The sequence below is a fragment of the Euprymna scolopes genome, chromosome 40, assembly GCF_053919585.1.
Source record: "Euprymna scolopes isolate OS-2025 chromosome 40, ASM5391958v1, whole genome shotgun sequence".
Classification (NCBI taxonomy): Eukaryota; Metazoa; Mollusca; class Cephalopoda; order Sepiida; family Sepiolidae; genus Euprymna; species Euprymna scolopes.
In genome coordinates this window covers 16,878,568-16,941,634 of record NC_136521.1, presented here as the reverse complement: position 1 = coordinate 16,941,634, position 63,067 = coordinate 16,878,568, and the positions used below count along the sequence as shown (strand labels likewise).

The window sequence follows — 63,067 nt, the reverse complement described above, 5'->3', positions numbered from 1 at the left end:
TTTTCTCCTATTATGATTAACTCATCTTTCTTGAACCTATATAACCTATCTGGGGATGGATTTTCTATGAACTCATCGATGTCCGTCATTCTGCCTTATTTATCGGTGTACAATGTTCAGGTATTCCAGTGAGGATTATTATTCAAGCAAGGGGAGGCCACACTTGTATGGCATGTAACTGATCCTCCGGCGGTCCCCTATGTACTTAGTGAGTGCTGATTCTTCGAGCGAGCCACCATGTAACGGTTCTGGGTCTAGCCCAGGGGGTTGATGTGTATTGGGATCCCGGACGAGCCCCCATGTAACGGTTTTGGGTCTAGCGCAGGGGTTTGAGGTGTATTGGGATCCCGGATGGAAATCCAGTTGTCGATAGCCCGGAGTTAGGAATTTCAAAGTGAAATTCTCCTTACAAACGCACACCGTAAAAAGAAATATGCAGCGTGCCGGTTATAACAATATCAAAACCAAGGCACTTGCCAAGGTTCGAACCAGCATTATCGTCATGAAACACCTTAACGACATTCACGGTTAATTATTAGAATAAGGCAATAAGAACGACGATGACACAATCGAGTATGAACATACTAAAAATACATTTATTTACATGAGTGAAATACTGATGAATGCCAAAAAAAATAAATAAAACAACAATAATGCAAAGTGCAGACAACATTATGGGTCAAGATGGGGGGGCGATAATAAAGTTTGTTCATGGGGACGTATTGTCTCTTTCCCCCTCCTTTTCTTTTTTTTTTGAATGAAAAGAAAATTAAGTCACAGTTATTAATTAGAATCAGACAGTCACGAATTTCTTCTTTTTTGCACATGGCAAAAAGTCAATTTATACATAACATGAATGATATTTTAGCATAGAGACATGGGCGCGGGTTAGGCGGATTGGAGTGAATGAAAATTGATAAATACTTAGTTCTTGATAATTGTCCGGTTCTGACGAGCGTCGTTAATACAAATGTCTTTTCTCTTCTTCGTCACCGTTCTTTTTTTTTCTTTTTCTTTTAACATTATCACTGACGCATGATTTTTAGCATAGGATTCTCCATTGGAGGGATATTCATCTCCAAGAATAACATTCGGCCAAGGTATATACAAGCTTTGAGTTGGTTCCTTTTTCCGTCCCATCGCGATCCGCCGATCCGAGTTGAATGGAGTGTATTTCTCCTATGCGTCTTTCTACTCTGGTGTTAACCCTCTTTTCTTCGGGGGACTGATATTTAACCAGTGTTCTCCTGGCTGTTCAGACCCCCTAAATTTCCGTCTTTTCGAAAGGCGATTGGGATGGGGCGGGAGATGTTGTCTCTGTGACTTCCTTTGCGTGGGTGGATGGAGGGAGGTTGGAGATAGGGTGTCTACTTGACATGAAAGGAAGAAGGGGGTATAGTATATATAACAATAGAAACAAATTTAGGTTGGTCCTATGATATCTGGCCAATACTTGTACAATCCATATCAAGTGGAAGTGCTGCCAATATATATGCCGCCTTAGACATCGAAGAATCCACAGATTATGAAACAATAAAAAATGCGATACTAAATAGATACGAGTTCATTCCAGAAGAATATAGACTTATATTCAGAAATTTAAAAAAAAATGGCTAATCATACTTTCGGTGATTTCGCCAGAGAAAAAACAGATCTATTTAATAGATGGCTTAGAGCTAAAAAGATAAATGATGATTATGAAAAATTACATCAGATAATTTTATTAGAAGAATTTAAGCGATGCGTAGACAAGAAAAATAAATGCATCTAGATGAAAAAGAAATAGAAAGCAGAAGTGAAGCAGCAATAATCGCAGACACTCATAATGTAACATTAAGGAAAAGTTATGAAAAGACAAAAATGACTTGTAATCATTTAGATTTGAACTCAAATAGGAACCCATTACTTACGTCTCACCCTCATAACTATTCTAATAAAAATGATGTCCATAACCGAGTAAGTCCATTTCCAAAAGAATAAAAAAATTAATGCACATACTGTGGTAGACAGAATAACCTGATATCGGAATGCAGGGTACGAAAAAGAGATAACGAAGCGAGTACTACCTGCAAATCTCACGCATTTGTAAAACAATTTAAATTCATCCTCTCCCTCACTCATATATCTCAAGTTCAGACACAAATATAAAAGTTTCTACACCATTCCTTGATACATACTAACCATTCATATACGATGGTTGTGTTTCCATAAGAGACCATAATAAGATCACACCCGTAAAAATCTTACGAGACACAGGAGCGTCTCAAACCTTATTGCTAGAAAGAGTTTTAGCAATATCTGACTCGACATCCACTTTAAAATTTGAATTATTTTAATTTTAAAATCTAATTTGGATTGAATTTTTTTATATAAATTTTTATATATATATAAAACGATTATAATTTGAACGCCATTTAATTTAAAAATCTAATTTTTTATATATAAAAATTCATACTAAAAATTTATATCAATATCGATTAAAAACGTAACATTTCATTTAATTATACCGAATTATGTTTAAAAATTTCGACATACGTTTAAAAATTTCTTCAAAAATTTCTTTAAAAATTTCAACTCTTTCGAGGCTTGGAGAAGTGAGTATTTATCTAGCTTAAGGGATTTTCCTAGTATATAAACACTTATATTTTTCCTATAGTTTTAAAATTGAAACAGATTGTAAATTACATTTATAAAGAATGATTTCTAAAAATTTATATAATACAATAATTAAAAATTTATAATACAGTTACGATTAAAATTCAATTTACCGACTAAAAAACAATTTTAGCATTTACAAGTTTACTAAAGTTATATATATATATATATATATATATATATATATATATATATATATATATATATATATAATCAAAATCTAAGTTTTGTCTTTTTCACAAGCCCAGTTTATTAGGAGTGCTTTCCATTCAATGTATACAATTTTTCGAAGATTCTCTCCTCACATTTAAACATCTTATTTCTGGGCCATGAATTGCCCGGAGGATGTGGTATTTTTCTGTATTACAGAGCAGGCATTGACTTACGAGGGGCGTGCAATAAGTAATGCCTCTGACCCACTTCCCATAGCAGTAGAGCAACGAAACTGGATGTGTGTCAGGGGCATTACTTATTGCACGCCCTCGTAATTCCGGGGCCTATGCTGGTTTGAGCTCTATTTTTCTCCATTTTATGGAAAATGATGTATCTTTTTCTTTAATCTCCCACACCGGGCTAGCTAATGCTGGTTTTATCCTTGTTTTAGCTCTAAAGGAGCTCATGTGCGCATAGTATATTTGTTTAAATTGGCCTTGTGTCATACCTATATATTTTTCCGGTATGTTTGTAGATTGGTCCGTTATTGTGGCCTCATGACCACGGGATTCAACTTTACAATTCCACTCCAATGGGCAACTATTTTTGGTTCTACAAGAGCAGCCTGCGTTATCTATCTTTTTTGGTTCCTTTGATATGATCGACTTGATTGATGGAGCTGTTGAGTAACTAACTTCCACAGTGTTTCTATTAAAAAGTTTATGCAGTTTGTGTTTTTCTGGAAAATGCTTATCTAGAAGTCTAGGAAAAAACTGCCCTACTCTAGTTTTTGTATTCAATGAGAACGGAGGTAAGGACCAAATTATCTTCCGTCTTCTATTCTGTTTTTTTATTTTCTTTTTTATCCTGAGTCTGTTGAAATTTTATATTTTCCCTAAACCCACTTTTATGCAGTGCTTCGTTATAATAGGGTGCTGCTTGTTCGAACACTTAATTCCTCAGCTATTTCCCTTTCATGCTTTTATTTTCTCTGTTTCACTTGTTACTTCTTCCGTGACACAGTGAATTAGTGGCAACAGGAGTCGCTGAAAATTCCAACAAAAACCTAAAAGCCAGCCATGGTTCTCCCCAGAATGTGATGCTGCTATCGCGCACAGAAATCGCTTTTTCCATAGCTACCAACGTAACAGATGCACTGAGACTAAAGCTGCTTTCAGGACTGCCAGCAACCACTGTAAAAGAGTAATAAAAAATGCAAGAGAGCTATATGTCCAGTCTGTTAAATCCAAGGTAGCTGATCAGCGGCTTGGTTCCCACCAGTTTTAGCAAATAACAAATAGGATCCTGAACAGAAGTGTGCGTTCTATCCCAACCATTATCAATGGACCATAGGTCATCTCGTCAGCGTCAGACAAGGCCAAACTATTTGCAAAGAACTTTGCAGCTAATTCTACCCTATGCGACGAAGGACATCAACTCCCAATATTTCCTCCTATAACACAGAACAAGCTAGGTAGCATACAAATATCCGTGCATGAGGTCGCCAAGCTAATCAAGAACCTAGATTCCAGTAAAGCAACTGGCCCTGATGGCATCCCAATTATAGTGTTAAAAAAGCTTCAACCAGAACTTGCTCCCATACTTACGAAACTGTTTAAGCGCTGCCTTAAAAAGAAGTGCTTTCCGACTCACTGGAAGACCTCATCAGTTTGCCCTGTACTTAAGAATTCGGGTGATAAGTCATCTCCCTCTCAGTACAGAGCAATAAGTCTCCTGTGTGTTATGAGTAAGTTGCTGGAATCCATATTAAATAGAGAAATAGTCAACCACCTCAGCAGGAACAACCTTCTTAGTGACACACAATATGGTTTCCGCTCTGCAAGATCTACCGCAGATGTGCTGACGGTTATATCCCACAGGATAAGTGAATCTCTTGACAGGCAATTGCTCTTGACAGATACAAAGGCCTTCGACAAGGTATGGCATAAGGGTCTACTTCACAAGATTTCCAGCTATGGTATAACTGGAAATGTTTTCTCAATCATTAAATCATTTCTCTCCGATAGGCTCATAAGAGTAGTGGTCGATGGACAAAAATCGGAGGCCTGCAATATAAATGCTGGAGTCCCTCAGGGGTCAATTCTAGACACAACTCTCTTCCTGATCTACATCAATGACCTCCCTAAACACATACTTAAATCATTCGTTGACATCTATGCTGATGACACGACCATCTACGGCAACACATCAAAGGCTGTAAATGACAAAGTTCTCTCTGATTCTCTCTCCTCTGATCTCGAGCGCGTGGTTCAGTGGGGGAAGATGTGGCTGGTTACCTTTAATGCATCTAAAACCAAACTCCTATCTTTACATAATCAACGCTCTGATCCCCATCTGGCATCAATTGAAATGGATGGTTCTCGTCTAGGAGAAGCCCCGTGTTTTGACAAGCTTCTGGGTTTGACCTTTACTCCTGATCTGAAATGGAACACGTACATCAAGTCTGTTGCCAAGGTCGCTGGAAAGATGGTAGGATCCTTCTACCGCTCCAGAAGATATCTCACTACTGATGCAATTCTCTATCTATATAAAAGCCAAGTACGTCCAAGGATGGAATACTGTTGCCATATCTGGGCAGGAGCTGCAAAAAACAGCATATCCTGCCTTGACAGAGTACAAAATAGACTTCGTGGCTTAGTGGAGGATGCCCTTTTCTCTACCCTGCAACCTCTCTCCCACAGAAGAGACGTTGCGAGCCTATCCTTGTTTTATCGTTATTTCCATGGCAGGTGCTTGTCTGAACTCCAATCTCTGCGCCCCCCTCGCCAATCTTTCACGAAAAACACCCGTCTAGCCGAATCCACTGTGAAAAATTTCCCCCACTCTTTATCTGTGCCTTAATCAAAACGCGGATTCCATGAACAAAGCTTCTTTCTTAGAACTGCACGCCTGTGGAACTCTGTTCCGTCTGCCTGCTTCCCACCGGACTACAACTTGGATGTCTTCAAGTCCAATGTGAACAAATTCCTAATGAGCCGCCCCCTTAAGTAAACACTTCATCAAATCTCCACACTAACGTAATGTACTTTCAATAACCCTTATCCCTGAGTGGCTTCCGGGCTTTGATAAATGGTGATCACTGTGTAAAAAAAAATATAGATGTGTAACTAAAATGGAATGAGTGTATTTTTGTCATGTAATTTAAGTACTGATTCCATGTAATAATTTATATAGGTAGTGTTTTTTTATGGTGTAAGAGAGTTAACATATGTCTAAAATTAAATGATGTTCTATTAATAGAAGTTTAATTATTAAGAGTAATAAAATATAGAAACCTTCACGTTATTTGTTGTGCTTGAATTTGCAATGAGCGCTGATTCAATAAGTCCCCGTCGTGGCTTATTTGAAATATGTTTAACTATTTTTTGTTTGTTTGAAGTCGGAAGTATGATTATGCTGCAATGTATGAGAGAATAATGCATTCAGAGAATTTCTATTTCTTAAATTTATTTTAAGTGCATTAAATTTTTTGTTTTTGTAATTGACGTTGGGTTTACCAACAATTCATGCACGGAACAGTGTATATACCGGCATTGAAAATTGGTTTGCTTTGGAGATGTGTTGCATATGGGGTTATTTCAGAAGAGATCACGTATATTATATCTTTGTTGTTGTTCGTGTTAGAGAGAGACACTCAGAGTGTTCATGTTGTGAGATATAGACAGATCTTATATATAATAGAGCCAGGGTACATGTTAATACAGGAGAGCTAACGTCATGTAATACACAATGAGAGGAGATTTATTATATAAAGATAGACCGAGAGATATAATAGTGCGTTTGACATTTATACGTTTGACAGTTCTGTGAATGGGAGTGTTTCTATAACATTGACACATATATTTCTTTACCTATTTTTGAGATGATGATTTTCGCAAAGTTCTTATAATATAAATTCACAATACCTTTCTGTTGTTGAATAGCATAACACGAAGACGCAGATACAAACTTATGATGATATTCGTTTATTCCATTTTCGACCGGTCAATGGCTTTGCATCAAGGAATTTAAGTCTTTACATGATGCTTTCTTCTCCCCTTCGCTTCCAAGGTTCCATGTCAGCTCTTTCTCTGACTCCTCTCTTCTCCCCTGACTGACTGACTGACTTATCTAACTAAAAATCTCTATATTGAGAACTCATGACGTCATTGCCTGCCCAACACGTACATACTAGTGGCCTGACATGCTTCCTCTAACCTAATTTTCCTAACCCACTTTACAAATATGTTTAATATTTTCCATTGTACGTTTTTAAATTCCTTATTTTAATTTCATTTCTTTAACAGAAACAAACTTCATCATTACATTCCTTTTTCAATAAACATATATCTAACTATTTTATGTGAACTAAACAATGGCAATACTACCTTCCATTTTCAATAACATGCTGTATTTATTTTAACGTATGATCGGAATTCTCAATTCCAAATCTAGCTTCGCAAGTTCGAATCCTCGGCTATCCCATCTCATGTTTACTCACAAGAACAGGCGGCTGTTCTTTAATAGATATTTTGTTGTTGTTAATGTTTGTATGATTAGAATTCCTAGTTCGTTTAGTGTGTTGCAAAATATTGTGATATTGACGTTTGTAGGTAAAAGAAGATATCATATAAAAATGTGGTATATTGCTAAATTTTTTAAAGCAATTGTAATGCGTTTGAATTCTTCGTCAAGATATTCTGCACTGCAAATTCTGAATGCGCATAAGAAGAAACCAATTTTTTTATTTTGTTACTAGCGGGGGTACCCGGCGTTGCCCGAGTGTTTGTTTCCTGGACGGGGGGAGTTTTAAAAAATGTTATGGTAGGTAAGTAGGAAGGATCAAACCCGGAGTCATGAGTAAAAGTAGGAAAATAAAGTGTGAAAAAAAAAAAAAAACATCTGCAACGTTAACAGTTCGGCCACCAAGAAAAGTCCATTCCAGTTGTTTAGGAAAAAAAAACGACTACGGTAGGTCGGCGCGAACGTGAAAATATAATGTGAATTGTCCAGCACGCTAACCACTACGCCACAGAGCACTGCAGCTTAGTTTAGTGATTTTAAATAACTTCACATGAAAGAACTACGAAGCCAAACCGATGTTCTCTTATCAACTGTTCCTTGTGAACGATCCCCAAACGGTGTTAAGTGGTGGCAGGGGGAGGAGGAATTTATTAGAGAGAACATATTTTACTACTTCCATTGATCTTAATCGATTTTGGCCGTGACTTCTCAGCAGAAAAAGTATAGAAATCTAAGATTATCGAGGAATTTGAAAAATAATAAGATTATAACACACCTCAGATATTGTTCTGCCGTTTGTGCATATTATATTTGCATGAAATATCTTGATTTTTAATCCTATTAATGTCAAAATCAGACGGGAAAAATGAGTTCATTTTATTTATATAGAAGATAGATAGAAAGAAAGAAAGAATAGAAGAATAGATAGAAGATAGAAGAAAAGATAGATAGAAGAAGATAGATAGAAGAAGAAGAAAAGAAGAATAGAATAGAAGAATAGAAGAAGAAGAAGATAGAAGATAGAAGAAGAAGAGAAGAGAAGATTATGCTGTGAGTAGAAATGTATGTAATCATTCTTGTGTGTAGTCTTGTGGTGAACTTTGAAGGATTATTGGATTTTATAATAAGTATATCTAGAAAAGGTAATGATTGATTGTTCTCTGTTTCATAGGTGAACTTTATAGCGGATTCGACTAAGTCTAATTTGTTTTAATATTACCTATGTGCGTGTTTTCAGGAAAAAAATTAAAATGTAAATATATATAAAATATTGTGCGTTTGGAGGTAGTCTAAATTTGACAGAACCAGATTCGAGGAATTTTAAGAAAAAAGTCAGGCTAATACTCCACTAAAAAGATTACTCATAGCAAGACCGAAATTCTGCTTGTAGAAATATTTATTGAATTGAAAATAAGTCATGTCAGTTATAAGTCTAATAATTTTTATAAAAGTGTCGGGAGGAAACAGTAAGTTAATGTTTGACTTTTTTAGATGTGTATGAAATAAATTTAAACATTTTTAATGGTCACATCAGTATATAATGATGTTATATCTAATCTGTGTATAGTTAAGTTATGTATATTAATGTGTTTTTCTTTTATCTTTTTGAATAAATCTCTGGAGTTTTTTATGTGGGGGGTGCTGATATTGATGTAGGATTTCTTCCAAAAGAAATGAAATAAGAAAGTAAGATACCTGTACAATATGTGAAAACATATTTTTGTTGTAATGAAATGGATGACTTTGATTTATTTCAGAACGAAAAAAGCCGTTGAAACAATGTATAGTGTTGTGAAAGAAAGTATGCATTTTTACGTCATATAGCCATTAATATATTTAACAAGATATGATGCAATTAATATTCTTATTCGGATTTATTAGTGTAATAATTCAATAAATACATATGAATTTAGTCAAGAGCATGTTTTTGTTGTTTAATTTATGACCCGTTTCCACACAAGTGTATATATTTCTTATATTCTTGTGAAATCTACTAAACAGAATTTAAAGACAAAGCCAAACTCTTTGTCAAGAACTTTGCAGCTAATTCTACCCTTTGCGACCAAGACCACCAACCCCCAATATTTCCTCCTGTATCGGAAAACACGCTATGTGATATACGTATATCTGTACGTGATGTTGCGAAGCTAATCAAAAACCTTGATTCGAGTAAAGCAACTGGCCCTGATGGTATTCCAATTATAGTACTCAAAAAACTTCAACCTGAACTAGCGCCCATACTTACAAAACTGTTTAAATGTTGTCTTAAGGAGAATAGTTTCCCATCTCCCTGGAAAATCTCATCAGTATGCCCTGTATTTAAGAATTCAGGTGATCGCTCATCCCCCTCTCAGTACAGGCCAATAAGTCTCCTGTGCGTCATGAGTAAGTTGCTAGAATCTGTGTTAAATACAGAAGTAATCAAACATCTCAACAAAAATAACCTTCTTAGTGACACTCAATATGGTTTCCGTTCTGCTAGATCTACAGCAGATGTCCTTACAGTTATATCACATAGGATTAGCAAATCTCTCGACGGTGGCAATCTTTCTAGGGCAATTGCTCTTGACATATCTAAAGCCTTTGATAGGGTATGGCATAAAGGTTTACTTCATAAGATCGCTAGCTATGGTATAGCTGGAAAAGTCTTCTCAATTATTAAATCATTTCTTTCTGATAGGTTCATAAGAGTAGTAGTTGAGGGGCAAAAATCAGAAGCTCACAGTATTAATGCCGGTGTCCCTCAGGGATCCATCCTGGGCCCAACTCTTTTCCTGATCTACATTAATGATCTTCCAAATCATATCCTTACATCATTTGTAGACATTTATGCTGACGACACTACCATTTATGGTAGCACATCTAAGACAGTAAACGACCAAGTTCTCTCCAATTCTCTCTCCTCTGATCTTGAGCACGTAGTACAATGGGGAAAGGAGTGGCTGGTTACTTTTAATGCATCTAAAACCAAGCTTCTCTCTTTACATCATCAACATTCTAATTCACATTGAAATGAATGGCTCTCGTCTTCAGGAGGCCTCAAGTTTTGACAAGCTTCTGGGCTTGACCATTACTCCTGATCTTAAATGGAACACGTATATCAAATCTGTTGCCAAGGCCGCTGGAAAAATGGTGAGATCTTTCTATCGATCCAGTAGATATCTCACTGCTGATGCTATTCTCTATCTATATAAGAGCCAGGTACGTCCAAGGATGGAATACTGTTGCCACATCTGGGCAGGAGCTGCTAGAAAGGACTTGTCCTGCCTTGATAGAGTTCAAAATAGACTTCGTAGCCTCGTAGGAGATGTCCTTTCCTCCTCTTTGCAACCTCTATCTCACAGAAGAGATGTTGCGAGTTTGTCTCTGATGTATCGTTATTTTCATGGAAAGTGTTCAACTGAGCTTCAATCTATGGTCCCCCCTCGCCAAACTTTCACAAGAAACACTCGTCTAGCTGTAAACACTATCAATAATTTCCCCCACTCTTTATCTGTGCCTAAACCTAAACGTAGATTCCATGAACAAAGCTTCTTTCTTAGAACTGCACGCCTGTGGAATTGTCTTTCGTTTTCCTGCTTTCCGGCTGACTACAATATTGTTGTGTTCAAGTCTAAAGTAAATAAGTTCTTGGTGAGCCGTTCCATATAAGTTATTAAATTTACCAAATTTTCATTACTAATGATTACTATATTGACCAATTTCTACTGTACACTCTTTAACCCTTATCCTTGAGTGGCCTCTGGGCCTTGATAATGTGGTGATGCCTTTAAAAAAAAAAAAAAAAACACATAAAAATCCATATGGATATATAAATCAAATAAATAAACAAATAATATTATACAAAGAGTTTGATGAGAATAACTGAAAAACAAAAAATAAATTATTAACGAACCACCAGAATACGTTGGTTGGTTGGTTGTTGTTTTTTACGGCATATCAACCCTTTTCAGGTTATTTAATGCCGAATTCAAAGATTTTGAAGAAATATTTTTGATAGAATATATTTTTGTTTTCAAGTCGGTTTCTATTTAAGCCATAGTTGGGACTCTAACAGGTACTACCACTCCGGATCAGAGTGAACCTAGGAGCAGTAGCAATTAAATCGTGGATCCACACTCCCCAAAGCCCGCAAGCTGGAGCCTCATCACTGGATATAGTTTAATGTCATATCAAGGACCGCACCAGAATAAGAGATGAATTCATAGGAAGAAATGCATCTTGCGCAACACGACAGATGAAAATGTTATGAACATTGTTTCTGCTTAAAAGAAACAATTATCTATTCTGTGTTGGTTATGATTTCCATTTCATGGGGGAATATATGTTTATGAACAGTAGTAATTTTGATAAAACTGATTTTAGACATTCTTATGTGAATCACTAATTGAACCTATCCAGTCAAGGGTCATATTTGAATTTCTCATTAAAGTATGTAGATAGGTAGATAGTTTGGTTGGTAGTCGAGAAGTGTTCAAGCGTTCTATTCCATTGGACACTACACCAATATAAAAGATACAAACTCTACCTTTTTTCTACAGTTACTGTATTTAATTATAAATAAGGAGGCTACAAGTTCATTTTGTAGTCTTGTGTATGACTAGCCCGATGGCTGAACCTCCCGTTTCTTGGTCTATTAGGGGATTCTCTTATGATGTGTAATAAAAATATGATTGTAAAAGTATGAACATCCTACATGATTTCTACAAACAATATGTTTACAATGAATGCTGACAAAATTGTTTCTGCCTCTAAACGTCAGAGTTAAAAATGATATTTATTTTATTCATTTACTTATAATTTTCATCGGTATTTTGAGCAAGTCAAGTCCAAAGGTACTTTTGAATTTCTTACTGAAGTATGAAACTAGGGAAACAGTCAACAAAGAGGGAATGCTAATGCCTAGTTTTCAATGGCTACAATAATCAGATATAGCGGAGTACGCCATTCTTTCTTTGTTGTTACTGTCAGTGTTATATGTAATGTTTAGGTTGACATGCCGTAAAGCAAATAGCCGTGACTCACAATCCTTCTTCTTACTGCCCCCACCATGGTTCCCTTCTTTTGGAGGGGACAATTTGTGATCTTTCATCGCTGACACCGGTGTTTTCGGTGAAGGATCACAAGTTGTCCCTTCCAAAGAAAGGGGACGGTGAGGGGCAGTAAAAAGAAGGAGTGTGAGTCACGACACAAACCAAGTCAACCAATCCTGAAGACTTTCGAAATATTGTAATTATTTTTAGTGTTTTCTTGCCTTTGCAATACTTATTGATTTATTCGTCATAATTGTATTTTTTTTTATAATTCTATGAGACATAAATGACGTAGACGCTTCATTTTTTGTTTCATTTGAAATAAAAGATAAAGTATGTTACATTGTACAAAATAAAAAAAAATCAAACTTCAACATTTATTCACATTTCTGAACTTAAATCTCAGTTCAAATCTTGATGAACATTGTTCTCGATAATTAAGTAACATCATCTACACAAGATATTATTTACTCTTATATTCAAGATGGCAAAAATAACCAAGGTTGTGTACGCGTCATTTAATAAACGTCCAAAGCTGATTGAGAATAATCGTAAAGTACTTTCGGAATTAGTTTACAATCAAATGTTAAATTTGGCTAATTCATCAGATTGGAGCAAACAATCAGATTGTAATTTTCGGTCACTATAAATAATTTATTCGTCATTGGCTTAGGATGACTACCTTAACACATTCTATCAGTTCATCAGAACTATAATGTCGTGGATCATGCTACAGATTCCAGGTTAAATAAAGCTTAGATAAAGTACATGAAAACAGAAACAAAAAAAGAGTCAAACTTTAATTATTCTGAAGAATTTGTACTCTAACATTTTGTCAAGTTGAATAGAAATTAAGACACGTCAAATGGGGAATATTGCATGGACGTCCTTGGACATGTAAGCGTCTACCCGTTCATTAGAGATGACAACTTAATTGATCTTAGAGTATAAATTCGCGGCTTCGTGGTCTCTCTATCGTCAGAGAAGACTTACAGTCACTCGAACCGCAGCAGCTCGTTCTCTCGTTGGTAGTCACCAAGTCTAAAACCACTTCACCATGCCTAACTACACTCTCCATTACTTCAATGGCCGCGGACGTGCCGAGTGCATGCGTATGATGTTCCATATGGCCGGCGTCAAATACATGGACAAGAGATACGAATTCTCCGACTGGGATCGTTGCAGGAATGGTAAGTTACTGCTTACTATTATATTCGTTTTTTATTAGTTGGAATTAATTATTTCAAAATATTATGTTGAAACATACCTTAACCGAAGTTAAGCATTATGAGACTTGTCAGTTCTTATATGGGTGACTATGTTGGGATAGCAACTGGTGTATGTACGAAAGTGAGAGTTGATGGAAGTCTGTCTAACTTTTTTTTACATGGAGGTCACCAGTTATCAAGGCCCGGAAGCCACCCGGGGATAAGGGTTATTGCGTGTACATTAATCAAATAAGACAGCGTTGGATCGTAAAGACCTTCTCTTCACATTCGTGGATAATTTTTCTAGCATTACCTTGTCATAGAAACATTTAAGCGCCTTATTCCCATTCTCGTTTGAGCGTTTTCCACTGAAGCCAGGGTTTTTCTGAACCAGGAGAAATGGCTCTCGATGGAGTCATTCTCTATCGGTCTGGTCTCTCCTAGGACGTTGTTGAGGAAGCTTCGCCTTGACTTCAGTCGTTGGACCGTTGGTTAACGTCAATGAAAAATATAGCGTTTATCGCTTATACCCTTTGTAATCTCTACTCGGCTGCCAACTTTCTACCTCACATTAAAATGAACACTAATGATGAGGATGTGCAGATTGTTCAGGTTGGTAGGCTACGTGCAGTGATCAAGCGACATGAGTTGTTCAGTGCTGAGTCTATCTTTTTGGCATGCGTGGATTTTACCTAACAAGAAAATTAAGCTCCACAGAGAAATACGTATTATTTTATTTAATTAGTAGGAACTTTAGAAATTCCACGAAATGAGAAGTATATTTTCTCAACAAGTATGTTTGATAAAGCTGATATATTTCTCATAAAACGTGGCAATATGGGTTTCTTATTTCTATGAAAATAGTATCCATTGATTTTCTTTTAATATAGAACTGACTACTCGGCCTAATGTTCACAGGGAACATGAGCTGGAACAGATACATTGGGAACATTGCCAAGACTGCTGCGAAGGATGTGGGCTCTCTCTACCGTGCTAGAAAACTACTTACGCCTGAAAGTATTCTGTATCTCTACAAGACCACCATTCACCTATGAATGGAATACTTTTGTCACATTTAGGGTGGTGCATTTGCTACTAGTCTCTCGCCTCTGGACAGAGTTAAAAAGAGTCACCAACCTAATAGGTTATAAACTGTCATCAAAGCTTCAACCTCTGTCCCATCGACGTAATGTTGCATCCCTCCGCCTGTTCTTTTTTTATTATTCAATTTTCACCCCAAACAAGGCACAGAGCAACTTTGAAGCAGGGGGCTACTATCAGGGACTTAATTAGCGGGGTCATTATGAAGGGAGATGAGTAGAAAGATGTTTGTTAACATTACACTTGAACTTCTGCATATCATTGCAGTTGGGAAAGCAGAATCCCGTAAGGGAGTTCCAAAGACCCGCAGTACTGGGGAAGAAATTATTGGAGTAAAAGGCTTTCTTGCACCTAGGGATCTCCACTGTAAAGGGATGAGACTTAGTAGCTTGTCGGGTTTGTCGGGGGTAGTTACGTCGGGGAGGTACAAGTGTTTGCAGTTCGTCAGAGCATTCACCATTAAAGTATTTGTAGAACAGGCGGAGGGACGCAACATCTCGTCGATGGGACAGAGGCTGAAGCCTAGATGACAGTTCAGGACCTATCAGGTTGGCGACTCTCTTTTGAACCCTGTCCAGGAGCGAGAGACAAGCAGCAGATGCTCCAGCCCAGATGTGACAACAGTACTCCATACATGGGCGAATGGTTGCCTTATAGAGGTATAGGATACTGTCAGGCGTAAGTAGTTTTCTAGCACGGTAGAGGGAGCCAACCTTCCTTGCAGCAGACTTGGCAATGCTCTCAATGTATCTATTCCAGTTCATATTCCCTGTAAACGTTAGGCCGAGGAGTTTAAAAGAAGTACTTTCAGGTAATGTGTTCTTAGCCATTAATGGTGAATGCTTTGACAAACTACAAGCCCTTTACCCCTCGACGTAAATACACCCGACAAACCTTACAAGCAGAAAAATTCCACCCTACACAGTGGTAATTCCTCGATGTAAGAAAGCCTTCTACTCTAATAGTTTCTTCCACAGAGCTGCTATGCTTTGGAACTCCCTTCCGAGTTCGCGCTTTCCCAACTGTATTAAGATGCAGAAATTCAATTGTAATGTGAACGGACATCTCACTGCTCAACTCCCAACATAGTATCCCTGCAACTTATGTTCCCTACAGTAGCCCCCTACATCAAAGTGGCAATGTGCCTTGTTTGAGGTAAAAATGGATACAAAATGAGATTATAATAAATACTAATGCTCACAAAGAAATATTTTGCTATATAGTTCAATACAAATAGTAAAATCGCGTTATAAGAGACAATCTTTTATTTATTGCTTAAGTTCAGCAGCTCTGTGCAGACTTCTTTTTTACTCTGTTTCTTTTGAATGTTATCTTTTTTACATAACGTTTCACTGACTTCTTTCTTCGTTAAAAAAGGCTGCACGACTAAATTACTATAAGTTCATTTCTCACACTATTGCAACAATGATCATATCATGATTATAATGCTATGTAAAAATGAGGCTACATCAAAGGGAGATCTCTCATATTTTTGATCGATTGGCTCTTTTAAAGCCAAATTTCGCGAATTAGGCTTTTTTCGAAGCAGTTTAGCCTTCAAAATATATATTTGGCCTTTTTCGAAGAGTAACGTACAGCCCAACTAAAGACAGAACAATTACAATATTATATAGATTAACAAAAATTAAGCATTGCTAAGATTGTTCAGCATTCACATGGGTGATCAGCTGTCGACTAGTATTTCTTGATATGGCAAAAATAACCATAACGTCGACATTTTTTCTGTATTATTAATGAACCTGAAACCATAGATGATCCCTTTTTCTTCATTTGAGTAAATGTTAACTATTGTAATCTCAACATGCAGTGGTGACTTAACTCGCTCACCCTAATAAATATGTTCCTGTCCCATAACTGTAATCGTATGAACCGTTTTACATGTTCTTTTCACAAACAAAAACAGATTTCATTCACGCATATGCACTCAAATACGCAAACTATTTGATTATATTTACCCGCAGTTAAAAACATCTTAATAGGGATTTTATTTCATGAATTTAAATAATCAATACTTCAATTATGTACAATCTGATTACATCACCAAATAATTATATTCTTATTTATAAAAGTTTGTTGTGTTCCGAAAAAAAAAACGTTTCTATTTAAAGATTGAAGGGTATTTTTCTAGACCTATCGAGAGACGTGTAATGAACAAGTCTAAAAATAGAAACCGATGTATTTTTTAGAAAGCAACCTTGTGCAAATATTGTCGTCACATCTGGACGTGTGCCTCAACCACGAGCCTCTTCAATCTTACACAGGGTCCATCAAGAACTTCTCATCTAATATGCTCCACACTTTCTACTAAGATCCAGCCCCTGTATCATCGCTGCAGTCTTTAATTCCTAACTAAAAGTTTGGTGGACATACGTATTAAATAATTTTAGAAATTTTAAATGTATCAATACATGAGCATTGGTTATAAATCTTTCCAATATAGTTAAATTTTTTCGTATTCAACAGTTTAAATAGTTCCTAATTCTTTAAAGATTTCCAGAGATCACTCGATATTTTTAATTATTTGCAAAAAAAAACAACAAAAAAAGTAAATAGCTTATTTCTTGACATATGCGACGACATGCATAATGGCGTCCTTAGTCTATAACTTATAATTTAAAAGTGAACAAGGTAGGAAAAAAAAACAAGTTCTTACCCTTAGAATTAAAATTCGAAATGTAACATTATTTGTCAACAGAATTATGCATGTTATTGAAACTAAAACAATTATTAAAAATAATGAAAAAAACAAACAATATTTAATCTAGGATATTTTTATTTCAAATCATTTGGAAAAAGATTCCATACGACTGATTATCTTTTTGTAGAATCTGTCTTCCAAGAAATAAATTACATTCCATGACTCCTACCATCAAACAATGGCAATCAGGACAGAGAACACTGAGGAGGGAGGAGATGGCATTAACAAGAATACGAATCGGTCATACTCACTTAACTTATTCATATCTCCTGAATGTGAAGAACCTCCAAAACTGCATAACATGCCAGTCAGCCTCCACTGTTGAATACGTAATCATTACCTGCTAAGATCTCCAACAAACAAGACAAAATTATTACTAAATAAACAATATAAATAATCTGTGTAACAAAGTTCATATAACATATTTAATTTCCTGAAAGTGACAAGACTTTACAAGAACGTTTGAGGCATACAAGAATCTCTTTACTCAAATCCCAAAATCACTTTACGTTTAAGAAAAAAAAAACAAAAAAAAAACAGACAAACTATTTCTACGACGAATGAGCTATACATAAAAATCTACAATAAATAATCTTTCACAAACCTAACAGGATTGATGTACCGTTTTAAAACAAATAACCAACCAATCATTGCAGGTCATACAAATCCGATGTAGATGATATATAGTGAAGCAGTATACAAGAAGGAGAACATTGACAGGTTATTGTTAAAAATCATTAAGGTTCTTACCTAACTGGGTGTGTTCAAACTCTTAGTATAATTGTGTATTTAACGGACTATTGTAACCAGTTTTTTACTTAACGGACTTCTGTCCTCAGATCCCTTAATATCTATAAGGCCTGTGGCTCATCTAGTGATGTGAATGCGTGCGTCAGAACAAATAGTTCACAGTACATTTATAAAAACACGAAACATGACGACATGCTCGGCGTTTACCTAATGTTATTACACAAATACTAGATATACGCCCCTCTATCAGTGTTCTTTGCTGTCGTTTTTGTGTCAGGTCGTGTGAATCTGGTCCAGAGTGTACTACTATATACGAACCAGTTCAGTATATAGCATAAAGGTATATAAAAAGCATAACAAATAATAATAATAATAATAATAATAATAATATATTTTATTTGTTTTTATTAATTGCAGATTTCCCTTGTAATTACCTCCCCTGCCTTCAGATGGACAATGGTTACATGATGCCCGAAACGATGGCTATTTGCAGATACATGGCCCGTGAATTCAGTAAGTACCTTATACATACTTATCACATAAATTTAGAAGAATCTCTCAAATGATAACATCGTTTTATATGGAGTGATATATCTTTTGCGCTTATTCATATTCATAAATATTTGTTTATTATCAGCTTTAAAAATAATGTTTCGTAAAATATCTGTTTATCATCAGTTTAAAAATAATGTTTCGTTAAATATGTGTTCATTATCCGTTATAAAAATTGTTTCGTTAAATATGTGTTTATTATCAGTTTAAAAATAATGTTTCGTTAAATATGTTTTATTATCGGTTATAAAAATAATGTTTCGTTAAATATGTGTTCATTATCAGTTTTGAAAATAATGTTTCGTTAAATATGTGTTTATTATCCGTTTTAAAAATAATGTTTCGTTAAATATGTGTTTATTATCCGTTTTAAAAATAATGTTTCGTTAAATATGTGTTCATTATCCGTTTTAAAAATAATGTTTCGTTAAATATGTGTTCATTATCAGTTTTGAAAATAATGTTTCGTAAAATATGTGTTTATTATCCGTTTTAAAAATAATGTTTCGTTAAATATGTGTTTATTATCAGTTTTAAAAATAATGTTTCGTTAAATATGTGTTCATTATCCGTTTTAAAAATAATGTTTCGTTAAACATGTGTTCATTATCAGTTTTGAAAATAATGTTTCGTTAAATATGTTTTATTATCGGTTATAAAAATAATGTTTCGTTAAATATGTGTTCATTATCAGTTTTGAAAATAATGTTTCGTTGAATATGTGTTTATTATCCGTTTTAAAAATAATGTTTCGTTAAATATGTTTTATTATCGGTTATAAAAATAATGTTTCGTTAAATATGTGTTACTTATCAGTTTTAAAAATAATGTTTCGTTAAATATGTGTTTATTATCCGTTTTAAAAAAATGTTTCGTTAAATATGTGTTCATTATCGGTTTTGAAAATAATGTTTCGTTAAATATGTGTTTATTATCCGTTTTAAAAATAATTTTTCGTTTAATATGTTTTATTATCGGTTATAAAATGTTTCGTTAAATATCAGTTTATTATCAGTTTTAAAAATAATGTTTCGTTAAATATGTGTTCATTATAAGTTTTTAAAATAATGTTTCGTTAAATTTTTGTTCATTATAAGTTTTAAAAATAATGTTTCGTTAAATATGTTTTATTATCGGTTATAAAAATAATGTTTCGTTAAATATCAGTTTATTATCAGTTTTAAAAATAATGTTTCGTTAAATATGTGTTCATTATCAGTTTTTAAAATAATGTTTCGTTAAATATCTGTTTATTATCAGTTTTAAAAATAATGTTTCGTTTAATATGTGTTCATTATAAGTTTTAAAAATAATGTTTCGTTAAATTTGTGTTCATTATAAGTTTTAAAAATAATGTTTCGTTAAATATGTGTTTATCAGTTTTAAAAATAATGTTTTCTTAAATATGTGTTCATTATCAGTTTTGAAAATAATGTTTCGTTAAATATGTGTTCATTATCAGTTTTAAACATAATGTTTCGTTAAATATGTGTTTATCATTTTTGAAAATAATGTTTCGTAAAATATGTTTATTATCCGTTTTAAAAATAATGTTTCGTTAAATATGTGTTTATCATCAGGTTTAAAAATAATGTTTCGTAAAATATGTGTTCATTATCCGTTTTAAACATAATGTTTCGTTAAATATGTGTTTATTATCAGTTTTAAAAATAATGTTTCGTTAAATATGTGTTTATTATCCGTTCTAAGCATAATGTTTAATTAAATATGTCTTCATTATCCGTTTTAAACATAATATTTCGTTAAATATGTGTTTATCAGTTTAAAAATAAGGTTTCGTTAAATATGTGTTCATTATCCGTTTTAAACATAATGTTTCGTTAAATATGTGTTTATCAGTTTTAAAAATAAGGTTTCGTTAAATATGTGTTTATAATCAGTTTAAAATAATGTTTCGTTAAATATGTGTGTATCATAAGTTTTAAAAATAATGTTTCGTTAAATGTGTGTTCATTATCCGTTTTAATCATAATGTTTCGTTAAATATGTGTTTATTATCAGTTTTAAAAATAAGATTTCGTTAAATATGTGTTTAATATCAGTTTTAAAAATAATGTTTCATTAAATATGTGTTCATTATTAGTTTTAAAAATAATGTTTCGGTTTCTCATTTCAAAAAAGTTTAAGATTAAAGCGGATGTTAATATTGGAATATTGCTCATTCTTTGAGAGTAAATATTTTCATTTGATATTTGTAGATTTCTATCCCAATAACCCAATGGACATGTTCAGGTGTGACTACATCAGCGATTGCTTCTATGAAATCATGCACGATTACATGAGGTACTACCACTGGAAGAACGGAAACTTCAGGGTGAGTTATTATAAAAATCAGAAATATAAATAAACTTGCTATGAATAGAAATGGATCAGAAGCGATTAAGCATTCTCCGGAACAATACATCACTAACTCTGACCGTTAGGCTTTGAAAATACGCGTTATTCATATGTGTGTTTGTATATTTATTTCCCATACAGGACTCAAATTTAATAATCTAGGAAGGGCTTATACCTTTAAATATCAATGAACATTTTTATATCAACAGACCCTAGTTATTCATACTTACGTAATCATCAGTGCAGGATGTAATAATTACTGCTGGTTGATAGATTCGAACCTACTTGCAAAGTAACTTTTGTCAGCAGCAATTAATATGAACATTAAAGAAAAATGAAACATCTATAATTGCCAAACGCGTGCATACCAGTAAAACAATAAAACAGTGTTCTAACTTAAGTAGTGAATGTTGCATTGACTTTTATTAGTATTAAATGTTTTCACCTAAAATGTCAAAATGCCGCATAATAGTTTAGATATCGATTTCGAGTACACACGCATATATACACGTACATATGCACATATATATATATATATATATATATATATATATATATATATATATATATATATATAGTCATCAACATACAGTACTGTTTAGTTGTATTACGGCAAATCACGGCGGCTAGACCAGCAACTAGCTCAAGTCAGATTTGAAACTCGACAATCTAGGCGACAGTCAAAGCTTCTCACTCTCAAAGAATGAGTTAAAAACATATCTAATCTGAAAAGGAAACACTAGATAAGTGGATAGTCCTTGATAGGCTATTAGGCTGCTCATATATATATATATATATATATATATATATGTATATATATATGTATATATATATATGTATATAGATAGATAGATAGATAGATATTACAGCTTCTGCTGTTTAACAAGATATAACTAAGTTTACTGCGTATACTTTACTGAGTCGACATTACATGGAGTTTAAATCCCCTTCTTTCCCATGTTAATTGATGTTGGCCTAGGTATTCAATATTATGTTGCAAAACCAAAAGCGATTTCGCAACTGGGTCTGAATCCTCGACCGCCATTAATTATCATTTCCTAAAGTAACTATTACGAAAACATGAAACACTAGTGCTAGTAGGTGAAAATAATGAAAATGTATATAAAAATATTTTTGTCGCTCCCTTAAAACCAAGGTTGAGTCTCTAAGCGAATTTATCATAAGCATTCAAACAAGGCGTGAGGTGATATTCCGGCCTCTGCTGTTGAACAATATGTGATTAAGCTTGTTTATTATGTCCCACTGATTCGACATTATATGCTGTTTAGATTCTGTCTTTCCCATGTTTATTGATAATGACATAACGATTTAAGAGTCTAATGTTATTTTGAAACTAGGTTCGAATCATTCGACAGGCTTTAATTATCACTGAAGATAGCATAAATAATTAAAATTACGTAATGCGTAAGTATAGAAGCTATATTGAATTTTAGTAAACCTTATTCTGAAAGTGTTCGAAAATATAATCTCATAACGCGTGAAACGAATTTAATGAGCTAATCAAATATATATATCTATCTATATATATATATATATATATATATATATATATATATATATACCCGTTCACATATACTTTTCACGATAAAGCTAGAACCCAGAATTAGACAGAATCGAGCAATTGCATCGACAACGGACAACGCGAGACCCAAAGTGGGTTTCGATGTACTGCATCCCATCAGTGACGTGCTCCGACATAGGCACGAACCCAGGTCGTCGATGCAATTGCTCGATTCTGTCTAATTCTGGGTTCTAGCTTTATCATGAAAAGTATATGTGAACGGGTATTTATATATCTATCTATAATCTCCTCTTAATGTCTAATATATATATATATATGTATATATGTGTAATGTTTAATGTTTTACGAAACACTAAACATTACATATATATATATATATATATATATTAAGTAATGTGATTTATAATTTAAAAATTTAAAAAAAAATTTTAAATTTAAAAATCAAATTTTAATTAAATTAAAAATCAGTTTCATAAGAAGGAACAACAACAAAGTCAATTATCTGTACGATCGTTTCGGAAATCCGTGCCTTTTATTTGTGGTATACATGAAGTCACGTAGAACACTTATACATAGTTTTTTTGGTAAGCACGGTCTCCTCATCAGCAAATTTAGGAGGATTTCTATTGAATTAAAAAGACACCAAAAATAAACCTAGCATTAAAAGTAAGGCAGATGAATCTTTTAGTTTTTCTTTTTTTGAAATCAGGAACTGTATTTAAAGTAGTCATTTAGATGTTTGCTATAGCTTTTTATTTATTTTTAGGTTTATTTTTGGTGTCTTTTCAATTCAATAGAAATCCTCCTAAATTTGCTGATGAGGAGACCGTGCTTACCAAAAAACTATGTATAAGTGTTCTACGTGACTTCATGTATACCACAAATAAAAAGCACGGATTTCCGAAACGATCGTACAGATAATTGACTTTGTTGTTGTTCCTTCTTATGAAACTGATTTTTAATTTAATTAAAATTGGATTTTTAAATTAAAATTTTATTTTTAAATTTTTAAATTATAAATCACATTACTTAATATTGAATTAGCTCTAGGACATTTAACTATCGAGCTTATTATATATCTAAATTACAACGAGCATTTTCTGTATTTTAATTAAACTAGTAATTTCACTATTACATTAAAATACACTTAGCTCTTTAGACTATTATTCTAATCTCCTTTAAATTATATATATATATATATATATATATATATATATATATATATATATATATATATATATATATATTTGCTTTGCTCATAAAGTTCGTTTCACGCCTTATGAGATTGTATTTTAAACACTTTCAGAGTAAGGTTTACTGATATTCAATATGCCTTTTCTTCTTACGCATCACGTTGTTTCAATTATTGGCTTCTATGTGTTTCTTCAAATACGTGCTCTTGTGACTCATCATTGACGAAACATCAATGAATATATACACACATATAACACACACATATATATGTGTGTGTGTATTAGTCGAATTTTATTTTTATTTTCGATATATATATATATATATATGTGTGTGTGTGTGTGTGTGTGTGTGTGCGTGTGTGTGTGAGAGAAAGAGTGTGTGTGTGTGTGGTAAAATAAAAAAAAACATTTCCCCACTTAACTGTAATTTCTACATGATTCGCTAAACCATTTTAATATATTTAACTCGTTATATGTTTCTAAATGTTTATCATTTCTTTTCACAGTACAACATGAACGACTGGGGATTCGGTGGTGAAAGCATGTGCGGAAATTACGATGTAAGTTACGTTTTATTTTATTTAAAAAAATATATATTTAAATCGAATTAATACAATAATAAAAATATTGGAATGTTCTAATGCAAGACAATGTTTAATATGCGTTTATATTTCGTTTTCGTTTAAGAACTACATGTACTGGAGATACATGAACACTTTCAACAGGATCATGCCTTTCATGGAGAGGAGTCTGTGCATGCGCAATGGCGGAAACCAATGGTTCATGGGCGATCAGGTTCGTATAAGTGCAACATCCTTAATTTCTAATCTTAGTTAGATCTCTGATATTTCAGGATAAGATCAATTTCACAATGTAGTTTTAACGTTTTATGAAAACTGAGAGAGATAAAGAGATAGTGAATATTTATATTGATTGAAGATAAGTAAAATATTAGTTTTCCATATATATATATATATATATATATATATATATATATATATATATATATATATATAAAATAGAATAAAAATTACAATTAAATTTACCAAAATGATCCAAGATGGTAAAATTAAAGTATATTATAAATATTAAAGAATTAATATTTATAAAATTATCTCAGCCAGATGTAAAAACCCGATAAAACCAAATAGGAGATAGAGCTTATAATATGAGCAAACAGTTAATAAAATATGTTAAAAACACTTTGAAATGAGTTAAAAACATATTTAATCTGAAAACACTCGATAAGTGGATAGTCCTTAATCCGCGGAGTTTCGAAGAAATACTTTCCTTCTCATCGGAGGGTAGGAATTAGCAAAATGCAGGATCGGATTTTGCATGCAAAAGTATTTGATGAAACAACAAGTAAGTCAAAGATCTTAATTGAAAACAAAAAAAGTGAAGCAGAGGGAATATGGTGAAGAAAAAGGTGATTACACATGAATGGATAGTCTGGTGGAAGATAAAAAATCCAGTGACGGTAAAATCCAAATGTATAACTTCAAGAAAGTTAAAAGAATTTCCAATTGTACAAGTAATATCCAAGGAAATCCCGTAATTGGAAGAAGATGGTCCATAATAATCCAAAGGCAGAAATCCATGGAATAATTCACAAAAATGTGTACAAGGAAAAAAGAAAAGATTTCAATAATATTAATAAAAGAAAAATAAGATATGCTTTTCACTCTACTGCCGAGACATAAATATGAATAAGAAAGATCAGGGAAAAAAAGGAGGAGAGAGAATATATATAATAACGTTGACACACCGGTTCTCGTCAGATCACCGAAGTTAAGCAACGTCGAGCCTGGCTAGTACCAGATGGGTGACCATTTGAGAATTCTAGGCGCTGTATGTGCTCTCCGCTTATCTCGGCATTGTTTCCAGTCGTCTTGTACCTCAACTTGCCACTGGTATGCAACAATGTTGACTCAGGAGAGGCGTGGTGGGATATTGCGCAACTCTTGCCACACAAATTTCACGCGCAGGCACCCTTACAGTGGGTATCCATAGTCTGTCGAGACTGAAGGAAGCCTTTTTTATATATATAATTTTGATCAGGGAAGAAAAAGAGGAGAGAGAAAAAAAGGAGGAGAGAGAGAAAAAAATAATTTTGTTGGTTTTCTGTTTGAAAGCGTGTGTACGTAGGAAATCAAATGAAACACGTATATAAAAATACGTATTGACGCCTTCAAACTAAAAACCAACCAATTATTTGTTTCGAACACACCATGCGCATTTAAAAAAAAACGTTGGACAACAACTTAACGGGCGTGTCCAACATAAAAGTACCATTTTGAGGTGTAAGAAGAAAATAAGTAATCTTGCCAAGAGCAAGTTTCTTCGCCGAAATATATCGATAATATTATTTTTTAATTGTTTATTTTCTTGCGTTGGGTGGCATCAAACCGTATTTTTATATACGTGTTTTATTTGATTTCTTATATATCAAGGCCTTTAAATAAGAAACCGACCAATTATTTCTTTAGCACACGCCATGTGCATTCTTTTACTATAAACAAACAAACAAACCGTTGAAAAACAACTAAACGGACGTGTGCCGCCTAAAAGTACAATTATGAGTCGTAAGAAGAAAAATTTACTTTTGACAAGGGCGAGCTTCTTCGCTGAAATGTATCAATAAACATTAGTTTTAAATTGTTTAATATGTTTTGCTTCCAAACCTATTTTTATATACGTGTTCCATTTGAAAAAAAACGGGATTTGTCGATTTTCTTCCGACCAAGAGAATTTTTTTTTACAGAAAAGTGAGATATTGACTTTCTCCAAAGAAAACCAGTCAAACTCTCTTATTTTTTGTCTTTCACAGAAATACGCACGCACACACACACACACACACACACGCACACACACGCACACACGCACAAACAATATATATATATATATATATATATATATATATATATATATATATATATATATATATATATTGATTGGTACGAAGGGCGTTCCATGTGAAATGTCTACTATTTTTTCCTCGCCCATATTTATCACAGAATATTACAAATGACATTATGATGACTGGACTTATGCATTTTATCACCTGAAATTCCACAACTCCGTTTCATATATTGACCGTATGACACTCTAAGAGAGTAATCCATATAATGGACGCTAGTCAGAAGCAGAAATGCTTCATCAAATTTCGCGCAAACTGCATTGAGAATGGTGGTGACGATGTCGAAAAATAGATTCTGGAGCAGAAAATGTGACCTGTTTTTATGTTACGCCTTTCGTAATCGTAGCTGTTCAACTGTTGAGTTAAAACATGTGCTTACTTTTGGAACATTGTTGGATATATTTGCATATGTGCGTATGTATGTACAAGTACGCGTATGTATGTACAAGTACGCACACATATACATATATATTTTGTGACGAAGTATTCTAAAGAGTTTCCTTCATATTTCTGTAAACAATGTTGTCATGCGTATTTTACATAGTTAACCAATATTTCCTGTTTTCTCTCCTCTTTCAGATGATGTGGTGTGACATGATGTTCTACTGTTGCATGGAGATGATGTACAATTCCTACCCCAACATGTTCAGCAACTACCCCAGAATGATGGGTCTCTACAACCGCTTCTACAACTATCCAAAGATGGCCAGTTACTTTAAGAACCGTTGCAACTCCTGTTGGTAATGAGCACGTTCAAATGACAACAACTATTTTTGTTAGAAAAAAATAAAAATTGTATAAATGACACGTTTTACCAAATAAATATCAGTTATTTGTGTTTGGTGATTTTTAAATAAAGACAATTTCTATATGAAAATTTCAATTCGTCTTATTTATTTTTAAACTGACCATTTCTTTAAAATAAAACATATATGCAGTCAGTATAATCATAGGTCATTAACAAGTTGCCAATCCTGTAGTCTTTGGGTAAAACAGACTTACCAATCTTGGTACCAAAGCCCTTTATCTCGTGAGATAGCTTATAAAAACTAAATGTGTTAACAATTGCATTAAAGCACTCTTTTTTTGCTGTCGTTGACAGCACTGATGTCACGTGAACATGGAAGATTATAATTTGTCGTGCGCAATTTATTTATTCTTTAATTTATAACAAATTACAAGTGGATGATGTGACCGTTGCTAAAGAGCAACTCTGAAAACATATAACATAATATATAACTGAGTTGTCTTAGAGAAAATCGCCTTTTATGGAAATAGCTCCAGACATAGTATAAAGCCCATTTATGTAAAGAGGTAAAGATGGCTATCTTAAAGACAAGAGATGTCTGTTTCCTTTAATTATTTCTATAAATGCTATTTGTGTATGTATTCTCTAGAATTGTGTCATCTATTCCTTGCGTCTTTTATTCCAGTTCGTTTGGTAAATTAGTCTAGTGGTCCCCTGGTGCTACCAGATCAGGCTGTCTAAAGATTTTGGCGACCTGAGACGAAATGCACCTAACATGGACGCTGTTTGTTTTTCTACTTCCTTTTTTCAAAACTTAATTATGTTCTGCAAAAACTAAAACAAGAACAATAACCTACCTTTCCCCCCTTTTCCCATTTTCCCATTTTCCCATTTTTCCATTTCCTCTTTCTATCTCCCCCACTTCCTGATTAGTTTCCTAACTAAAAATTTTCCAAACATTAATACTGCATCCCTTTTCCCTCTCCCATTGCAAAACTCATTCATGTTCTGCAGGGTAGGGAAGAAAAAAGTTAAAATCCACTATAAAAGAACCAAACCAAACACTACAAACTAGCGATTGAAGATCCAAAGAATAAAAAGCTTCTACAAAATAACCAGATACAACATGAATACTATTTCGAAAATAATTGGAGTCCGCATTAAATAACCCTGAAAAGGGTTGATATGCCGTAAAACAAAACAACCAAATCAGTGATACTCATCAATGTGCCTTTTTTATATTTCTTTTCGAGAAGCCAAGAGGCTTCTCTTTTTTGGCGAGAGGCATCTTTCGTTCATTTTCGCTCCTTACATCAAGTGGTTTCACCCCTTGTCTGAAACGATTTCCATTAAAAATTGTAAAGCTGATTATTATCTCTACATTCATCTGTTACTAATTTTGGTTAAAATTTAATGTTGTTAATAAACAATTGATTGAACTGTTTAATGAGTGTGTAGGTTGTGAATACTTTCAAGAGATTAGATAGGCCTACAAAGCTTAATACACTTGGATTTTATCTGTTCAGGTACTCTCTTATACTAGAAGGATGATTAAAGTTGATCAGATTCTTTCTTCAAGTTCACCAGGATCAGGAAAGGACCTTAACACGCTTCGGCACTTATGCAGAACACGAACCGCGCTGGAACAACGGTGTTATGTAGAATTCCATTCTTTACTGTTCTGTATCTTCATCGTTAATAAACTAACGCACCGCACAAATTGGACCTAACTTGAAAAATTAAATCCAAAAAAATTGTAGGATATAAACAATCAAAGAACGTGCACCACAACGATTGTCTAAATAATCGTCAAAATGATGCAAGCTTTGATAAAGATAAATCTTCATAAATATTCACGCATAATTATTCGGAGTTGCTAATAATACATCATCAAACGCTGCATACTTTGGTTAAAAAACGCCGTTAGATGCCATCGCTGATAATGAAAATTTCTTCGTATAAAAAGCATTGAGCACTTTTCGTCAACTGATATTATCGTTTATACAATTAGAATCATCAACCGGCTAAAAGGGTAAATTTTCTATCTCAGATTGAACCATTTGTGTATTTAACCACACTGAAGTGCCATGATTTTTTTTTTACAAGTTGGTCACCACTTATCAAGTCCGGAAGCCAGTCAGGGATAAGGGTTATTGCGTGTACAGTACGTTAGTATTGGAGATTTGATAAAGTGTCTTACTTAAGGGGATGGTTCATAAGGAATTTGTTTATGTTGGACTTGAAAACATCCAGGTTGTAGTCAGGTGGGAAGCAGGCAAACGGGACAGAGTCCCACAGGCGTGCAGTTCTAAGAAAGAAGCTTTGTTAATGGAATCTACGGCTTTGGCACAGATAAAGAGTGGGGAAAATGTTTGGCAGTGGTTTCAGCTAGACGGGTGTTTTTCGGGAAAGATTGGCGAGGGGGGGACCAGAGATCGGAGATCAGACGAGCACTTGCCATCGAAGTAATGATAAAACAAAGACATGCTCGCAAAATCTCTTCTGTGAGAGAGAGGTTGCAGGGAAGAGAAAAGGGCATCCCCCACTAAGCCACGAAGTCTATTTTGTACTCTGTCACGGAGGGATAGATGTTTTAGCAGTTCCTGCCCAGATGTGGCAGCAGTATTCTATCCTTGGACGTACTTGGCTTTTATATAGATAGAGAATTGCATCAGTAGTGAGATATCGTCTGGAGCGGTAGAAGTATCCTTCCATTTTTCCTGCGACCTTGGCAACTGACTTGATGTACGTGTTCCATTTAAAGTCAGGAGTAAAGGTCAAGCCCAAAAGCTTATCAAAACATAGAGCTTCCATTAGACGAGAGCCATCCATCCCAATTGATGCCAGATTGATGATGTAAAAATAGGATCTTGGTCTTAGATGCTTTAAAAGTAATCAGCCACCTCTTCCCCCACTGTACCACGCGCTCAAGATACAGCGAAACAGCATTTGAATAACGACATATGCCCCATCGTAGGTTGAACGATTTAGTAAGTCCAAATGTCAGCTTCCTTTAACGGTATTCTAAAGTTCTTTATAAAAAACTCATGTTTGATGCGTGATGAGAATCTCTGATTGTTAAAAATGCGATCGGATTTTGATCTCAGTTTTTGGTTACTTGGAGTTAATGACGTAACGAAATTTTCGAATGAAATATTTTTTCTTATTTTGCTATCATTTTTGGTTTCTTTTATTTTTGTTGTCATCCTTTTTAAACTTTATTTATTTTCACTAACTTATTTTTTGTAACTAAACTTTTGGAAAGACAAATCTAATTGCTACAGTAAAATTTAATTGTTTACTGAACTAAATTGTTATATAACTTTTGTTTATGTAATATGTAGTATTCTCTCACTTTCTCAACACAATTACATACTTTCAATCAGTGGGTGGCAGTTTAAAGTTATTTGCCCTTTTTATGACAGAGGGTGGAGGTACGGTCCAATAAATCGGGATGCACAGTTTTTACATCCACCATAGACTCCAAACAAGATGAATCAAAGTGTATCTGGCTTTTCTCGCTCAAGTTGCCATAAACATATTATGACTATATGCTAAGAAACACATTTTACTTAATATGTAATACTTGTCCTCTCTATTTACACACACACACAAATACATATCATTCATTGCAGATTTTGTTGAACACACTTTTGTAGACACAACTTCATAGCAAATTGATTGAATTTGAAAAATTTTATATTATCTCAGAAATGTTACTTTTCTTTTATTGGTATACGTTTTTAATTTGCACAAAAGTATATAGAGGAGACGCTATCCTGAAGAAAATGTTTTGTTTTTTTATAATTATTTCTATAAAATTATTGGATAGAAAAATCTTCCAATCTCCTACACATTGAGAGTAATCAAGCTTATAGAATCAAATTTAAATGGCTTTCCGTTGAGTAGTTTAAATGCTCTTGTATTTCTTTCAAAATTTGAATGGCACTAACACAATTTTTTTTGTTTGTTTTTTGCAAATATATATATATATATATATATATATATATATATATATTCGTAATAAAATTATTTCCATTACATTAAACTAAATCCTTAATGAAACGTGGGAATTGTGTTGGTCAGTACAAGGCTAGTCGCCATTTGAGAATCTAGGAAGATGTCGACACCTCCTTGCAAGGACTACAAAAAGCTAATGTCGTTATCTTCCCTATATTGAATATAAATACAACTGTAAGGGACTGGTGAATATGTTATCCCACATAAACATTCTCTCTTATAGAAGCTGGCTTAACCAGTTTAGAGTAAAATACAGTTTAATTGTTTGTTGTTCGAGGAAAGAAAATAAATCGGTCTTGACGTGATTTCTTACCGTAACAAAAATAGTAGTCTACAAAAATAGAAACAAATCAATAACCTTTTCGATTCTACTTGTACTTTTTACATCTACTGACTAAGCTAAACAATTCTTAACATAAGAAAGCAATAAAATGAAAAATTTACAATAAATCAAACGCAACGCGAGTTTAAGTTTTAGAATTGTTGATTATCCTTATTGTGATGGATTCCAACAAAAGTAACGCCTTTCCAATTTTCTAATCATTCCTGTCTTAAATTATCTAATAATAATCTTTTAAATACACACACACACACCCACACACACACACACACATATATATATATATATAATACACACACAAACACATATATATATATATATATATATATAGTCATCCACATACTCTACTGTTCCGCAGCTCATCAATGCGGTTGCATCAGTACCTTTCCCTAGCCAGAGATTGAACCTGCAACCATCAGGCTATAGTCTAAGTTCTAACCTTAAAATGACCTACTCAAATGTCTCGATAATGACTTACTGAAATGGCCATTGAAGTAGACACCCGCAAACCTCTTTTACACTGCACGAGATACTTGTTTATTTACAAACAAACAGCGAGCCTCGCATAAAAGGCAATTAAGCAGCGATACATTTACAACAGTGCTCTACCCATATATAGTCATACACACGCAGTACTGTTTCTCCGTATCACAGTTCATCAGTGCGACTAGATCAGCACTTTTTCATATATATTTATATGTGTGTGTGTGTATGTGTGTGTATGTGGACTAATTACAGCTTAATCAAATGAATTAGTCCTTCATATGGACTAATTACAGCTTCATCAAATTTCAAAGATAAAAATTTCACAAACATTATATATATATATATATATATATATATATATATATATATATATATATATATATATATATATCAGTGCGGTATTAATATATATAGTCAGCGTTGCCCGATCGTACAATACGCTTAAACATGATATTTTAAATTTTAATTCATGTAGATTTCGTACGTATCATTATAGAATCCATACTCGATATATTACGAGGAATATTTAACTTGGTGGACTAATTCGCAAAACAAAAAATAAATAAATAATTAAAATATAAAAATAAATAAATAATAATGATAATATAATTCATCAAATTCCTCTATGTTATCAATTTGTGGGAAGATGTAAAGTCGCCGTTTGACTGAACATCAAACAAGACGTTGTACAGAAGACGATATTCAGTTATACGTCACAGAAAGGTGATATTTCATTTATTCCCTCTCTAAAACACACTTAGCGGGACACGTTTATTTTTAACTTAACTAATGAAGTTTTTCATATGTCTAGCACAGTTTTTCCCTAGAAAATATTATATTTGACTTACAGTGCTATATGAATACTGACAATGAATTATATGAATAAAACGATTTTTTATAACTAAACCTAACTATTCGTTTAAAATGCTTTTTTACTCTTCATCAATTAAGTTTTGCAGTAAGTTTTACATCTTCTATAAAAATAGATAGGATTGTTTAATTAGCTAATTCTTTTTGTGCAGTTCTGATTGACAAAAGAAAACTAAAGATGTGCAGTTTATTTCAACTGATATGTATAATTTACAGAACATTATATATATATATATATATATATATATATATATATATATATATATATATATATATATATATATATATATACTTTGGTATTATTATAGATCAAAACCCTACTATAAATTCACAGCAATTTTATGCTATGGGAGATCATTCCTAACTTTGGGGAGATTTTTAGGCGATTAAGTTTTCAACTTTCCCACAAGAGTTTAAGGTTTGTGATATAGAATGTTTGGTAAACTACTTTAAATTCTAAATTTATTTTTTTGTTCTTTTTGTTTTATCAAGTGGTTTGCTGTGCTCAACAGCATCTCTTAAAATTTAAAGTATCATTTTTTTGTCTGGGTTATTTCTGTGATGAAAATCTACAAATCAACCCATATATTTTTAACATATTTTATAAGTCTATTTTTATCACTAATATTGTTGCAAATTATTAACCTTCTCTAAATACATAAGTATTTTGCTATGGGAGACAAATCCTCTGATTATTTGGGGTAGCATGAATTTTTATTCGATTACGTTTAGTTTTCAATCTTGCCACTCGGGTTTAGAGAGTGGTCTAAAGAATTTGATTAACTGCCTTAGTGCAAAAATGTTATATCATTTCATACCAAATTCCTATGCGAAAATAATTCCATTCTCTAAATTCTAAATGCTTGTTTTTGATTCGCGCGTTTTTTGCTAGTTTTTTTTTTTTCGGGAGTTTGGCCGCATCGTATAAAATAGTAGAATCTTTAAGAAATATTTATATAAAACAAGACTGGTTGCCCAGCGTTGCCCGGGTGTTCGGAGGTGTGTGTTAAACAAAAAAAAAACAAAAAAAAACAAACAAACAAACAAACAAACAAAAAACAAACGTGGTAGAAGGCAAGCAGATTCGAACCCGTATCGCGAACGAGGAAAAGAACGCGAAAAAAAACGTGACGTCTCTGCTTTTGCGTCCAACGCCAAACCGTAGGCGATCAAGTATTAAATTAAGGCTAGTCAATCGAAAAGAGGTGACGACTTTCGAAAATATCGGCGAAAAAAAGGTACCCCTCCCTGTAGAAAAGTGCCCAATTGAGGGTGTAGAAATTAATGTTTTTACTCAATCTTCCTATATATATCGTTCGAAGGGGCGAGCTTCAAAACGATATTCGATCGCCTTTGTCGAAACTTTAAGCAGACATACATACATTTAAACAGACAGGTGAAATATATATTATAGACTAGCCATAGTGTCCAGGTGTTTGGAGGTGTGTGTTGAGCAAAAAAAAAAAGTGGTAGTAGGCAGGCATGCAGGCTCAAACCCGTGATACGAAGGCGGAAAAGAAAGGGGAAGAAAATCTGACGTCTTACTTCTACTCCATGATGCGACTGGAAGTTCGGAACGTTAAAATTAGGCAAAGTCAATCCAACTGATACGATGACTTGCAAAAATGGCTTGCAAAAAATCGACTGCTCTTTGTAGAGGTGAAGGAATTAATGTTTTGGCCAATTTTCCGATATTTGTCGTCCGAGGCGTCGGCTTCAAAATAATATCGATCTTGTGAAAATCCATCGCCACTGTCAAAAGTTTTAGGCATACATACATACATACATACATACATACATACATACATACATACATACATACGTACATACATACATACATACATGCATACATACATACATACATTTAAACAGACAGGTGAGATTTATATTATAGACAATGGTGAATATCTCTGTTACGACTTCAGTCAACTTAAATCAACGCTTGACCAAAACAGTTTGTGGACTTTTATAAAGCTTTCCGAATAACCTCTGAATGTTGGCGCTCTGGACGTTCATCATCATTTCTGAGGATATTTTAAGTCAATATACGACCTCTTACCTCTATTGCCGAAAGAGTAAAAGTTTTAATTACACTAAGCAAGCCATTGTTTAACTGCGATAATATTTTCCACATCAGCCAGCAATGTTTTCCCAACGCACAGAATTTAAAGTTTTCCATTTATTTAAAAAATTTCTAATTGTAGCGTCACTTCACTAACTGTACTAAACCTAAATAAAATTTGGACTTAAGTTTTGACCCAGGAACTTGACGATCTGCACTTTGTGAAAATAATATGAGTGTTTTTTTTTAAATTAATGACACTAGCTCTATGTTAGGCTTTGGGAGTTTCTAAATATTATTTATTAAGAAGGAACTCGTTTGTAGCTGACTGAAATTAAGTTTAAATTGGATTCTTTGTTTGGGAAACACCTCTGAATTATAAAGTTGATAAAAACCAATAAGATACCCACGTTACTCAACGTTAATGACGGAAAACGTCATCACACACAAAAATTAAAATTTTCATTGTTAATCTGAAAACAAAACAAGTATTTTTTATATGCTGTTCTGTGACAAAAAACCAAACAAAAAAAACAAAAAAAAAACTGCGTATCGTTGCTTATCTCCCCTGGTTAGCGATTGAATGTAATAGGCTATCGCACGTTCGTTGTAATAAAAAATTAAAAAAGAAGAAAAAACACATTTTCATGAATAAAATCGTTTTTATTCAATAATTGCTAAACACTAACAACTTACACAAATACAATTTGTTAATTTATCAAATTAATTTATGCTATTTAAATTTGAATCATCAACATCGTCTTTACCAGCAAGAGTTGCAACGGTTTTTAAAGTAACCAGCCATTTTGGGATAGTTGTAGAAACGGTTGTAGAGACCCATCATCCTGGGATAGTTACTGAACATGTTGGGGTAGGAATTGTACATCATTTCCATGCAACAGTAGAACATCATGTCACACCACATCATCTGGAAGAAAAGAGACACAAAGAAATATGTGTTAACTTTGTTGAATGCGTATGATAGAGGTAAAACGATTTACAAAAAATAACCGGATATAACCTTTAAATAGTTCACACTAGCTATGTAGCTAGTGCGAACTTTATTTATACACACAAACATATATATCGGCGTTGTCTGCCACTTATGTGACGTTACTACAAAGAACCAACCGGTGAAATAGATTTAAACGTTCATTAACCTTAGATTGAGCACATAAACATTTTCACAAAAGTTTTATCAGGTTCTAATATCGTCCGTGCTTAGCGATCTTACCAAAATTCAATTTAGATCAGTGATTTTGACTATCGGATTATTATTATCATTATTATTGGCTCACAAGGAGCTTCACACAGGCCATTAAAGATCTCTCATTGAAAACCTATGGTGTTCCCTGGAAGCTGCGTGACAACAAGTCTCCCCAGATTTCCAGCACTCTCAACCTCCTTCGATAACATTTGCAAATAAATTTGCGTTATCACAACAGCCTCTCACCATTGATTTTTCGCTGGCAGCGGCCATTGCTCTCCACTGGAATCTGAGTAGCAATAAATCTCCCCAAGGTCCAAGTTCTCTTCGCGCTTGTCCAGCAGATGTATGGTCATCGCTCTCTCCTCAGCCTTTCCATCCTCCTTGACCTTTCTCGGCTATTTGGTATCACACATTGGGGGGGGGGAAGGCGATGATGGGGCAATGGGAGAGGATGAGAAACTTGTAGATATGCAGCTTCAGTGTTCTTGGTTCACTGAAACGCTTCTTCATATTTTGCCTCTGCAGCAGTTTGTCTGGCTCACTTATGTGGTTCATGTGTATTAACCTCCGCATTCAAAGTTTTTCCTTAAGATTTCAGCTGTTTTCATTATGGTAATTCGTTGTATCTTTGCAGCCATTCCTCTGATGGGTTTATCCGTCTGCATGTCCATATCCCATAGAATTTTGTGATTCTCGTTTTCAAGTACTGTTGCGGGCTTATGCTTGTACCATTTGTTTGTACGTTCGAAATCCAGTTGCTTGCATAATTTCAAGTGTACTACCCTTCCCACATGGTTGTGCCTGTTTTTGTATTCCGTTTTTGAGCCAGTTTGCTGCATTCATTACTATATAGATTATCGTTTCATCACAACAGCCTCTCACCATTATTATACATTTAATTTTTTTTAAGTTATAACTTGTTACTTTAGCGTGAGCTTTTTTTTAATTAAATCGAAAAAAAAAGCTCACGCTAAATAACAAGTTATAAACTAAAAAAAAAAAAATAAATATATATGTTCTTTTTTTATAAGAATGTGTTTGTATATATATATATATATATATATATATATATATATATATACAAACACAATTCTTATAAAAAAAGGAACAATAAAATATGTTAATTACTTAATCAGACCATATATAAATCCCCTCCTTACATTTGTTCCGAGGCTCCACACAGCTATTTAATTTCCGCTCCATCATCTAGCATACTTTGAATCGATCTGTCACGTCTACCATTTGAAAAGGGAAATTTTTTCCGAAATTATTATGGATATTGCCGCAGACATAACAAGTAAGACATTTGTACCTAATGCAACTGAATAAATATATGTATATATAGACATATATGTGTACTTATTGATTTGTAAATCGCCACTTGTTTTCGTCTTCTTTCACCAACAAGGACTATATTTCATTCCTCGCATTGTGATAGCCTTCTAAATCTCTACTACATACCTATCCCACACGATGCTTCAAGCAAACTACATATCAATCCTATATATATATATATATATATATATATATATATGTATATATATATATATATGTATATATATATATATGTTGTGCATATACACGTGTTTACGCATCTGATCTGAAATAATGCTGAATGTCATTTATTAAGGGAGATACGAACCTGATCTCCCATAAACCATTGGTTTCCACCATTGCGCATGCACAGAGTCCTCTCCATGAAAGGCATGATCCTGTTGAAGGTGTTCATGTATCTCCAGTACATGTAGTTCTGAAAGCAAACATGGACAACATTATTCAATATTTTTTGACGAAACTCACTGTAGACTACTTTCTAGAATTGTATTAATTCGATTGAAATATTAAAAAAAATAAAATCAGACTTACGTCGTAGTTACTGCACATGCTGTCACCACCGAATCCCCAGTCGTTCATGTTGTACTGTGAAAAAGAAAGAGAATACCATTTAGAAGCCTGTGTAATTTATTGATTAGGATATATTAAGTTTGGATAGAGGAGGCCCGTGGAAATTCCGCAGTTCATTTGAGAAAAAAAAGTTCATTCTTTTCAAATGTCACTAAGACAATAAGTAGTGATTTCGTTCATCAAACTTGAAAGTAAATACCTGGATAAACAGGAGGGTGCACGCAGCGGCTCTCCAAATTGGAGCCGTGATAATCTCTGGAAGACACGTAAATACGGTAGTTTCCTGTTGCTTTTCGTCTTAATTCGGGGGCGTATCTCGTATCTTCCACCCCTGTGAGTTTAACGCCCACCAAGATACCAACCTGAAAATTTCTACGACTCAGCACGGTACATACAGCGCATAGCCTTCCCAAATGGTTACCCATCTGGTACTGGCCAGGTTCATCGTTGCTTAACAGGGTATTCACTTAAAATAATAGACTGTATATATGGTGCATGACTCAAAGTATTCCCTGACGACTCTGTACCAATGTGTCTTATTGTTGTTGAATCAATGAAAACAACAACAGCAAAAAAAAAAAAACCCCACCGAACTGAGATCTACTTCATCTAGCAGTAAAACAGTTCAAACTATACTTTCAAGTATTGGTTGTGCAACTAATCTAAATGTGGATCAGAGCGCATACATGCATATACAAATGCATACGAAATCCGAAATGACGTCACTGTAAAAAGAATAAAAAATCGGGAGAGCAGGTTCGATTGGAGAGGCGTCAGAAAAGGCAATCGTAGCCGTAATGAGAAGTCATGCGTGGTGGGAAAAATGTCGTTACAGGAAAAGGTGAGTTTGACTTATTATTTGCTTTGGTCTCCTTTTCGACGTAGACTGCATGCAACGTGTTGGGTCTCATGTATAAAAGTTTATACTACAAAACAAACGAAGAACAAACAGTATACTTTCGACGTTCATCCTGGCCTTTTTCCAGACGTGCAGAGGTATTGCCAGAGTTAGTGTTGGCATTTCTGTTTGTGAAATTTCCTCATGTTAATCAGTTTTTCCTTACACACACACATATATATATATATATATATATATATATATATACGCATATATATATATATATATATTTGTATATATATATGTATATATATATATATATATATATATATATATATATATATATATATAAATATTTGTATATATATATTTGAGGATCGAATTTCTTTTCCCCAAATAAACGCATCAGGTTTGTCGTGTACAAACTTAACTTTTGATTGGTAACATCGGATGGAAATCATATCTGACCAATTGATGAGAAAGAAAATTTTTATGAAGACATAAAATCATAAAATTGTCATCCCATTAACGAAACGGCTGTAATGAAGAGATCCAATATGAAATAAACAAGATTTCTATAAAAGTAAAAATGTAAGTTTTTGAATTTCAACAAAATTTTGTACTATATATATATATATATATATATATATATATATATATGTGTGTGTGTGTGTGTGTGTGTGTGTGTGTGTGTGTGTATGTGTGTGTGTGTGTGTACATTCAAAATATTTGCGAAAAACTAAGTGACTCACTCTGAAGTTTCCGTTCTTCCAGTGGTAGTACCTCATGTAATCGTGCATGATTTCATAGAAGCAATCGCTGATGTAGTCACACCTGAACATATCCATTGGGTTATTGGGGTAGAATTCTACAAATAACAAATGGAAACTTTATTCTAACCTAGCCATGAGAAAACATAGCTTAATATATCAAGTTGGCAGTAAGAATTTTTGTTCAATAAAGCTAGCAGCATCACCAATTCGCTTACCATTCGCAATTGAATTCGTACTCATCGTTTGAATCATCGAAACGAATTTAATCGATATGAAACAAAAACAACAGTCCTTTTCATTATTTCACCCTCTCTTTCTCTTTTTGTAGGAATTGAAGATGAAGATAATTGATAAGAAGACAAAACGAATCGATTAGCAAAAGAATGCAAAGCTCATCGATAATAACAGAAAACTAATCAATAAGGAAAGAAACACATCCATTCTCTCTTCCTTTATTCGGTATCAATAATAATAATAATAATAATAATAATAATAATAATAATAATAATAATAATAATAATGACAAACACAGCAATAATAGCAATATAAATAATAATAATAATAATAATAATAATAATAATATAAATAATAATGACAAACACAACAATAATAACAATATAAATAATAATAATAATAATAATAATAATAATAATGACAAAAACGGCAATAGTAAAATAATAATAATAATAATAATAATGATAATAATAATAATAATAATAATAATAATAATAATAATAATAATAAAACTGATGATTTAAAATATTTCATGTACATTATGAATTTCTAATTATAAAAGCGAATTCTTGACAAAAAATCATTCGAGGAATTTTTTATCTAATCTTATTTGATAAGATAATATATAAATACTTACTGAATTCACGGGCCATGTACCTGCAAATGGCCATTGTCTCGGGCATCATGTAACCATTGTCCATCTGCAGACAGGGGAGGTAATTACAGGGGAAATCTGGAATGAGTAAAAAAAAAAAGTAAAATATATTGTATTTTACAAGTGTCTGTTGACGAATAGGTCCATATATCGTTGCACAATTCAATGCAGGATCCGTTTCGTTTGTACAAGTAAAAGAGATAAGATCGCCGTGAGTGGATGTAGATATTATTTTGTGTTTTATGTAGATGTATTTTTTATCGTAAACATTATTGCCTACTTGTATTTCCTATTAAAAAAATGGTAATTAATGTTGCGGGGAAATGAACGCATACTTCATATTAATTATTTAATTGGTAATCGAATGATACAGAAATAAGACACGTGAATTGCCTCCCTTATTCGGAACTCTTCGGTAAACATTTTTAAACATTTCAACGGTCATTTTTTTCTGTTTGATTCAATAAAAAAGCCGATAGCCATTAGTCGCGTGCTCCCGTGTAATGAATGAATGCGTGAATGTAGGATTTACATGAAATTCTTAAAGATAAACTAAAATGACCGAAAAATGGGCTGAAATGACTTAAATAAATAAAAAGTAAATGACTTAGAATGACTTTAATGAACTTAAGGATGAATTGAATGACCTTAAGAATGACTTGAATGCTTAAAAAATAACTGGAATCCTTCAAAAACAACTTGAATGATCTGGAGAATAACTTGAATGGCTTTGAGACTGACTGGTTGTAAAGTGGGTGATCATTTTACATTAAATTAATACAGAAAAGTGATCACCCACTTTATATCACAATAAGTACAGCATGTAGTAAGAACAGATATTACACATTGATCTTGGCCAAAAGGCCAAGAAAAGGGTATTTATTTGCTCCCTCACTGAGCAAATTAGGCACAAGGCCGATTTTTAATGTGAGTAATGAAGGGGAAATGGGGACCAACTACCCGGGGAGTAGGGGAGCTGGATAGTGACAATTGGTATGAAGGGTTGCCCCTACATTGACCAAGGTCTTATATGTGAGGTTGCCCCTACATATGGTCTTTGCTTCTAGTATGTGCCGGAACAGATGGTATTTATTTGCTCCCCCCCACGAGCAAATTAGGCACAAGGCCAATTTTTAATGTGAGGAGTGAAGGGAGGGGGAAGGGAAAAGGGGACCAGCTCCCGAGAGGTGGGAAATGGGAGCTGGTTAAAGGTCAGGCATGTGGGGTTGCCCCCACATCTGGTCTTTGCTAGTCATAGCTAGTCATAGCTTGCAGTATCTGCCGGAACAGATGGTGTTTATTTGCTCCCCCACTGAGCAAATTAGGCACAAGGCCGTTTTTAATGTGAGGTAAAAAACCAGCTCCCCTAAAAGTAGGCAAAAAGGGGGCACTCTGGTTACCAAAAATAATAATTGTCCCAGTATAGAGGGTTTCCCCTCCATTGACTGGTACAAATTATCTTAAGTGCAGCATCTGCCGGAACAGATACTACACTTTTATCTTGGCCAAAAGGCCAAGAAAAGCTTAAAACGCTAAGAACAGCATCTATTAACAACAGACCTTTAATCTTAACAAAAAAGTCCAAGCACAAAAGTGTTACGGACAGACCGACCGACCGACCGACCGACCGACGGAGTGACTTATAGAGTCGCTTGTACGCGACTAAAAATATTCGCATGGGTTCGAAATTATAGATTAAATATTTAATATTTCCATGAATAATTGTGATAACATTTATAGATATTTATAACGAGAAATTTAATTAAAAAAAAATAGAAAATCAAATTATTTAATAGAAAATAAATTCCTTTGAAATTGAACCCAGCATGTTTTGAATTATAGAAAGGGTTAATAATCCTAAATAAAATATTTAAACAATGCAATTGTATGTAATCAAGTAATAATTAAAAATTTAAGTTAAAATTGCGTGTAAATAGATTTTACACGGCCGAAGACTTTTTAACCATTCTTTTTTTTTTTACACGGTGGTCACCAATTATCAAGGTCCGGAAGCCACTCATGGATAAGGGTTTAGTAAATATTCTTATTAAACAGAATTGAATAAATTTTCAAGTAAACTACACGCTGAAAGAGAACTCCTGAAACGATCAAACTGTAAATATGTATTTCTTGCATGCTTTTTAAATAGAGATAACACATACCTTATTTATTTATTTATTTAATATATATATATATATATATATATATATATATATATATAAAATGAACTTATTTTTTCCCGTATGATTTTGACATTAATAGGATTAAGAATCAAGATATTTCATGCAAATATAATATGCACAAACGGCAGAACAATATCTGAGGTGTGTTATAGGCTTATTATTTCTCAAATTCCTCGATAATCTTGGATTTCTATACTTTTTCTGCTAAGAAGTCACGGCCAAAATCGGTTAAGATCAATGCAAGTGGTAAAATATTTTCTCTCTAATAAATTCCTCCTCCCCCTGCCACCACTTAACACCGTTTGGGGATCGTTCACAAGGAACAGTTGAGAAGAGAACACCGGTTTGGCTTCGTAGTTCTTTCATGTGAAGTTATTTAAAATCACTAAACTAAGCTGCAGTTCTCTGTGGCGTAGTGGTTAGCGTGCTGGACAATTCACATTATATTTTCACGTTCGCGCCGACCTACCGTAGTCGTTTTTTTTTTTTTTTCCTAAACAACTGGAATGGACTTTTCTTGGTGGCCGAACTGTTAACGTTGCAGATGTTTTTTTTTTGTTTTTTTTCACACTTTATTTTCCTACTTTTACTCATGACTCCGGGTTTGATCCTTCCTACTTACCTACCATAACATTTTTTAAAACTCCCCCCCGTCCCGGAAACAAACACTCGGGCAACGCCGGGTACCCCCGCTAGTTTAATATAATATTGAACCGCGTACTCACAAGTTGAACTGAATTTCGAAAAAAGTTTTTAATGATCAAAAATGAAAGCAAAATTGATTCCTTGATGTCTCTGACTCTCACAAAATATATTCGTTCTTGAAACCACATTATTTACGAAGAGATGGAAGGGGAATGCGACATTGTCCGGGACGCAACACGTTGTAGCCTCCGTCGCAAAGCAGACACAGAATAGAAAAGAAATTCAACTCGCTTTTTTTTTGTTGTTGTAAACGACTTTTATTTCCTTATTCTCCCTCATGTGATCGTGTTCTCGAACGTAATGAACGTCTCTGACGTGATATCGAATCTTATTTCCGTCTCTAACGTTATCTTTTTTTTTTAATCTTTATTTTCTTTAGGCGTGACGTCATATTGCATGAATTTGCATACACGCGTCTGTGCTATGTTACAAAAGTTGTAGGAGTAGTAGCAGCAGCACATTTGTAGTAGTACTTGTAGTAAGATTAAGAAAAAAGTGTTTCGTATGTCATTTATTAAGGACTTTGTTTTTATTAACAGCGAAAGAAAGAAGATTGTTGAGATGATTTCACGGTATAACAAACACATTTATTTTTTGATGTCAATTTAACTAACAGCAATGTTATGTATATGATTTTCATGCAATTTGTGACATTACTGCATTATCGTAGCTTCTTGAGGTATCGGAATCGGTATCGAAATCGGAAAGCATAAAACAAGTACTTTCATGATTTCACGATCTACTTAGATGCCATAATTTGGGGGGAAATGAAACAAGAAAGACTACAACCTGGATGTCTTCAAGTCCAATGCAAACAAATTCCTAATGAACCGCCCCCCTTAAGTAAACATTTCATTAAATCTCCACACCAACGTACTGTACTTGCAATAACCCTTATCCCTGAGTGGCTTCCGGGCCTTGATAAGTGGTGACCATCGTGTAAAAAAAAAAAAAAAAAAAAAACATACTATTCTATGCATGCGTAAAAGAATAGGGAAAAATCATTACTTGTTGGTCCCCTGTCAAAATGAGGTTGGACCTGTAAATTCACTCTTGTCCGTTCGTCCGTTCGTCTGTCCGTACGTTTCTCAATAACTACGCCTTGGAATTTTTCGGAAATTTTGCACAAACATTAAACATGATATGAGTAAAAAAGTAACAGAACACATTTTCCGGGGAAACTCCAGCTGCCCCTCCTAGTGGTGCCTTTCGCATTAAAATGGCTAAACTTGACACTTTTGTGCTTATTAAAAAAAACTTGATGACTTGGATTTTTATAAAATTTTCTGAAAAGTTGTAACTAACTGATTTCTATATAATTTCGTTTATCTATACTTTGCGATAACTCTTGGGTGTGCCTCGGGGGCTCTTTTAGGCCTAATAAAACACTCCATTTTGGGGACTAGTTTACCATATGTGTCCCAAATTTTCTGTGTATGTCTATTTAGCAGTTTTGCATGGTGCTGAACTCAAATTAAAAAATATGTTAAGACCTTTGGGACTTTTGGAGCTAAATCTGCGTGGGCAAATGATGGACTTAGTCATTTCTTTTTTTCTTTTTTTTTTTGCATGGTACAAAACTCAAATTTACATGTGTTAAGGCCTAAAACAGCACCGTTCCTTAATTTCACTAGGATTTGCGAGGACTTTTGGAGATAAATGGTTTGGGGGGATGCTGAACTTAGTCATAGTTTATGCCTCATTCACTGTGCACTCATGTGCTACCATGCATGCTTAAATTCTTCGATTATGAATCGCCTGCTATTTCTATAATATTTAGCAATTGGTATACGCAGATAGTCGCCAATTTAATACTAAGCTCAACAATTCTAAAACCGACGCGCATCTATCCTTTAATATAATAAGTTTCTATTGAACAAAGCTAGCTTAGTTCACATTACACATGATGTAACAGATATAGCGGCAACAGAAAAACGAAAGTTTCAGATGAATCGTGCCATGGAACATAAAGAATCAAAACAAAAACAATTAATAATTACGCATTTTATTATTTGCAATGATGGTAAAAGGCGAGTTCATGCTTTAAATGTCTTAAATGGTAAAATCAGAGATTAGAGCTCATGCAAACACTTTAATTGACTGAGTGAGAACTTCCCGAAGGCGTTATTTATTCTAATTTATGTTAACAAACGTGGTCTATTTAGATATAATATATTTGAATATAGTCAAGATTGTCTACTTTTTAGACTTCCGGTTTCTACTGTCTGAATAGATGGATGATAAGATATGGTCATGTGTACAAAAAAGCCATTCTTAACATAAGGAAGTGAGGTTATCACGTTATCTGGAAGAAAAATAATCATTAATGAGCAGGGACTATATATTGCTTTCTGTTGTCGTCATCTTTGCGGATAAGAAATCAAAAGAAAAAAGAGCGGACAATCTTTAGCAGGTCATTATTTCTTAATTATAGTTAGGTAATTATTTCTTAATTATAGCTAGGTAATTATTTCTTAATTATAGCTAGGTCATGATTTCTAGCTATAACCAAGTAACTACTTCTTAGTTTTAACCAGGTAGTTATTTCTTAACTATAACCAGATAATTATTTCTTTACTATAACCATGTCATCATTTCCAACTATAAGCAGGTCATTATTTCTTAACAATAACCAGGTAATTATTCCTAACTATAACCAGCTCATAACTTCTTAACTATAACCAGGTCATTATTTCTTAACTATAACTAGGAAACTATTTCTTAGTTATAACCAGACCATTATTTCTAAACTATAACCAGGTAATAATTCCTTAATTCTAACGAGGTAATTATTTCTTAACTATAACCAAGTCACTATTTCTTAATAATAACTAGGTAATTGTTTATTGTCGCTTAAAACGCTTGAAAACCACAGTAAACGTATGTCTAAAGTTTGTTCTTGAAGTGATTAATTTTAAAGTACTGACTCCACACTCACTTATAATTCGTTAGATTCAGCAGCGCATAGACTCACATGGTTATCAATTTATCAAGGGTCGAACTAAGTACAGATAGAAGTGACACGAAGTTTGGAAAATAAACTATTTGCCACAAAAGATAAGAAGAGGAGGATCATAACGGTTAAAGTGTGAAAAACAAAGATAGTTTAGTCGGCATAACATACGATGTCACGAATATAGCGGCAACAGAAAAACGAAGGTTTCAGATGAATAGTGTCATAGAACAGGTTAAGGAGAGATCGATAATAATATTGTAACAACTGAAAGGAACCCTTGGATAGTCATCCAGAGCGAAACGATAAGATAGTTAAGATTCGTTAAGCAAATACTAGCCCCTATTTCGCATGTATCTAAAAGGAATTTTTAGAAAAATTAAAACATAATCTTTAGCGTTCTTGGTGAGTTTGGGTTTTGTGGAATAAAGCCTCTATTGGGATAGTTTTTATTAATTGTCACCGAAATATGAAGATATGTTAAAATTTAGGAAATATGTGACTTTTGTGAAACTTTCCTATTATTTCAATTTAATTAGCACCAGGTGAAAAGTGAATATTTATACGGCATCATCACGTTGACACACTGGTTCTCATCAAATCATCGAAGTTCAGCGACATTCAACCAGGTTAGTACTAGATTTTGTATATGTTCTAACTTTATTTCGACATTGTTTTCAATCATCCTGCTGACTCCGGTGGTGTGTGACTGAAAATTGCGCAACCCTTGCCTCATAATTACAGAGAGTGTTCATTGTTTCACGCAATTGGTGTTGCAGCGATTTATAACTCTATCAGGTCGTAACATAGAGAGATATTTATCTGCTGTTAACCGCAGCAAAGTGTGACACAAGGTCAGAAAGTGGAGAATAGGTAAGTTCCCCCAAAGGAGGGGCAGTTTTTCCTCAACAAAAATTGCCTGGACACCCCCATCGCATTCCTCGGTCGGGGTGCTTCAGGTGACAAGCAGTAAACTTGCCCCACCCGAAAGCCGGGGTACAAGGCGTGAGAGGGTGGACCTCCTGGGTGATACCCAAGCGGCGTACCTCAATCCGACAGGTACAGGGCCAGTTCCCGGCCCCGCACCTGCCGGACTGAGTGTCAAGAACGGGTCCTTGACGAGTACTTTCTACTTAGTCTCATAGCCGCCGAAGCAACAAGAAGACTATCCCCACTTCTAATGGAAGTATAGGTCAAACAGAGTAACGTACTATTGCCGTCTCAGCTAGATGTCATTCGTCAAGTAAGAAATAACTATTTTACATTTTGAATTTATATTTTCATTTGATGAGGATAAAAATGCATGACGTTGTCTCGGAACAAACACTTTGTAGCCTCAGCCGCAAAGTAGACAAAGAATAAAGCATTTCAACTCGATTTTTCTTTGTAACATCGACATTTATTTCTCAATTGTAACGGCCGAATCTCGAATGTCATTCACGTTTCTCACGTGATCTCGAACGTTCTTCCCGTCTCTAACGAGATCTCTTTTTATAGTCTTTATTTTTCCCTACAAGTGACGCCATTTCGTATGCGTTTGCACGCGGCTGTCCACGCTCTATTACAATAAAACAGTTATAAAAACTAACTAATGATTCCTTGACTTGAGGGAGTTGAGTGGGCAAAGTCTTTTCACAACGGATTACTTTTTGTAGATTGCCAGTTATTCTATTCTATTGAGAACTACCAACAGTTATTATTATTGAAAGTACAATATGTACAATATGCACGTAAAATATACGGCATAATCACGTTGACACACCAGTTCCTGTTATATCACCGAAGTTAAGCAACGTTAATCCTGGCCAGTACTAAAATGGGTGACTATTTCGGAATTCCAAATGCTGTATGTACTCTCTGCTTATCTCGGCATTGTTTCCAGTCGTCCTGAACTGCTCCTTGCCATGGAGCTCAAGCTGTGCCGATTTAGACATGATTGGACATTGCGCAACTATTACCTCACAATTATACGCGCAGCTACTCTTATAGGAGCTATCCATTGTCTCTTGAGACTAGACGGAGGCACTGAATAGAAATTAAAGTATAAGCAGTTTACTTGTAAGCAATGGGGCAATTCGTTTAAAACCCAATTACAGTCGGAAATGAACTTCAGCAGCATGGATAATTTTACCTTTTTTTAAATTCGTCTTTTTATACTTGCAGTTGCCTACACTGTCTTCCATTTCCACTCCCTATTTTATCGGATTAAAAATGCGACAATACAACAGGAGGTAGACCTACATGTTTACCAATCGTGTAAAACCAATGTCCAACAATACTTAGCTTCGATTATAACACGAAAACCTTTCTTTCAGCGGGATATAGTTTGTTTTTTTTAATGAAAAATGGAAAAAAAAATTACAGTAAAAAATAACTCACCATTCCTGCAACGATCCCAGTCAGAGAATTCATATCTTTTGTCCATATATTTGACACCGGCCATATGGAACATCATACGCATGCACTCGGCACGTCCGCGGCCATTGAAGTAATGGAGGGTGTAGTTAGGCATGGTGGAGTGGTTTCCGGTATTTGAATATCAAAGAGAGGAAAGGCTGTTATGGTTCGAGTGACTGCAAGTGTTCTCTGAGGACGAAGAAACAAACAAGACTCGTATTTATACTCACAAGCTAATCAAGTTGATTGCGCTAATGACCAGGCAGACGACTACCTGTCCAAGGACGGCTATTCAATATTCCCCACTTGACGAAACTTAATTTTCATCCGTTTTTAGACCTCTAAAAGTACACATTCTTGAGAACAATAAGCTTTTTTCTGTGTTTCAACGCACTTTTTCTGTTTGTTTTTTTTTTTAACCTGGAAGCAATCGCATGGGATGTGCAATTAACGGTTTGATGAATGAATAGAATTAATAAAATTTAACACAACCAATGAGAAGAAACAGTAATTAATGAATATACTTAGAATATATTGTCTGAAAGAATATGCACGTTTGTTTCAATCCTATGAATGAACCTTCAATAATTATCCATTAAATGACATAATAATGTCATTTTCTTGCTGAGTCAATATGAGTACTTTTGGCCGTTTTTATCGGTCATTGTCACTAATAATGCAGTGGACACCTTCTCACTCGTAAAAACAATTAATCGTTGTAAATCTACTTTGATTCTGTTAATTTAGCGAAATTAATATTTAATTATATCAAGATTGAAACCATGAATTACGAAAAATGGTTTAAAGACTTCGAAAGAAAAACTTTAAATAACAATAACTTTATCTGTGTTATCTCTGTTCAAAAGAAATGACAAATAAAGCGTTTATATGTCATGAAATTATTCCTTTCGTTGGCCAATAAATCTTTGATTATTTCGAACGTCTCCTGGAGTGATCGCTTGGTTACGGCATATCAAACCATAACATTTCTTTCAAAACCGACGTATATATGTATATATATATATGCATATATATATATATATACATATATATATATATATATATATATATATATATATGCATATATATATATATATATATATATATAACTACTTAATTTACTCATATAAAATTAATATACGATATAGATTTATGGGTAAACTTTAAGTATTTACTTCAAAAGTGCTCAATACGTAGGCAGAGATAGTTAGTAATTTATAAAATAATATGGCGATTAAGCTACACTGAATATTCCGCATTTCATCGACTCTAGGACTCTTCAGGCTTAAGTGGATGAAACGCGGAATATTCAGTGTAGCTTATATATATATATATATATATATATATATATATATATATATATATATATATATATATATAATCGTTCTGTTTCAAAAGCAAATTGCCAGCATAATTTGGGGCCCCACCACGCACGATGGCTGTATTCTTTTGTCATTGTCAGGATTTCGTCAGATGTTATAGCTGGATTAGGGATAATTAATTTTATCTCTAGTTGAAACTGTGAATTATGGGCGAATTGGCCTAAGACATTTATAAAACAAAACTTTTTTTTAAATAACAATTACTTTGTTATATAATTTTACGTTGTGTTTGAAAGAAATGGCAAAAACCGCCAATGTTCATATATCTCGTGGAATCTCGTGGAATGACTATCTTTTGTAAACAATAATCTACAAGAACTTGAAACGTAATAAAATATCATGAAGTAATTTCACCATTCGAACGTTACTTGGAATGAATGGTATGGTTGATGTATGGATATAATCCTCAACATATCATTTAAAATGGGCATGAATAAAAATAAATCTTTAATTATTATTTGAAATCATTCTCTTTTGTCAAAATTCTTGGAGGTGCTATTGCAAAAAGGAGTTTGTGTATTTTTCTTATGTTTGTATGGAAATGTTAAATTAGTTGTAATAATCTGTATCTTAATTTAATCTAAGGTTTACTGTAAATGCAACTTCAGAAATTTGAACAACTCTTGAAATAACAATAACTGTATAGATATTATTTTTTAACCTTATAGATATTATTTTATTAACTTTAAAGATATTATTTTCTAAAGTATATAGATATTATTTTGATATTGTTATAGATATTATTTTATTAACTTTATAGATAATATTTTCTTAAATTTATATATATTATTTAATAAACTTTATAAATATTATTTTATTAAATTTATAAATATTATTTTATTAACTTTATATATATTATTTTAGATATTATTTTATAAACTTTATAGATATTATTTGATTAACTTTATAGATATTATTTTATAATGTTTTTAAATATTATTTTATTAACTTTATAGACATTATTTCATAAATTTATATACATTATTTTATTAACTTTATAGATATTATTTTATTAACTTCATAGATATTATTTTATTAACTTCATAGATATTAATTTATTAACTTCATAGATATTATTTTATTAACTTTATAGATATTATTTTATAAACTTCATAGGTATTATTTTATTAACTTTATAGATATTATTTTATTAACTTCATAGATATTATTTTATTAACTTCATAGATATTATTTTATTAACTTCATAGATATTATTCTATTAACTTTATAGATATTATTTTATTAACTTCATAGATATTATTTTATTAAATTTATAGATATTGTTTTATTAACTTCATAGATATTATTTTATTAACTTCATAGATATTATTTTATTAACTTCATAGATATTATTTTATATACTTCATAGATATTATTTTATTAACTTTATATACATTATTTTATTAACTTCATAGATATTATTTTATTAACTTCATAGATATTATTTTATTAACTTCATAGATATTATTTTATTAAATTTATAGATATTATTTTATATACTTCATAGATATTATTTTAATTAACTTCATAGATATTATTTTATTAACTTCATAGATATTATTTTATTAACTTTATAGATATTATTTTTTTAACTTCATAGATATTATTTTATTAACTTCATAGATATTATTTTATTAACTTCATAGATATTATTTTATTAACTTCATAGATATTATTTTATTTACTTCATAGATATTAATTTATTAACTTCATAGATATTATTTTATTAACCTCATAGATATTATTTTATTAACTTTATAGATATTATTTTATTAACTTCATAGATATTATTTTATTAACTTCATAGATATTATTTTATTAACTTCATAGATATTATTTTATAAACATTAGAGATATTATTTTATTAACTTTATAGATATTATTTTATTAACTTTATAGATATCATCTTATGAAGGTAGTTTCACAAGTAAAACCTATTTCAACCCCAAAGGTTATATTGCTACGAATACGAGAATTATATCATTAAAAAGAACGATCTTTTGTGCTGCAGTATTTATTTTTCTATATAGTCAACACCATTTTCAATACTTTTTGCCAGGAATTCAATTATGTATCTTTGCTTCTGACGCCCGTCCACAACAGGGATTGCTTTCTTAGAATCTTCCATCGTCAATACCTGCAACAGAGATTAACCTGTTAGATCATGAATACATACGTTCAGTCATCATAACAATGCAATTTGCAATAATTTCGAATTTATTTGGTCGAAATAAAAATAAGAGACATTAATTTTGGAATTACCTCGTAGGTATAATGAATTGTATCTAGATCTAGAATTACAGTAACATTTTTTTGAGAAATTTGGACAACTCTTAAAATAATAACTTTATAGAAATCACCTTATGTTGTCAAAGAATGATCTCAAATGGACTACAATCCATGGCATCATAAAAACGTAAAAAAGGTGTCTAATGAACCGATACGAGTTCGAAAAGTGAGGAAACACTAAAATATTATTTCACTACTTCGAACATTTCTGGGGGTTTATTTTACAGAACACCAACCTAAACATTTGACATAGTACGGAGGGAAATCAAAAACAAATTATTATTATTATTTGTAATCAGAAATTTGGAAAAATATAATTTTCTCTGCATTCTTTATGAAAATATAGTTTGGAGAAATAAGATGAAGTATTGATATATTTTATTTACGGCGTTCTCAATAGTTGGCACAGAACTTTGAGGGTTCATTAAAAAGAGGGGAAACTATGGTTAAATCCCGCTAAAAATTTAACTTGGAATCTCTTTGCCTCCTAAGATTAGGATCAAAGGTAAGTTGAGTGGAATCCTTCTCTAAATTTCTGTGTAGCAGACAATAAAACAACAAACAAAAGAAAACTCGTTTCCGGTTGCCTACTTCGGCTAAACTTAACCTGCACATCCGGTGCCTGTAGTACTCTGCATGATCACCACAACTATCAAAGCAATTTAACAAAACCAATACAATTCACCCAAAAATATGCTACAGAAAACACAGAATTGATGATATTCTCGTTTGAGCAGATATATATTTACGTTATCTTTCGTTGTTTATGTGGAATTTGGCTAATTTTATCAAACACTTCAAATGTAAGGTGGCACTATATCTTAGTGCTCCGATTGTTGTGGTTGTTAACCCCCCACCCCACCCCAAGCATGGCCAGGGGGTGATTTGGCTGTAGGCGGAGGAATACACAGAAATAAGCAACAAGAATACAATCCCATAATCCACCTCCTTTTCTAGATCTCTTTTTCGTCTGGTAAATGGAAAGCGGGAGCACCCCTCCCTTAACATTAGTTAAGGTTAGTTTGTTTTAATTATGAAAGCTAATTATCACTTGTAAATTGTTTTTGTAAAAATATTGCAATATTTTCTTGTAAAAAAATAAATAGTTAATTATATTCCTCATATATTACCTTTTGTGCCGTGCGGTTTTGGCTTTTGCCTTAAATGTCTACATTAATAAACGAAGCAGAACTGGAGAAGAAGATTCTAACCATGTCAAACCCTCAAGGAATAAGACGTATTTCTGGGAGAAGAACGAGACAGATACACCCAACAACTCAGGTATGCTTTTCTCTTCACCTTGAAGGAAAGATGTCTAATCGAAAGATCTTCATATGCGGATTGTTTTCAAGACAGTCAGTGTAATACGTGGGTCGGTCACACGCCAATGACGTATAGGTTTATATTGATCTCCTCAAGACGGTGCTTCTAGTTACCTGGCTTGTAATGTCGGGAAGGGATTTATTTAAACCAATATATGTTCCACAGTAAAAATAGCAAGAAGAAAAACACAGATTAGAGGATCTTCTCCTTTAAGCAAATGTATATTTCATTAATATTTGTCCTCGATATCGAACAAGGCAACATGGATTTTTTTCTTCTTCCTTCTCTGTACATGTACTTGTTTCCCGTTGTTACGTTGAGTTATTCTCATGAAGTAATGTACATTTTTTCTGGCCAAAAGCGACAACAGCGGCAGAGTTTAAAAGATAGCAAACGAGACAAGTTATAGTTTCTAACCGAAATTTTAATTTGAACTTGAAATTAATGGTTAAACAAGGAATTGTCTTACACATGTTCGGATGTTTTATAATTCTGTCTTTGTGTACATTTTTCCGGGCAAAACCGACAACAGCCGCGGAGTTTAAAAAATAACAAACGAAGCAAGTCATAGTTTCTAACCGAAATTTTAATTTGAACTTGAAATAAATGGTTAAACAAGGAATTGTCTTACACATGTTCGGATGTTTTATTTTTCTGTTTTTGTGTACATTTTTCTGGTCAAAAGTGACATCGGCAAAGTAAGCTTTTCTAACTGAAATTATTATTATTATTATTATTATTATTATTATTATTATTATTATTGTTCTTTTTATTATTATATTATTATTTTTATTTTTATTGTTATCATTATCATTATTATTATCATAATTATCATTATCATTATTATTATTATTTAAAAATACTTTATTGGTTAATACTATTATCATAAATATTCTTACTAGCAGTAGTATTGGTGGTGGCGATGGCAGTAGTGGTGGTACGTTTTTATTATTACTGTAGCTGTAATGGTAGGTGTTGTTTTTTGCCGTCATTGTTATTGTTGTTTTTGCAGTTAATATTATTGCTACCGATATTAGTATTGTCATTATCATTGTAGATTTTATTTCTATTGCTGTTTTCGGTGGTAATGGGAATAGTGGTGGTGATGGAGGAAAAAGCTCGGGAGGGGATCTTTGACCTTGGTGGAGAACCCTCCTAGAGATATGTCTTGGTGGTGGTGTAACCTTAAATTCACTAACCCTATTTATGGGAGAATTTCAAATCAAAATATTGAAAATAACGACGTGAATGAGGTTAGAACATCTTGTGATGGTCTCACGTCAGGTAGGTGTCCCACTGGTCAACAGGGTGGGTCCTGTCGTCATCATGCAACTGGTCGAAATTCTGAGGATGTAGCTGGATATAGAGGGAGTGAGAATTGCCAGAGAGGGTCCCAAGACAGGAAGGGAGTTGGAACAGGAAATGTTAAAAAAATCATGGACGGCTGAGGAAAGAAGAGTACTGTGGGAATGCTTTGTAAGAAGTGGAATGCCAAATCTGGTGGATATATCCGAAAAGTGAAGGAAGAATTGGAATTGAGAGGAGGAGGAGCTAGAAGTGTCGCGAGTTTGTATCCCAATTAAAACAAATAAAAAAATAACAAGAGGAGAGATTGAATGGATGGTTAGGAATGAAATGAATAACGAAAGTAAAATTGATCAAACTAGCTCTGATGAAAGAACTGAGAGTGTGGAAGTGCAAAATGGAAATGTAATCGATGATGGGAGACAGACAACTGAGGAGGTATGGAATCCTATGGTTAGGGGAAGTAATGAGAAAGAGTTTGAAGGATCTAAGGCAGATGAGATCATTGACTCTGAGACAATGGAACCAGTGAAAGGAGCAGATGTATGAAGAAGTGGTGATGAAGTTCGAACTTTGACCTCTGTAGAAAGGAAGTACTTCAGAAGTTAAGAGAGGTTCTTCTTAGAGACGATATCATAGAGATTCCAAGTATGAAGAGTAGTGATAGGCGGAAGGTGAAAAACGAGGTAAAAATAATTCAAGGAGTAATTCACAACATCATAAGAAATAACATATCGATTACGGAACTTAACAGGCTTCTATATGCAGCTCATATGTTATTGCGAATCGTCTTGGCTTATTACAGAAGAAAAGGGGAGAAATGAAGGATAGAAGGCCACACTGGCAGAGGCGGCTTGAAGAAAGTATTAAACGGTGGCGGAAAGACATTGGTAGAATCGAAGAAATAAGAAAAGGAGTTAAACTAGGACAGAAAGCTAAGGACGAGCTTGAAAGGAGGTATAGATTGCTGGCAAAGGGAACGATGAACGTCCTAACAATGTTGAAAGAGAAAGTCCACACTGGTGGTATGAAAATTAGGAACTTTGTTGGGAAAAGTGTTGCATTTCGGCAGGACAATCTTTTCCGGAACAATCAGTCTCAGCTGTATAAAGAATTAAATGGTCGTAAACAGGCGGGAAATAACAACACTCAAAATGCAAAAGATGCCAGGAAAAGTTCTGGAGTGGGATTTGGTCCGTCGAAGGGTGATATAGTGAGAAGGCTAGCTGGTTGGGAGAGGCCAGAGGAAGGCTATCAGAAATGCAGCAGATGAAGAATGTTTAGATATCTATCGATGAAGTTAAAGCTGGCATACGAAGGATGACAAACTGTTCCAGATGGAGTGATGGACTTCTGGTTTAAACAGTGCCCATGCCTTTATCCACCTATAGCTGCAGTCTGCAAAGGGTTGTAGAGTCGGGAGATATCCCTGATTGACTTGTGAAGAGAAGAACAACACTGATAAGATCCTGCAAAAGGAACAGATGCCAATAATTATAGACCAATTACATGTTTGCTATTGATGTGGAAACTGTTAACTGGAATATTTGCGGAGAAAATTTATGAACATCTTGAAAGTAATGGTGTTTTTCCTGACGAACAAAAGGGGTGCCGGAAAGGCTCGAGAGGTACTAAAGAACAACTACTAATTGATAAAGCAATAATGCAGGATGCGAAAAAAAGAAGAGGAATCTGAGCGTAGCATGGATCGATTACAGAAAGGCTTATGACATGGTTCCTCATTCATGGATACGTGAAACACTATTGATGATGAAGGTTGCTGAGAATGTGGTAGGGCTTTTGGAGACAAGTATGGCTCAATGGAAAACGGTGCTGACAGCAAACAGAGAGCAGATGGGGCAAGTTGGCATAAAACGTGGGATATTTCAAGGAGATTCGTTATCGCCACTTCTTTTTGTAATGATAATTATGCCACTGCGCATCCTCTTGAAGAGAGAAAAACTGGGGTATAACTTTGGATCTGGTGACAGACGCCTCAACCATCTACTGTTTATGGATAATTTGAAAATATTCGGTAGAAATAAAAAGGAAATCGAGGGATTGGAAGAACTTGTGGGGACATACTAGGAAGACATTGGAATGGAGTTTGGGATTAGTAAATGTGCGGTGCTGGTGATTAAAAGAGGAGTAAAGAGTCATTCGAATGGAATAATTCTGCCAAATGGAGAAATCATGAAAGAAATAGAAGATACAGGATATAAGTATTTGGGACTGCTGGAGGGTGTAGGCATCATGAACAGAGAAATGAAGGAAAAAGTCTGGAAGGAGTATCTTAGAAGAGTGAAACTAATTGCTAAGTCGAAACTGTATGGAGGAAACCTAACGAAAGCAGTAAATACATGGGCAGTCAGTGTTTTGAGATACAGTGCGGGAATTTTAGAATGGTCTGACAAGGATTTGCATGCCATGGATATCAAAACAAGAAAAGTTTTAGCAATGTTTGGTATATTTCACATTCGAAGTAGCGTAGCAAGGCTGTATCAAAAGAGGAAAGACAGTGGAAGAGAGGATTGAAAAGTGTAAAAAATTGTATTAGAACCAAGCATATGTCGTTGAAGGAGCATGTGATTAGAAGTGAAGAGTGGATGCTTAAAGTTGTGGCCAATGAAGTGGAGGTATGTGAGACCAAGGCTGATTATTTGAAACGTATGGATAGAGAAAGGGCAGAGGAACTGGCTAGGAAGAAAATGCGTGGAAAGCTCTTCCATGATATAGCAGAAGTGGCTGATGAAAGATCATGGCAATGGCTTAGAGCTGGGTATCTGGCTAAGAGTACTGAAGCTTTTGTTCGTGCAGCACAAGAGCAGGCATTAGGAATACGATTGTTCAAACAAGTGGTTCTAGGAGAGGAAATTGCTGCAGAATGCCGGATTTGTGGTAAGACCTCAGAGTCAATTGCGCACCTTGCGGCAAGGTGTAGTGGACTGGCCCAGAGAGAGTACCGCAAAAGACACGATCGCATGGGACTCCGGATATATTGGGAGGTGTGTAAGAGGGCTGGGGTGAAGTGTGCTGGAAAATGGTTTGAGGAGGTGCCTGATAAAGTGAGAACAAGTGAGGATGCCAAGGTAGAGGAGTGGTGCAATGACCAAGCAATTGGAACATAATCGTCCGGATTTGATCGTCATTGACAAGGTCTCAAAAAACTGGCAGATTGTAGATCTCTCAGTACCCTGGCATAGGAATGTGAGAGAGAAGGAGAATGAGAAGTGGAGCAATTATGCTCCATTAGCCTTGGAGATAAGGTGTGTACATCGGTTAAAACACAAATAATCCCGGTAGTAGTTTGTACACTAGGAGTAGTATCAAGTCGTCTGGAAGGACAATTGAAAAAACTACAAATCCCCGATGTCTTAGCTGGCCTTCAAACCTCTGCAATTATAGGTACCACCAACATCCTTAGGAAAACCCTTGATCTTTGAAGCTCCTGGCTTGAAGCCGGGATTAAGGGAAATCCTCTGGAAATGAATATCCCTTTCCAGAGAGACGTTGATAAAGGAAATAAGAAATTATTATTATTATTATTATTATTATTATTATTATTATTATTATTATTATTATCATCATTATCATTATTATTATTATTATTATTATTATTAATTTTATTATCATTATTATTATCATTATTATTATTATTATTATTATTAATTTTATTATTATTATTATTATTATTATTATTATTAGTAGTAGTAGTAGTAGTAGTAGTAGTAGTAGTATTACTTTCTGTTGTGGAGACGCCCAGTAATTAACATAGGTGGGTGAGTGAGATATATAAAGGTATCAATCACCAATACCGGGTGAGTTCTGCATCGACCGACAAATAGGCAAGACGCCTATGTTGCCTCCAGCAAGACATGCAACACGCCACCTGCCGAAATATCTCCAACCGAAGTATATCTGAAGACATGTAAATATGTATATAACTTTTCTTCCTATATATTATTATATATCTTTACTTTCCGTGTTCTTGTTAATTATTTGTGCAGACACAACATTTTCATTATTATTATTTTTTTATTGTTATTATAGTTATTATTATCATTATTGTTGTTATTATTATTATTGTTATTATTATTATTGTTAGTGTTATTATTATTGTTATTATTATTATTTTGTTATTATTATTATTATTATTATTATTATTATTATTTACCAACTAGGAGTTCTCACATAAGTAATCATTAATGACAATGAAAGATGGCCTTTCCTGGAGTCTGAGTGACAACAATTCTCCTCCGATTTCCAGTACTCTCGTTCATTTTAATAACGTTTTTAAATGAATTTGCGTTATCGCAACGGCTGCTTGCTTTTGAATTCTCCGAGCTGAACAGGAGAGAAAAACGGTCTTCATTCGGCAATCATTTCTACATCTTGTTTCCTTACTACATATCGAGCTGAAATGAAGAGATTTTGGTGTTTGAGAGATGCCTTGAAATCACAATAACTATGCAAAAGAAATTAGGCAAACCGACCGAGTTGTATTTATTTGTGCTAACCCATACATGTTTGGCGGGTCTGTCAAGTGTAATAATGTCTTTGAGTTAATTCACAAAACCTTAATTTCTCTCTAATTTGGAATTTACTGATCAAGTGACCAAAAAACAAGCAAACCAAAAACTTACCCAAAAGTAAAACATTTTTTATTGTCCTCTAACAGTTTTCGTCAATTGTTTATTTGTTTGTGGATAACGTAAGAGAGGGTTGGTCCATTGCACTTGAAATTTCGAAGGCATTCTACAAAATGTAGCATTCTGATGTCCTACATAAAATCCAGGGTTATGATATTGATGGTAAGTTTCTTGACATCATTATGCATGTTCTTTCTGAATGGCGTTTCTTCATTTTCTTTTCTCATCAATGCTGGTGTTCCACAAGGCTCTTTTCTAGTCTCGCCACTGTTTCTTGTCCATATCTAGAGAACATTATAAAGAAAAGTAATTCATACATGCTAATGATTCCGCTTTTGGTATTACTTCACGACTATCTCCATCAGATCATTTGAAATATGCAGTTGACATGGGTTCAGTTATGTATTGCGGTATGAAAAGGATTGTTTCATTTTATTCTGTTAAGATTCACTTTCCGTCTTTCAATGTTTTTCCTTTCTCGGCTTCATATGGATGGCTGTAATCTTTGTAAGAAATTGACTCTAAAACTTGTTGATTATTTTTCCCACAAAAATTTCTTGAAGTTCGAACATTAGATCAACGCCTTTTTCTGCCTCTCATAAAATCATTTCTTTTCATCGCTCTAAACACTTTCTCACACGCAGGGCTATTCTCCATCTTTATAAATACGCAATCAGAGCATGCATGGTATACTGTTGCCATATTTGAGAAGAGACGTTGCGAGCCTATCCTTGTTTTATCGTTATTTCCATGGCAGGTGCTCGTCTGAACTCCAACCTCTGATCCCCCCTCGTCAATCTTTCACGAAAAACACCCGTCTAGCCGAATCCACTGTGAAAAATTTCCCCCACTCTTTATCTGTGCCTAATTCAAAACGTGGATTCCATGAACAAAGCTTCTTTCGTAGAACTGCACGCCTGTGGAACTCTGTTCCGTCTGCCTGCTTCCCACCGGACTACAGCTTGGATGTGTTCAAGTCCAATGTTAACAAATTCCTAATGAACGGCCCCCTTAAGTAAACACTTCATCAAATCCCCACAGTAACGTAATGTACTTGCAATAACCCTTATCCCTGAGTGGCTTCCGGGCCTTGATAAGGTGTGATTACTGTGTAAAAAAAAAATGCCTGTCCAATTTGAGTGTTCTTGATAAAGTGTAATCAAATCTGTAATTTGATTTAACCCTACCTGTTCTCTTTCTTTGTAACCCTTTTCTCATTAACTTTTTGTGGCTAGTTTCATTCTTTTATATAGACTCAATTATGACATGTGTTCGTCAAAATTGTCCGATATATTTCCTGCTTTCTTCGTTCCAGCTCGTTTGATTCGTTGGTCTAGTTATCTTCAGGAAATTACTGTTCTCATACCTTATTCCGATACAGCTTATTCCAGCAGATTCTTTTCAAGAAATGCAATGGAACTCTTTATATTTACTGTTTTCCTCCTAATTACATCTTTGGTGCTTTCAAGACTAAAATCAGTAGGTACTTCCTGTTTCCTCAATAATCATCTTTCGTTTTTGTTAGCTCGTTTGATCATGTAGCTTGACGTCTCGTCCGGAGTGATTACCCTAAAGATATTCAATAAAGCAGATTTAGAGCAGCATCTTCTTTAACTCTAATCTAACAACAAACAAATGTAGAAACTTTTCATTTCTATTTAATATCGATAATTTTGAACATACGTTTATTTGAGAATGGCGTCGTTAATTGGAACATTTAGTGTGTCTCTAGAGAAAAAAGCACAATAAACTAACATTAGATTAATTATAGCGTGACCCAACCCTTCCTACCCCAAAATACCAGCAAATCAGAAATGAAAATCGCAATCTCTGCAATCGAGCTATAATCGATAGATTACCTAGCAGCTACAACGCGTTATTTACTTTTTCCCAACGAGAGTTGGATATAAGATGAAGTCGCTTTACTGTGGGGATATTTAACTCCACTCTCCCAAATGATGAGACAAAAACGCCCCATTCCACATCTTCTTTTCTTTGACAGAACAGATATTAAGTTTTAATTCTGGTTTGAGGAATATTTTATTTTTAATTTTATTTACTCGCTTCCCGCGAAAGCAAAGCTGTGGTGTATTATAATTAAGCTTGTATCTTTACATGTCGTTTTTTTCTAGTTTGGGGGGGGGAGATTTGGAGGATGACCTGATTTTAGGGAGACATATTAGTGAAAACGTTTGAAAGATATAGACTTAAATGTGAGGGAGCGAGATAAATGTTAGATGTTAAACACAAATAAAATAAAGTTAGATATACAAGAGCGATAATTTATAAAGTTTATAAATATATAAAAGTGAAAATTTCCATAGATATGTAAGCATAACATGTTTTGTGCATATTTCTAGAGTCTTTGCAGAGTAAAGAGAATTAAAATCTGATATATCGAAGGAGTCTGATCGATAATGTAAGAGCCGACATATCTTTGTTCGCGTTATTCATTTTACTCATATAAACCATCCTTGGTGTGTGATGTCTGCTTTCTGTTATTTTCAGTGTTATGTGACCAGTAGTTTCAAAGTGTATCGGTTAAATATTTACACATAGACACACGCCTATATATCTACTGTTTTATTTATATAGATTAAATAAAGATATTGCTTGAAGAGGAAAGGCTGTGTAGCTTTTTATCCTATGCCCCCACGGGGATATTCCGATCACTCGGTTGTCTCAGTTAAGATAAAAATGAAATGTAATAAGTCCTCCGACATACCTCTCCTACAGTATATCGATATCCCATGACTGACTGGGATAGCTTTCGTAAATTTATACCATATCGACTTTTACGTTCGATGTTTAAAAAGAACGTGTCCTCCATAATATCAGACCTGATGAAATGGTTAATTGTAGGTATAGACCGCTTCATACCCTCCCAAAAATTCCAGCAAAAATCTAAAAGCCAGCTGTGATTTTCTCCAGAATGTGCTGCTAACATTGCGCACATAAATCATAATTTCCATTGCTTCAAACGTAATCGACTAAAGTCCCTTTCAGGATTGCCAGCAGCTACTGTATCAAT

The 63,067-nt window shown here is 33.7% G+C and overlaps 2 protein-coding genes and 2 pseudogenes across 3 annotated transcripts; 2 read left to right on the top strand and 2 right to left on the bottom strand.

The window, feature by feature from the left end:
* Positions 1-12,713: 12,713 nt before the first annotated feature.
* Positions 12,714-21,063, top strand: LOC145265320 (S-crystallin SL20-1 pseudogene; annotated as a pseudogene). The gene is made up of 3 exons (XR_013864633.1): positions 12,714-13,555; positions 18,561-18,656; positions 20,915-21,063. The product of XR_013864633.1 is annotated as an S-crystallin SL20-1 pseudogene (transcript).
* A 3,421-nt stretch (positions 21,064-24,484) lies between these two features.
* On the top strand, positions 24,485-27,562 carry LOC145265755 (S-crystallin 1-like). Its single transcript, XM_080121807.1, has 2 exons — positions 24,485-24,584; positions 27,289-27,562. Exons 1-2 carry the CDS (start codon positions 24,498-24,500, stop codon positions 27,451-27,453), a joined length of 252 nt encoding a protein of 83 aa, XP_079977933.1. The 5' UTR covers positions 24,485-24,497; the 3' UTR covers positions 27,454-27,562.
* Positions 27,563-35,998: 8,436 nt separating this feature from the next.
* On the bottom strand, positions 35,999-49,203 carry LOC145265319 (S-crystallin SL20-1-like). The gene is made up of 6 exons (XM_080121091.1): positions 49,071-49,203; positions 40,833-40,928; positions 39,941-40,056; positions 38,312-38,365; positions 38,088-38,195; positions 35,999-36,163 (listed from the first exon to the last, which is right to left on the bottom strand). The coding sequence occupies exons 1-6, from the start codon at positions 49,201-49,203 to the stop codon at positions 35,999-36,001; spliced, it is 672 nt and encodes a 223-aa protein (XP_079977217.1).
* LOC145265824 (U2 spliceosomal RNA) lies at positions 41,601-41,727 on the bottom strand (annotated as a pseudogene).
* Positions 49,204-63,067: the final 13,864 nt, after the last annotated feature.

What these genes read in the sequence shown, in the direction of transcription:
- LOC145265755 (XM_080121807.1), top strand. Translation starts at nt 24,498, where the DNA reads ATGAACACTTTCAACAGGATCATGCCTTTCATGGAGAGGAGTCTGTGC. An exon ending in AATGGTTCATGGGCGATCAG is followed by an intron (nt 24,585 to 27,288) that starts GTTCGTATAAGT and finishes CTCCTCTTTCAG; the next exon opens with ATGATGTGGTGTGACATGAT.
- LOC145265319 (XM_080121091.1), bottom strand. Translation starts at nt 49,203, where the DNA reads ATGCCTAACTACACCCTCCATTACTTCAATGGCCGCGGACGTGCCGAG. An exon ending in CTGGGATCGTTGCAGGAATG is followed by an intron (nt 40,929 to 49,070) that starts GTGAGTTATTTT and finishes TACTCATTCCAG; the next exon opens with ATTTCCCCTGTAATTACCTC. An exon ending in GCATGTGCAGTAACTACGAC is followed by an intron (nt 38,196 to 38,311) that starts GTAAGTCTGATT and finishes GTTTGCTTTCAG; the next exon opens with AACTACATGTACTGGAGATA.